The sequence below is a fragment of the Neolamprologus multifasciatus genome, chromosome 10, assembly GCF_963576455.1.
Source record: "Neolamprologus multifasciatus chromosome 10, fNeoMul1.2, whole genome shotgun sequence".
In the NCBI taxonomy this organism is placed as follows: Eukaryota; Metazoa; Chordata; class Actinopteri; order Cichliformes; family Cichlidae; genus Neolamprologus; species Neolamprologus multifasciatus.
The window spans coordinates 3468157-3540245 of NC_140448.1; the positions used below are offsets into that span (position 1 = coordinate 3468157).

At 41.9% G+C, this 72089-nt stretch overlaps 1 protein-coding gene across 1 annotated transcript; it reads left to right on the top strand.

Moving 5' to 3' along the window:
• The first annotated feature begins 33608 nt into the window (after window positions 1-33608).
• wscd1b (WSC domain sialate O sulfotransferase 1b) lies at window positions 33609-56034 on the top strand. The gene is made up of 9 exons (XM_085175933.1): window positions 33609-33977; window positions 34985-35633; window positions 42371-42485; window positions 43522-43706; window positions 51306-51427; window positions 52252-52429; window positions 53049-53213; window positions 53320-53520; window positions 55197-56034. Exons 2-9 carry the CDS (start codon window positions 35240-35242, stop codon window positions 55547-55549), a joined length of 1713 nt encoding a protein of 570 aa, XP_085032059.1. The 5' UTR covers window positions 33609-33977; window positions 34985-35239; the 3' UTR covers window positions 55550-56034.
• Window positions 56035-72089: the final 16055 nt, after the last annotated feature.

A 72089-nucleotide genomic window follows, 5' to 3' on the forward strand; every position in this document is an offset into this window, starting at 1 on the left:
TCTCCCTGCAGCACGGACTACACTGCCCATGATGCTACATTCTTTAGAGCTATACCTGTAGCATTCTGCCTGTTAGCTTAGCACAACAACAACAAAAAGGCCTCTCTCACCCAGGAAACACGCAGAGAGAGAGCGTCACCCTGTAACCATGGCAACCGTAACGCTGCCGCCTGGAACAACAGAACGTAGCTGTCAAACAAAACCCAAACAGTCCTGACCCGCCACAATATGAAACAGGGAAGTACCGCCGTGTAATCCATTTATTTCAACAAAGTAACTGTATTCTAAATACCACCTTTTTAAACGGCAACTGTAACGGAATACAGTTACTCATATTTTGTATTTTAAATACGTAACGGCGGCACATGTATTCCGTTACTCCAAAACACTGGCTCCAAAAATCACAGTAAAAATGTACTTGAAATATTTTTTCATTGTAAAAATGGAACTCTGTATTATGACGTTATGCCAGGTAGTATCATGACGCATCTTTGTACGTGCTATTTGTCAAAAAATCATTTGAGTACTTTGTAAAGAACTGTTATAAATTGCAAGTATTATGTTGGTTACAATTAATTAAATACCAGAGGGTGGCTGTTATCAGCTCATAAAGACTGCTCTTAGGCACTCTGGGGATAAAAGCTACCATCAGCACATTTTACTCACAGTTACTTCACTTGAAGGTAAAGCCACATTGAGGTACCCTGGGCCCTGCGATCCAAGTTTTTCAGAGACCCCCTCATTCTCTAACACTGCATGACCAATGCAAACCCAAGTCTAATTTACTGATACATAAGTCTACACATACATAAATATACACAGCTATCTTGCTTTGGGATGCTCATTCAGATATCCTGTAAGAATGCAGACAGACCTATTCAAACAGCTTCAATTTTCTGTCAATCCACAGATTTTTAGGCATCGCATTAGTCTGCAAAGATGTTTTAATTAATTGTAGCAAAGTGTAAAGTTGTAAGTATTGCCTTAATTTTGTGTTTGTGTGTGTGGGGGGGGGGGGATTTGAGGAGGAGGATTAACTTTACTTTGATCTATCTTTCTAGATTCAGTGTCATTCAGCTTCATTCTCTTCAATACTCTTTGTAAAACACTGTGAATTAAAGCATACAAGGCCAGACTCAACATACATAAACAGTGTTCTGTAATTTTGGAGAGCTCTGTGTGAGTGCCTCTGGCAAAGGCAACCATTCCTATTACGTGTTGTTTTTTTATTCCATAAAGGAGAGTTTCCTCTTACTTGGTGTGAGATTAGTATTTCTCGCCATCCTGTGTCCGTTCATCTGCACAATGGAAAAATACAGAAGCTTCCAGACCGCGCACTTTAGAATAATCCTAACTTTTCTGAGTCTCTGGGTAAATTATTCAGCTTGCATGATTCCATTTCTCAGTTATGATTTAATCATTCACAGCTGCACTACAGACCATGTTTCCATCGATTGCATTCCATAACACAGATTTCTTTCAGGGTATTGGCTGTTTTAAGACCTGCACCTTGAACCATCCTCCACTGCTATCATATTGTTAGGAGCTGAGATGCTCATACCAGTTATATTTTAACTCCTTTATTTGAATCATGTAGTTGTGTAATTTATATTTTCTCCCAAACATCCATAGCAGTTGAAATAGTAAATAATATCTTTGTGAAGTAATCCATTGTTATTGAATGCATTTGTGTAGATTAATTAAAGCTGTCTGCTGTAATCTGATGGAAGGGCATCAATTGTTGACACGAAGCTTCGTGACTGATATTTCGTGACGGAGCCATTTATATCTGGTCATTATTGTGAGTACAAGCATGTTTGACATGAGGAGACACGTGTGAGCAGCAGAGAAGAAAATGGGTCACCACTGGGAAGAAAATACTGTTGCAGCATACACGCACAAGGACGGGGGAAAGAGCCAATGGGCATCCTCTTGTATGTAAATGCTTCTGCACCTTTAATGACTGGTTTATATACTTTGGATACTGGCTTTCCCAGTAGGAATACAAGATAAGATACAGGATAATTACATTCAGACAGCTTAGTCAAACAGCTTTGCCATGGCCAGGAGTGGTTGCATAGACAATATATATGTGAATACTGCAGCTACCTATATGGTAACTGAGTATGTTTAGTGTTCATGATTCAACAAAAAAAAAAAGAGATTTCTGACATTTTTTGAAGATGTTCCACCATCATCATAGAGGCTTCTTTGGCTCTAAAACCAAAAGGTGGAGGTAGAGTGCAGGTATTTAAACCCTAGTGGAGGTTGAGGAGGAGGTGATCACTGACACACTATTAATCATGCTTGTAATCATGGCAGTTGTGAGTCCTGAGAAGGAATCTCAAGACTGTATTGTATGTGGCAGACAGTTGGTGTCATATGCCACCACCTCTGTTCACAGTGGCCTATTTTTTATTCTTCTTTCACACCATCTGTCTTCTCAGTCCAAAATGGGAACACTGGCATACTTCAGGTAAATGGTAAATGGCCTTTATTTGTATAGCGCTTTTACTAGTCCCGCCTAGGGACCCCAAAGCGCTTTACACGTCCAGTCATCCACCCATTCACTCTCACATTCACACACTGGTGGAGGCAGCTACAGTTGTAGCCACAGCTGCCCTGGGGCAGACTGACAGAAGCGAGGCTGCCATATTGCGCCATCGGCCCTTCTGGCCAACACCAGTAGGCGGTAGGTGAAGTGTCTTGCCCAAGGACACAACAACCGAGACTGTCCGAGCCGGGGCTCGAACCGGCAACCTTCCGATTACAAGGCGAACTCCCAACTCTTGAGCCACGATCGCCTACAGACTCAAATGTACAGATGTACATTTGAGTCTTGTCCTGTCAAGGTGGCTCTTCTATGTTGGGCCATGCATTTATGGGGAGGCTGTTTGGTTTCTCCACTGTAGAGGTCCAACACAGTGTATGTTTTACAGGTCTGCACTGCACAGCATAAACTATGATCCTAGCTTGGCTTTGATAGAGCATGAGCAAAAGTGGAATTAATGGAATGGTTCCAAGGCAAAAACTGCTGACCACAAAGAACACAAATGATTGTCTTAAATGATTTTCCAAAATGTCCTTTTGGGAAAACATTTTGTGGAGTGATGGACTTTCTGGAAGGTTTGCATCCTTTGACATCCTATGTGGTGTAAAACTAACGTAGCATTTCAAGTTCAACAGTCAAACATGGTGGATGGATTACTATGATTGATGGAACCATGGAGAATGTCTTACCATAAGTTCATTCCCTGATACTCAAGTGCATTTCTATTATGCAGCAGTGCAATGATGCAAGTCCACCTCTAAATGACTCAAAAACAAATAAAATGAAGATTTTGTAGGGGCCTAGAAAAAGTCTGGATTTAATCCAAGTATGATGCTTTGATATCAGCCTAAACAAAGTCCTTCATGCTCACTGGTAGCTACAGTTATAGCTGTTTTGTATATATCCCTCTTTATTGAATATATTTCTCCTGTTTGCTACTTATTCCTGTTGTCTACTATTTATATTTTACTCTGGCACAGTTGGTGTGGAGCACCCACAACTTCGTTGTACATGTACAATAACAATGGCTATTCTATTCTATTCTATTCTATTCTATTCTATTCAAAAAACCTCCTCTTTCTTTGTTACCATACCATACCAGCTTTATAAAGCACTTTAACATAAAATCAGGGTTCACACAGTGCTGTACATATACAAATGGCATAAGCTAAAATAAAATAAAATAAAATAAAATAAAATAAAATAAAATAAAATAAAATAAAATAAAATTTTATTTTATTTTATTTTATTTTATTTTATTTTAAATGTAATTAAATTAAATAACATAAAATTATTTTATTTTATTTTAAATTATTTTATTTAAAATTATTTAAAATTAAATTATTTTAAATTAAATTAAATTAAATTAAATTAAATTTTGAATTAATTCAAAAATGCAACAAAGAATAATAGCGATGTGAAAAACTTGTTATCGGAAATCTTAATTGTAGTTCTTGCTGCTAAAGGTGGGACAATCAGTTATTAGGTTAAGGGTGACAATTAGGTTTTGACACAGAGCCAGGTGGGTCTGGGAAGGTTTTTTCCCTTAATAAATGAAAACATTTGAAGTATCTGTATTTACTCTGCTGTCTTTGTCTAATATAAAAATTTGTTTCATGATGTGAAACATTTCTTCTGCAAAAACAAACTTCTGCCTACTCCTTTTCAAACAAATAATGGAACAATATTTTGTAATGATTGTGAAGACACATGCTTGAAATGTCTGAAATAAAAATAAACTGAACTGAAAATTTAAGTGTGACAAATATGCAGGAGAAAAACCCAAAAACTATAAATAAAGAAAAACATTTTTACTGCACTCTAAATACTACAGGGGTTAAAATGCTCCATTCAGGTATGATCGGCACACTTTCAGGCCCTGGAAGACTCAGATGCACTTTATGTTTCATGCAATATTTACATATTGAGAGAAAGATTTTGAGAGTAATGGTGTCTTAGAATATCACCTTTAATATTTATATTAACGGAGTGTCATGATGCTCTTGGTTCAACGCACGCATGTCCATAAGAGATGTATCAGAGGGATCATATTTTGCTGTTGCTTTGCTCTCTGGGGGTTTCCATTCGTGCCACGATTCCTTGCAGATGATAGAAAAATGCGAGGCATGTAGAGACATGCTGATTGTGTTTGCCATTTCTAAAGCTTTAACAGCACGGCTCTTCCAGTACCTTAATCCAGTTTATCCTTCTGACGCACAAACAGTGAGCTTGCTCATAGTCAATCTCTTGATTGTTCTGTGACCTTGAACAAGCAAATAATAAGAGTGCTTGGTTAGCATGAACCATTCTTTGGTGGAGCCATGTCAAAGAGATGGAGACCTGAGAGGGAAAAATAACTGCCTCATTAAAAGTAAAACCTGTAGATTAAATCAGAGAGGATGTAGAAATTAGCAGGAGCCAGAGTATCTGCGCTATCCAAAAGCAGCATGAATAGAGAAAACAAAAACAGCAGCAAATACTTTTTTTTTCATAAGTAGACATTTTTAACTACTTGGGAAGTCACATGGTTAATCAGTGGGCCCAACACGGGGGTAAATAATGAAGATCATCAAAAAGGGTGACATCATTCTCAGAAAAAAGTGATTCAGAAAACCCTTTAATGAAAGGAAAAACAAAATGGACGATATTACACAAAATAGGGTTACCAGGGCCCCACCCTGGAGCCAGGCACATGGGACCCGGCCAGGCTTGCCCTCCTGTGGGCTCACACCTGCAGGTGATGCCACAGAAGTCAGGAACAATGTGTGTCTGACGCAGGGCTGGACTGGGACAAAAAATTGGCCCGGGCATTTTGACTAGAGACCGGCCCCCCAGGTATTATAGGAAAAGCCATAAAGCCTTTGAATGAAAACAGACGCTGTTGTGAAAGTGATGTACAGTCTTGTTGGTATATGTATGGTTTCTATACATTTTACATCAGATAAAAACTTTGTTCGCAAGATTCAGATAATTATTTAATAAAAGCGAGACATTTTAAATGAGAATAAGAAAGTATTTCTTTGTGCCCCCTTTTCCCTGTTAATGCCCTACTGGCCCCCTGGCAAAACTTTGCTAGACCCGCCCCTGCACAGTTACCAGCTGTCAGCTCCCTAAAAAAGGATCCTGGTGTTATTTGTCTCTCAGAAACAGTTCAGAACTTCCCTTTAACTCATTCATGTCACCTAAAAGGTAAACCTGTTTCTCCATCACCTGTTCAGCTCTGATGATTCAGTAAGGACATCTCCTGGTTTCATCTTCACGTTTCCCTCTCACCAGATAACCAAACCGACATCATGACCAGCAGCTTTACAGCTGTGGCTCCAGCAAACATCAGCTGATACTAGAAATTAATATTAAATAAATTCTATCAACAGCTGATCAAGCTTAAACGTGCAGCTGTTGTTTAACGCGACATCGGCTGGGTTCCTCTTTCTGGCGCAAAGTGAGCGATAAACAAACAAGAGAGAAAAGCTGATCAGCTGATCATTGATCAGTTTCATGATCATTGTTATTGAAGTAGAAACAGGAGAGGGAGGGGAAAGAATAAGCGAAGAAGAGGCAGCTGTGCAGCAAAGACAGAATAACTCCAGCTTGGTGTCTTTTTCCATCCTAGCTGAAGTCCGGGACAAACTGTTCCTTTTCAGCTCAATACGAAACGTGTAATATTTTCTCTGAATATGAGACGATTCCGTTTTTTACGGGACGGTTGGCAACTCTACTAACAAACCTTATGAATAAAATAAAGTTCATTATCAGTAACATCATAGCACCCACCCAGCTGTATATAACCTCCGTCATGCTAGCTAGTACGCAGTACGAGTTATTGTAACTGACCGTAAAAAGTCAGCATAAGAAAATAAACTCCACCTAAACTTGGTTTATATCTGACCCAGATAGACTGCAGGTCATAACTTCTTACCTGAAGTTCAGTTCACCTGACACTCAGACCGGCGGCCGCCTCGTGTCTCTCCTCCTCCTGCCTCCCCTTTCTCTCATCCACCTGCTGGCCTCCACCACTCGCTAATATTACTGAACCTGTGGAAGCTCGGCGATAGCCACCACCAAACAACTGAGTTATTTTTACACAACGGCCAGCATCTGACCAATCCACCACCTTTCATTGTTTATACCGTTACGGAAAAAAAAAAAATCATTGGCCCATAAAAACGAAAAATCACCAATCGGCCCACCAAATGCCCGGTATGCCCGATGGCCAGTCCAGCTATGGTCTGACGGCAATCAGGGGTGGAGGCCCTAGTGGTCCGATCATTAGCTGTTGAGAAGGGCTACTGTGACATGGAACATCACCACTCTGGTAGAGAAAGAGTCTAAGCTGGTGCATGAAAGTTAGATACAGTCAGACACTTAACGCACAGTGTGAGCTCTGGAACCACAGAGGGGCTGGATTCTGTTCAGTCTGGCGTATATTTGCGGATATTTGTGAGTATCCATGTATCCTCTCAGCTTATTGCCTGTATGTGGGGTTTTTACTGATGGATGAGCGTGTTGCGAAGCAATAATGTTCCCAACGGTGAGACCTGGTGGGGCATAAATGGGAGGAATAGTCTGTCTGATCTGAGCCCAAGCAGTATTCTGTTATTGGACTTTTGTGCAAATCAAGTGAGCACCATGTTCAAACAAAAGCGTGTAGGTCATCAGGAGATCCTCGATCGCAGGCCGATGGTTGATTTTAGAATTGCATCATCAGATCAGTGGCCCTATGTTCTAAACATGTGGTGGTTAGCTGGATCAGAGGGTAGGAGAGGATGCTTACAGGTCTGGTGCTGCTGACTTCAGCTAAAGATATAGACACGTCTTTTGTAGAGAAAGCAGGATCCGGAGACACAGGGGACAACTCGTCCATCACTGGCGGCGAGGTCGCTGAGGTAGTTCCTTGTTGACGTGGCATCTGGGGTGGAGAATATTTGCCTTGAGTTCTGTAAAGTCCAGGATGTTGCAGGTCATCTTGGTTGACATGTCATATGGAGATCTGGGGAGGTGCCTCTAGATTGGCAGACTTGGTGGCATTGCTTACTAAAAGGAATTTTATCAATGTGGAAAGGAGATCCCACTGTGGGACCATTTGAAAACGCATTGCTGGTGGAATTGTGAGTGCTAACTTGATTGGGTGGTGAAGGCCAGACGGGGAATCCTATTGTGTTCTATGAAGTACGTAAGTATTACAATGTCAGAGTAAATGGCATAGCTGTGGATTCAGACAGATGGAGCACAGACAGCTGCTACTGATTATGACTGAGACCAGGCCCTGCAGGTCTGGCGCTCTCTACTCAGTAAGCCTGGGCAGGTTGCAAGTCAACTTTTCTTACAGCAAATCATAAAATAGTGATTTCATCATACATAGTGCTGTGATGCATTTTTAATCATGCAGAAAGGGTTAATAAAACAGAAAATATTATGAAGGAGTGGTGAAGCATGAAGAAAAGCTAGATAGTAATGCTTATATAGTTGTTAAATCGTGAGAAAATCAAATTCCTTTGTCATTGTCTTGTTATCATTCATAGGAAAGAAGAGTTCTTGGCACCATGAACAGTGGATAGATGGGGAACCATCTGCATGAAGAATCTGCCAATACTGGTTTATCTTCACAGAGACACATTCTGCCCACAAATAAAAATGCCAATGCAAGTTGTAGCAGAGAGGCTCAAAAGAGATGCTGGCATGGTTATGAGTGTGAGAATAAAAAGTAGTGCAAACTGTTTCATCCCTTTGCTTTATTTCTTTGTGTACTGGTGTAACACAATTTTTGTCCCTTGTGTTGTTGTTTTTTTTTAACATTAACTTGCTTCTTTCAACCCCTGAATTAAAAAAAATGAAATAATATTCTTTGTGGTTACATTTGAATGACCAAATGTAACCACGAGATTCTGTGATTTATTCTTTTCTTATTCAGCTTTAACTCTCAGAATATATTTGATAGGTGAAACATTGGTGAGGGAGATTTAAAGGCACAGCGTGCCACTGTTTAGTCGCTCTTGTGAATTCAAGCTTTAGTACCCCTTCATCTCTTGGCAGAAACCACTGTGAGGCCCTTATGAGGGAGTCGGGGCAGATGGCAACATTTCTTCCTGCCCAGCTAAAACCAAGCTTGTAGAGGATAGTGCTTGCAAAACATTAAGCCAGTGAATTCAGCTGTTTCTGCATTCACCACGTGTACCTAAAATATCACAGGAAAGAAGACAGGCAGATGTTTTTGTTTTTGAAATCATGATAAGACTGCAAACTGTGTGTTTTGCTTCCTTATACTGTATATAAAACATATGGGTGTTCACTGATATAAGGCAGAGCTACACTTATAGATACAAGTGAACTTAGCTTAGCATGAGGACTGAAAACAGAGGGAAACATGTAACACTTCACAAAAGAAACTGGATCATATCCATTTTTCTCCAGTCTGTAATTATGCAGAGTATGTTTCAGCTATATTTGACAGAAAAATGCACTATTCTGATTTTGTTGTATTTTAATGTGCATCAGTCTTAAGTGCATCTTCTTAAAAAAAAGCAATTATATGAAAAAGAGACTAAAGATAAGATTTTCCTTGTTTTCAGTGCTATATACACCTATGCAGTTCAATTTCTTTCAAAAGAAAAAAATAAGGTTAAGGATGGGAACAGGTAAGAATTGTGCAATTCCAATTCGTTTAACAACATCACAATTTGATTCCTTATCAATTCTCGTTGGGTTCCAGTTGGCTCCGCTTTGAGAGTTACCATCATTGTTAAGCAGCATATCAAAGACTTTACATTCATGCAAAGTAATTGCATGCCGGGGGTCAAATGTTTGTGCATTTTAAAGGAATTTCCCCTGTTTGTTGTAATCAGTGTCGGGGTCATTACTCAAAAATAAGTCACTATTATACATATTACACACTTTTCTTTAAAGTAATGCAGTATGTTACTTAATTACTCCAAGGAGAAAGTAATTAATTATATTAGTAATTACATTACTTTTGTAATACTCTGTAAAACAGATGAACCCTACGGTCAGTAATACTGAACTAAACACAGTTAATTCATGATTTAACAAAGGGTGCAAATACATTTTCACCAGGTGGGGCCAGGTAAGTTTAGATAGCACTTTGACCTTAATAATTAACCTCCTAGGACCTGGCGCCCACATATGTGGACATCACATTTTGGGTTATTTAGACTAAAATATTCAATTTTGCTCTACTGACATTATACTGCTACTGTTGGGACGATTGTGGCTCAAGAGTTGGGAGTTCACCTTGTAATCGGAAGGTTGCCGGTTCGAGCCCCGGCTTGGACAGTCTCGGTCGTTGTGTCCTTGGGCAAGACACTTCACCCGTTGCCTACTGGTGGTGGTCAGAGGGCCCGGTGGCGCCAGTGTCCGGCAGCCTCACCTCTGTCAGTGCGCCCCAGGGTGGCTGTGGCTACAATGTAGCTGCCATCACCAGTGTGTGAATGGGTGGATGACTGGATATGTAAAGCGCTTTGGGGTCATTAGGGACTAGTTAAAGCGCTATACAAATACAGGCCATTTACTGTTCTATCAAAATTTTAAACGAATATCCTCATATATGGCTCTTATTTTTCTAAAAAAAAAATTTAAAAAAATCTGGTAATTCTTTGTTTTTACATTCATCAGGCCCCAATATGCACAAATATCAAAGAGAAATGAAAAATGCATGTTGTGGAAGAGTTCGGGTCTTAGGAGGTTAAAAATAAATACATAAATAAATGGATAAATTAACAACATAAAAAAAGAAATAAGTTCAGTAATACCCATGTGTCAAAAGCTTCGGCATTAGACTCGAAACGCTCAGTTTAAGGCCCCTTCTTTTTGCTCTTGTATATAGCTGGATATTGCTAATATTGACATCTCAGGCTTGCAGCTTTGCTTGTGAGCACAGAAGCCTCACCAACCTGCTGTTCACATGTTCGGTTTGTGATTCAGCCAATCAGATAAAAGCTGGCTTAAAAGGAAAAGAGCTGAAACAGCTTCTTTTAAATAAAGGATGAATTGAGGGGCCACACCAAACCACCCACTATAAAGTAAATAAGAATTACTTTGACCTATGAAATATCTAGTCCAAGAATAAAAACATGTCAATAGAAAGGACCAGACTAGATTTTATTTTAAAGACTAGGAGGGATAATATACCCCTTATACCCCTTATACCCCTTGGGGTCCTTAGGACCAAGTAAAGCGCTATACAAATACAGACCATTTACCATTTATGTCATACCAGTGATTTATGGTCCACTGTCTAACTTTTTATGATGTAATAAATGTTTAAGACATATTATAATTTTTATGAAAATCATCAAATTATGATATGTCGTAACTTGGTAATAATCAATAATCACATACCCAAAAAATATGACCATGAAAATGTGTGTGTGTGTGTGTGCAAAATCATACACAACAATCAGGTTTACGTATAAATGACGCTTTCCAGCCTGATCATTACACTGTAACCAGTATAGTTCTGTATGAGCGCACGAGTAAGTGTTCTGTGTACCTGTCAGGGTTTAGCTCTGTAACTACCCTACGCCCCAGATGCATATCTAATGTTCACATTTATTTTTCTAAAAATACCGTACTAGCACAATAGTTAGAATTCAGAAGTCAGTCATCTACAACACATGCTTCAGTAACTCAAATTCTGGTGAAATTTATTATTTAATATATAACAATGATGTAAATTTAAATTTTTTTGGTTAAAAAATATTTTTAGCCCTTCAACTGTGGTACAGAGAGTTTGTGTATCAGTTATTATATACACATTCCTCACTTTGCTACTGGCTTTGTTTTGATTCAGCATTACAGTTCTCTTGCTGGCTATACTTAATATACTGGCAAGTCAGTGGCTGACAAAGTTACTTGTAACGCGTTACTGTAATCCGATTACTTTTTTCAAGTAACGAGTAAAGTAAGGGATTACTATTGCAAAAACGGTAATTAGATTACCGTTACTTTCCCATAGGAACGCTGCGTTACTGCGTTACTAAAACCGTGATTTTTTTGCGAGAATGTCTCATGACAGTGACGTAAGCGAGTGCGACGTTCGTGACAACAGCTGTGTGCAGATCAACAATGGATCATATATCGAGTGCAGAGAGAGTATGAGCGTGCAGCGTTTAAAGCGTGGAAGTACTGACCTTACTTTGAGTTTGATTCCATAAAAAGTGACAAAAACATTAGTGTCCGTTGTGCGTGGGAAGAAAACTTCTTTTTACAGCGAAAAAACCCCTAAACTTCCGAGCAAGCACCGAGTAGCTACGACGTAATGGGAAACTCACAGAGAAACTCGCGGATTCTTCCACTGACCGCTGCACACCTGCACCAGGGTAACCCTCCGCCTACCCCACTCCTGCTTTACAGGTGAAAATAGAGCAACAGGACCGCTAGTCTTTGACTTTATTTATTTTCTGCTGTGTTTTACTTGCATCTATTTGAAAGACTGAGTGTAAACACAAAAAATATTTTATTTTATGTGCTGGAATGTGCAGAAAATAGGTTTAAATGTTAAACTAATTTATTCAAGTCAGTGAATGTTGCAGATAATGAAATTTTTTAAAAGATTAAAACTAATAAAACAAGTTTTAAAAAGAGACTTTTCCATTTGATTACATTTTGTATGATGATTATGCAGAAAAAGTAGAATTGGGCTGAAAGATCTATCACTTTATCACCTATTCAGGTTGTAAATCGTGTTTTTAAAAAGTAACTAAGTAATTAATTACTTTTGAAAATAAGTAATCAGTAAAGTAACGGGATTACTTTTTTGGGGAAGTAATCACTAATTAGTTACTGATTACTTTTTTCAAGTAACTTGACCAACACTGGTGGCTGATCATTCGTCAGTAGGTCAGGCAGCTGAACATGAAACTGAGACAGTCAGGACTTGAATATACTGTTTCTTTTCGTATACTTCAAGGTATTTATTCCATTAAGCTTAGATGCTTCCTGCAGTGGAAAAGGCCTCACCAGCATCCGTGAGGAATAACAAAGCTGCTTTGTATAACAAAATTTGCAGTGTAATATGAAAATCCAACTTTTCATTAATGTTTACTAGTCCTCGCAAGCTTGCTTCAAGCCCCATGTTAATGAGCTCTGGAAACAAATCTATACTGTTCAATTTATATTCGTGCCGTCTGAAAGATCTGGCTGCAGTGGAAACTAGATGTATAATGTTAAAGCTTGAGCTCAACCCACACATTGATATTCATGTTGGCTGACTGTTGAGGTATAGAGAATTAGAAGAAAGAAACGTAGGGGAGAAAAAAAACAAGTCTCACATGAATCATTTTAAAGCAAAGACAGCTCTGATGCAGATACACGAGGAAGATGAGGGGGAAAGGTGGATGTGCAACGCTTCAGTGGGATAGAGTTTTCAGTTCAGACTTGGAGATAGGGAGCAACTATGTAGTCCTGTCAGGGGTGGAGAGGTCATTGCGCCACTGGGAACACAGGGAAAAGAGAGCCGAGGTGCTGAATTCAATATGAGGAACCGTGGAGACAGTGAGCGGGGGCTGAAATGGAAGAATTTAGTGTGGATTAAAATGAGACGGGCTGCAGCCTTCTGTATGAGTTATAGAGGCTGGAGAAAGGTCGGCCGGGAGCTCAGCCAGGAGGGAATTGTCGTCACGCAGACGAGCAGTGGTTGCACAGTGTGCGAGTTCACACCAAGATTATTGCTATTCTGAGCAGAAGAGAGTGTGGAGCTGTCAGTGAAACGGCGGTCTTGTACAGGGATTTTAAAAAATTGTCTTGGATTGATGTGTTTGGCAGATATCCAGCTGCAGATGTTCACCAAGCAGAGGTGCAAACCTTAAGATGCGAGTTGATCGGAGAAAAGAAGAATGTTCTTATCATGCTGTCAGCTATAAACATAACATATTTCATTTTGCCATGTTTTCTCTGTCATGTACTGTTACAGTCTTAGATCCATCCATCCATCCATCTTCTGCTTCCAGGGCCGGGTCCCAGGCGTAGCAGCCTAAGCAGAGAAGCCCAGACTTCCCTCTCCCCGGCCAGCTTCTCCAGATTGTCCGGGGGAACACCGAAGTGTTGCCAGTGCAGCTGAGAGATATAATCTCTCCAGCATGTGCTGGATCTGCCCCAGGACTCCTACCGGTGGGACACCATGAACACCTCACCCAGGAGGCATCCTTGTCAGAAGACTGAAATACTTCAACTGTCCAAATTCTGTACATCAAAATTATGAACAGAGAATTGACAAAGGGCAGCCCTGGCATGCTGGTTATGCAGACCAAGCTCTTGCAAATGTTGTATAGGTGTCGAATGGCTCGTAGCAACGGGCCAGGCACTCCATACTCCTGAAGCACCTCCCACAGGACACTCTGAGGAACATGGTCGAATGCCTTCTCTAAGTCCACAAATCACATGTAGTCTGGTTGGGAAACTTCCATGCACCCTCACATATCCTTGAGAGGGTGAAGAGCTGGTCTAGTGTTCTATGACTGGGACAAAAACCACTTTGTTCCATAACATATACCACCGACTTCTGCTGTAGCCATTGTTACTGTTGTCAGTACTCATAAGCACTCAAAAAAATTGAAAATGCCTTGTAAATAAGACAGCATTTAAATGGTTTGCTGGTTATTTTTAATGGCAATTTATGTAGTATCCAAACATTTTGGAAACAGGACTGTATTTCTGTTTGAGACATCTACACCAACAAGTGCATTAGCTGTGCTCAAAAGCACATGCTGTTGCAGGATTTCTCGAATCCTGACAATTAAAAGAAAGGGTGGCCTTAAGTCCAAGGGTGACATTGCCTCGTTTAGACTGAACTGAGTAAGATTTGTAAGGAAGGAGTCATAGGATTGAAAAGTACAGAGCTGAAGGTGTGCTTACTAATTCCGTTTGCAATTTTATGTCACAGTGGAGTCAAGGAGAAGATGAATGCGAGTGGATTCTACAGCCCTGGGATACTGTGTGAAAACATAGACCCTGGTGAGGGCAGATTAGGGAAGTCAATCGAAAAAGATTCTTTGGAGAGCAAACATGAAAAGGGACACTTGAGGTTAATATGGTTCAAAGCAAAAACAGCCTGAGCTGAGGTCACTTCTGCAAGACATACTTCTCTTACATAGACAGACTTATGCTCCAACTTGCAGATAACATTTTCTTCAGACCTGTGAACCTGATGAGGTGGAGGTCTACTGCTGAAAGCAACAGTAGGGGAGACTGGGTGGAATAGTAAGAGGGGGCTGTAACACACTGTATTTGTCTGCGACCTTTGCACTTTCAGTTTTTTATTGAACATTTCTGTTTTGAGCCTTGTACTTATGATATTTATGGGTTGGTTTCTTCATATTTATATCCTGAGGTTTTACTTTAATTGTAGTTATCTGGGTTATTTTCATTGTTGTTCGGCTGTATTGTGTTCCTTGTTTCAGTGTATTTTAGGTTTCCTGTGTTACTGGTGTCGAGTCTGTTTCTGTGTCCCATGTTTGGTTACTTCCTGTTTTATTTTGCTAGTCTCTAGTCTTGTGTGCTTTGTTTACATTTGCTTCCCCTCTGTCTCATGAGTTGGATTTGGTTCATCCTTGTCTTGTTTTACTCAGCTGTGTTCTTGCTCCCTAATTGCCCCGTGTGTGTATTTACTTTAAATTAGTAACTTAGTTACATTACTAGTTACTTCTATCAAAAGTAACTCAGTTACTTCAAATTACACATTACTTTCAAGGTAACTAGTTATTAGGGAAAGTAACTTTGTTTTTACTCAGAATTCTCTTGTTAATGTGTTGCTTCCATAACTTTGCCAGTCTTCTAGCTTGCTTACTTGCCAAAGTGCACTGTGCCACCTACCAATAGAAAGGAAAAAATAATCTACATATTTCCACGAGAGAAATCCCACGCCTGGACCGTCGTTGACCACCAGCATGATTCTAGCCTACGTCACAGCGCCATGCGCGCTTTTTACATCCAACACAAAAACTGCAGTCGTGGTGCTTTGATTGTACTCAGAACTCTGAAATTCTGCCTTCTGAATAGGAAGATGTAAGTAACACCAGACTGCAGATGAGCTGCATACAGGGCTGGACTGGGACAAAAAATCGGCTCGGGCGTTTTGACTAGAGACCGGCCGCCATTATAGGAAAAACCATAAAGCCTTTGAATGAAACAAACGCTGTTGTGACAGTGATGTTCACTGTTTTGATGGTATATATGCATCAATCTATCAATCGTTTGTTGTAAGATTCAAATAATTATTTTTTAAAAGTGAGACATTTTAAACGAGAATAAGAAAGAAAAGTATTTCCTTGCACAGCCTTGCACAGCTGGTAACTGTGCCCCTGCACAGTTACCAGCTGTCAGCTACCTAAAAAGGATCCTGGTGTTATTTGTCTCTCAGAAACAGTTCATAACTTCCCTTCAACTCATTCATGTCACCTAAAAGGTAAACCTGTTTCTCCATCACCTGTTCAGCTCTGACGATTCAGTAAGGACATCTCCTGGTTTCATCTTCATGTTTCCCTCTCCCCAGATAACCAAACCGACATCATGACCAGCAGCTTTTTTGCAGCTGTGGCTCCAGCAAACATCAGCTGATACTAGAAAGTAATATTAAATAAATTCTATCAACAGCTGATCAAGCTTAAACGTGCTGCTGTTGTTTAACGCGACATCGGCTGGGTTCCTCTTTCTGGCGCAAAGTGAGCGATAAACAAACAAGAGCGACTTGAAAAGACGATCAGCTGATCATTGATCAGTTTCATGATTGAAGTAGAAACAGGAGAGGGAGGGGGAGAGAATGAGAGAAGAAGAGGCAGCTGTGCAGCGTAAAGACAGAATGACTCCAGCTTTGTGTCTTTTTCCATTGTAGCTGAATTACAGGACAAACTGCTCCTTTTCACCTCAATACGAAACGTGTAATATTTTCCCTGAATACGAGACGATTCCGTTTTTTAGGGGATGGTTGGCAACTCTACTAACTAACCTTATGAATAAAATAAAGTTCAACATCAGTAACTTCATAGCACCCACCCAGCTGTATAGAAACTCCGTCATGCTAGCTAGTGTGTAGTTCATAACTTCTTACCTGAAGTTCAGTTCACCTGACACTCAGACCAGCGGCTGCCTCGGGTCTCTGCTCCTCCTGCCTCCCCTTTCTCTCATCCACCTGCTGGCCTCCACCACTTGCTAATGTTACTGAATCTGTGGAAGCTCTGCAATAGCTACCACACGAAGTAACGAATAAAGACCCTATTGTAGCCCAGTGGCAAACAGATGCAATTAGAGACTGTTTATTGTAATTATTATTAAAGGTGTTTTATTCTGTTCAGTTAAAAACACTCATGGTTGGAGAGAGACTCTAAAGAAAAAAATCCAAATTATTTTGTATGGAATTTCCTTATTTGTGTTATTTATTTATTTTTGTTTCTCAAAGGTTATTTTTTGACCTGGATACAAATGCAGTCCAACCAATGGGATTGCTTGTCCCGCCTTGTGTTTTCATGTTTGGTTGCGCTGCTAAGGCTGCTTAGACCACACGCGCCATAGCTGTACCTGTGGGGAAAATGTGGTAGCTGTTGAAACAGTGAAGCTGTTGGTATCTGCTTGATTAGCTGCCAGATTTGGATAGCCGAAGCTAGTTTTATGAGTACGAAGTGCTTTGCACTGGTCAGGTTTTTTGAGTTGGAGAAAGGAGCCGAGACTCCTGGAGAACTTTGGATTACAGACTTTGTGGAAATCCACAGAAGAGGAATAATTTTCCATTGCAATGGATGGCGAGCCACAGCCCATTTGGAATTGAATCTTGAAGTCTGGTTGCCTGAACTGTGGTAGGACAAAACAGTGCAAACCATACATCGATCGTGGACTGAACTCACACCAATAACTCACCAGATCACCAAATAGGCCTGATCTGGATCCTATTGACACTTTAAAAGACCCGGGTCTAACATTCTTTTCTTTTTTTATTTTGGGTATCTGTGCGCGCACACACAATTTTGGTTATTATTGTAAATGCAATACAGTGCACAAATTTCAAATGCAGTTGAACCATTGCTTCATCATTTGCAGTTGTGTTTTCATTGTGGTTACCCATCCTTTGGGCTCCTGTCGTTCCTGAAGTCTTCTGATTTGCCCATTGTTTATATATTTTGCTACATACTGGTTACACTATCTAAATCCCAGTAACGATTAACGCGTTCTTGATTTGGCATAATAACTAGTTACCGTGCTTGTTACCACAATAATAACGCATTACTGTAACCCTTTGCTTAATAATGCGTTAGTCTCTTCACTGGTCATGCTACTTGTTCTTCATGTGCTCCCTGAGAAGTCGTTGTTTTCACTCGGTGCCTGGGTGTTTCTGTTGTGCCATATAAAGGTTTGTTTTTCCTTTTCTTGCTCTTAGCGTATGCGTTTGGTTCCATCTGCCACACTGCGCAGAAACAAACTCGTGTGATTACATGTAATCAGAAAATGCTCATTAAGCCCAGGATTCTTTCTCTGCTTATGGGAAAAGTGGAGTTACTTCACTTCTTAACTTTTTCAGCAGTTTGAGCTATAATAGCTCATCTTTTGCGTTGGACCACAGAGGCCAGCCTTCGCTCCCCACATGAGCATCAGTAAATCTTGGCTGCCCATGACTCTGTCACTGGTTCAACATTGTTCCTTCCTTGGACCGCTTTTGATAGATACTGACCACTGCAGTCCAGGAACACCCCACAAGACCTGCAGTTTTGGAGATGCTCTGTCCCAGTCTAGACAACCCAATTTATCAAACTCACTCAAATCACTCAAAAATTGGGGTGTAGCTCAGGTGGCAGAGCGGATCAGCCACTAACCAGAAGGTCGGTGGTTCAATCCCAGGCTGCTCCAGTCTGCATGCCAAATATCCTTGGGCAAGATACTAACCCCATGTTGCTCTCCGATGCATCCATCGGAGTGTGAATGTGTATGAACGTTAGCTACTTAGCACTTAAGTTTAGAAGTGCTTGTGTGAATGGGTGTGATTGGGTGAATGAATTAGCTGTATAAAGCGCTTTGAGTGCTCGGACAGAGTAGAAAAGCGCTATATAAGAACCAGTCCATTTACCATTTACCAAATCCTTGCTCTTGCCCACTTTTCCTGCTTCTACCATCAACTTTGAGGACAAACTGCTCACTTGCTGCCTAATCTATCCCACCCACTAGCAAACGCCATGATGAAGAGACAGTCGGTGTTCTTCACCTGTCAGTTGTCATAATGTTATGCTTTGATCACACAGCTTGCAGTACCTGACATTTCAACAAATCTGTAAGTACATGGGACAACTTTTTCTTTTAAAGTTGCATTATTAGAGACAACTACAGTAATGTGATTAGTAGATTAGTATGATTAATACTAATTTAAATTTCCGTGTTACGATTGCTCTCATTGGTGGAAGCAACTGCAAAACTGTCTTTTTGCATGTGTTTTGCATGAAGATTGAGGATACCTTCCCTCAGCTAAAAGACACAGGAGGGTTTGAACTGTTGAGAATCTCGGGTACAACACGAAGCTGTAACCTGTGCACAATCCCAAGCCCAGACACTGGATATACAGTGCGATATCTCCGCAGTCCATTGAGTGGAATTGGACAAGCTTTGATCAATATAAGGCCACTGCAGAAAAGTATTGATTTGGAAGACGTGAGTAATGACTTGGGTCAGAATATGTTATTTGCATGTATTAATAAACTAGTTCAAATGGCTAGCTAAGCTCAACTATGTGTCAAATCACTTTAGCTGTCAGCTGGTTAGAAACATGACTGCATATGAGTAATAATGGCTGTGAATGTGTATGTAAGCAATTGTTAGAAAAGGTTTAGAAGGAGATGTCTCTCGTCAACTAGCAGCTGGTTCATTTGTGCTGCCAGGTGCTCGTGGAGTGCAGTCAGCCTCTTCAACCAGTAGGCGTGAACCATATCAGGGCCTGGTGCTGTCCAACTCTTCATACTGGAGACCCTTTCTTGGATATCTGCTACTGTGATGGTTACTGGACCCTGTTCGGGGAGGTCGCTGTGGTCTGCCCTCAGATCCACTAGCCACTGAGCATTGCCATTATGGGTTGCGTCCTTCTCCCATATGCTCTTCCAGTATTGTTCTGTCTCCAGCCTTGGTGGTGCTGTTCTCATATTGTTCCCCTGCCACTGAGAGTACACCTTGGCTGGTTCCATGGAGAACAGCTGGTTTATTCTCTTGCCTTCTATCTCTCTGGTGTACCTCCTCAAGCGGCTGGCCAAGGCTGTGAGTCTTTGCTTGGCAGTTTCCAAGGCCTCAGGTATGGACAGCTTCCTGTACTTCTTAGGCACCTTCCTCATCACGCCTTTCTGCAACTCCGATAGTTGGCTAACCTCCCTCCGTGCTACCTTTATCTTAGCCTCCTTCTCCATGGAGGGTACTGCCCCTTGTGGCTGTTCAACTTGTAGCCAAGCATCTCACTGATCACTGCTGCCGTATTGTAGATCAGCTTGTTAGTGTCGGTAACCGTGGCTGTGGGTATCGTAGTGCTGCATTAACATCCTCTAGCAGACCTTCTGAGGGTACTTCACGTAATCTTGGTAACCGGCTACGGGGGGTCCAGGTTTCAAGCTTGGCCATGATCCTATCTTTCAGGTCAGTTCCTCTCGCACTCAACGATCCTTCTCCTATCGCACTTGGGGCTTGGTTTCCAATCTCGGGTGGGGGTGATGATATCTCCCCCCTGACCTGGCGTCCTGGCTCCCCCTTGCCGTAGCATTTATGTTGTACCTCGTCAATCTCTAGCTGTGAGAGCAGTCCCTTCTTTTGAATGTTGGAACACTGAACTACTAGTTGTTTCGCCGTCATTGTGGATGTTGGGTATCGAAGAATCCATAGGTCCCTCATCCTATTCATGTAGCCCCTTCCGCCGGGGTTACTTGCGTAGTAGCATTCCAACAACGCCCTGTTTTCGTCTCTTGCCCACCGATGCCTTCTTGTTCCAGTAGCCCACTTCTCGTCAGGGTGCCCTGGTTCCTCAACTTTATACATGCATCCTGTTACTTAAATGGAATAGGGGAAAAGTGATGCAAGTACTGACCGAATTAGTTTATGATTTCCATCGATATGTCAAAGGTGATTTGGTGCTGGTCCACTGTACTGACGACGCCTTGCAGTCTGAATAGATAACCGTCGCATCATGACCCCTTGTGGATTGACTCGTCTCATTGAATCCATCAGTCAAAATCCTGATTAACAAACAGATCATGTCTTAGTACTACCAACTACAAAAAGACTTTATTGTAAACACTGTAATGCTTATGGGACAGATCTTCATTGCTTCAGGTAAGTATCCAGGTGCTGTACAGATTTATGAGGAGAGAGAATCGTGTGCAAACTGGTTCAAACAGGAACATAACTGCATAACAGTGATGAGAACATGCTAGTCATTTTTGATGGAAACATTAAAATATCACATCATGGCCACACTGACACATGCTTTCCGGGCCAGAAACTGGTGTTTGGATATTCAAACAGTATCAGCTTACTTTGAATGTGTATGCCTCTGGATCGTAGATGTCCCATCATCATTCTGCAGCCGGCATTTGGGTGATGACGCTGAATGTCCAGCACTTTTGCATCCAAGTCCTCATCTCCAAAATCTCCAATTTTTTTTAGTATGACAGCAAATCTCAACAAAAAGTTTTCCTGAAAGAACCAAGGACGTAAATGTATTCTTGTTTTAGCTTTACTGAAGACACCAGAGAAAGTATGATATTTAAAACGCTGCTGTAATAGACAAAACTATTTCAATAAACTCGCTATTTAACATCAACTTTGTTATGTGTTATCAGAGAACAATCAGCTGCAAACAGCAATGAAACATTCAACTATGTACTATTTAAAGCACTAACGACCCTGCTGTCTACCAAGATGTGATAAGTAAGTAGACTGTGGAAAGCTTGTGGGTCTACTCTCTGTGTAAAAGGTTCCTACAGGCTCCACTGCCCCCAGTCTCCGAGTTAACACACTAACAGCTAACACTGCGTCGGCTAAACGTGTCTCAACGCCGAGATGGCGCCGATAGCTTTAGCCGTAGCTGCCCCACTTATTTAGGCAGTCACAATAAAAAAGCAAGCAATAATATTTCAATGTCAAACATCATAATTAAGGTCAACATCTAAATAATGCTGTGTAAAGACTCACACAGGTGTTAAATTACAGCGTAAACTTACCTCAGACCTTCCTCCGTCATTCTCCTCCTAATTGTGCTCGGAGACACAGAAAACATATCGGCAATTACCCCGATGGTTATCCCGGACAGCACTAACAGACCTCTCTGCATTGAATCATATCTGTTATTAACCTCTGTCTCTCTTCCACAGCATGTCTTTTATCCTGTCTTCCTTCTCTCACCCCAACCGGTCGCAGCAGATGGCCCCGCCCCTCCCTGAGCCTGGTTCTGCCGGAGGTTTCTTCCTGTTAAAAGGGAGTTTTTCCTTCCCACTGTCGCCAAAGTGCTGCTCATAGGGGGTCATATGATTGTTGGGTTTTTCTCTGTATCTATGAAGCACCTTGAGGCAACTTTTGTTGTGATTTGGCGCTATATAAATAAAATTGAATTGAATTGAACTAAAGTCCTGAGTGCTGCAGCCGGGATTTCAAGACGTGGACGACCAACATTTGAAGCCAGTTTTTCTTCAGCGTATTCCAAACGAACACGGCGCTGAATTGATCTTAAACTTTCGACAATGTTGTCATCGATGCTAAGATCTTGAAGAGCAATTATCATCCCAAGCATTTCAGAAATATCATCTAAACGACTCAAAACAGTATCTACAGTATCTATCTGATCTGCTAAAATGAGCAGAATTGATTGAAGTTCACACCAGTCCGCCATCCTCCGTGACTTTTGACCTAGCACGTTTTTCCAAGCTGTGGCAGCCGTCCGCGGAGCAGGTATCCAGGAAAACTAGTCGATGGTAAACGATAAGCCAATAGGCGCAAAAGTCCAGCCCACTCACACTGATTGACTGACAAAGTCATTCTGCTGAAAAGTCGCATTATGAAATAAATAGGCCATTGGGAAAAATGGGATTTTGAAATAAAGACTTCACAATATCATTCTCACATTACATATCTGTGTCTTATTTATTCACATAGTTATTTATTTCATGATGTCCTATTTATTTATTTAATTTTGAACACTTTGGAGTTCCATATTAATAAGCTTATCTAGAGATGCATTGATTAGGGATGCACCGATACCACTTTTTTGGAAACGAGTACGAGTACGAGTACTTGCATTTCAGTACTCGCTGATACCGAGTACTTAATAAAAACATGATTTAAATTTACAGGTAACAGCATAAGTCCTATAATTTAACAAAAAACAACAACAAGGGACTAGTTTGGAATTAAGAACATTTATTTAAAATGAAAAGCATGTTGTATGCAACATATTACAGAATAAATAATTATAAAAAACAAAATTTAATTTTAAATTTGTTCGTCTGTTTCTCTGTTTAGAAGTCTCACTAGCACAGTCACAGCTGGGATGACATCAGAGGCTAGTGCGTCGTAGCTGCTCACTTTTTTAGTTAGTTCCTCAAAGGGGGCGAGGATGGCAACAGTCGTCTCCATAAGAGCCCATTGGTGAGCGGTGAGATAGTCAGGGAGTTCGTGCTCGGACACGCCCAGCACTCGCTTTTGCTCAATGAGGGACTGGAGCATGTAATACGTGCTGTTCCAGCGCGTCTGTACGTCCTGCTGCAGTCTCTTTATTGGCTGGTTGAGCTGTCCCTGAATGTTCTCGAGGCGGGAGTAGGCTAAGGCGGAATGTTTAAAATGCCCAACTATTTTCCGTCCCACTGTTTTAGCATCAGCTATGCTCCTCTGTGCTAATAAGCATGGGTAAATAAGCGTGGGTAAACTCTTTGTGCTCGTTGTCATGTTGGGATTTTGGTGCTTGATTAAATTACTTGTGTTAAATGCGCTACCTTTAGAGCCTCCTCTGGACAATTTCGCTGAGCACAATTTGCAGTCCGCCTTTGTTTTCGCGTCTTCGTTCACTTTGAAATAGTTCCACACGGCTGACTTGTCTCACCTCGCCTTCTCTCAGCTCTGAGCTGCAGCCGGGGCCTGGGGGCGGGCACTCGGGGCCTGGGGGCGGGCACTCGGGGCCTGTGATTAACCCCTTACATGCCGCTCAAACATAGACAGGTCTCAGACCGTGGTATCGGTCCCCGGTATCGGGGGACTTTTAACAAGTACGAGTACTTTAGAAAATGTGGTATCGAGGCCGATACCCGATACCAGTATCGGTATCGGTGCATCCCTAGCATTGATTGATCAGCTATCAACAGGAACTAATGTGTCCAGATTATGGTCAACTGATCAGCCACTGATTTTTCTGAGCAACTTCAGAAAACTAACCAATCATGATGATGTAGACCATGGCAACAGCCCTCAGCATGATGAACGGAAGAGGTTTCTTTGGATCGGTTTATACTCCTCCACACTTTTCTCACCATAACTCACATCAGTCCAACATCTATTATTTTTTGCAAACTGGAATCAGATCATCCAGAGTCTAACTACAGCTCTGGAATCAAAGGTGACACAAAGATAAGAAGCAACCCTAGGATTTTTTTTTCCATTTCTCTAATTAGTCTTTCCTCATCTCCTCTGGCCTCCTCTTTCCTGCCTGATGACCTGGAAATCAATTTCTGTGCAATATCTTAAATGATTTCCTAAAATGGACCGGAGAGAGGCGTGGAGGACAGAGAACACACAGTTGTTTTATTCCTGTATTTATTAGTTGTTTTGGTTATTTACTGTAAAACCAACTGCATAATTAGACATTTCATTCAATGTAAATGTGAATATATAGTCACAAACACTGTTATGCTCACCTCATATCTAGGATCATAAAATACAGCATTGGGCTGTAACAGAAGAGGTGATAGTTTTAACAAATGTCATATGTCATTGACATGGTTTCAAAATGACAGCTTGGAAACAAGGATGTCTCATTTTGTAAAATTGTAAAATACCTGCTGCCTTGTCTACTATCTCCTCACGTCTCTTCCTCGCTTTAACCACTCGCATATGTGGGAGGATGGACTAATACATGAGGAGAGGCACTGAGGATGCATAAGCTGAGAAATCAGAAGGTACGCTACAGCTCTCTTGTGCTGTTGCTAATGAAGCGACTCAACACACCTAAATAATCACCACACAAATTTCCCAAACATTATGGTGCCGTGAGAGAAGGGGAGACTATAAGATGCTGTGATTTTCTCCTTGCTATACAAAAACATCAACAAATTGCTTTTCGTAAAATGTTACTAGTGCACTTTAACAAGACGTATTGTCTGTTCACCAAATGAAAGCTGTGAAGCACAAAGGCGACTAAAGGACATAAAAAATCAAATTGTTTCTCCCAAACAATCTAGAGGGCACTGTTGATAAGTGTTAGACCTCCAGATTATGTTTGAACTGATTTCACATCATCTCACACTGAGTTGAACCTTAATGGAAAAGAAGCAGATGGGCAGTGATTGTCTGAAGGGCTGGGGGAGGTCAAGAGTGGCTGTGTTTCCCCCAACTAAGGTTTGAGATTTCAAAACCTTGAGGGATGAGGAAAGATTGAGATCAGCACTGAAACCTTCTGAATCACCGGGGTCAGAGGAGGATACAAGGATGGAGGAGAAAAGAACCCCCAGATATAAACGCATACATAATCCTTTGCTGTGTAAGAGCGGGGCAGAGTGCATAAAGGAGGAGATGGAGGCAAGTTTCCACAGAAATGCTGTTTAGTTTTTTTTAGGGTTTTTTTGCTGAAAATTTCCGCTGAGCCAAGCTTTTTTGCCTCTTTGTGACAGCAGCTGGGAGGCTTTTACAATTAATTTTGCAAGGTTTTCAGACAGCCAAGCTTCAGGAAGGAAATCATGACAGTGAAGGTCAAAAGAAGAACAGAGGACGGCTAATGAAGGAGGAGTGCAGTCTGTGGAGGAGTTCTACAGCCTGCAGATTCTGCTAAGGAGACGTGCTGTGAAGTGAAGCCAGATTAAAATTCTAAGTTGACACAGGAATTGGTGGCAAACTGCTGAATACAATGTCAGATGATATTTTTAATATTAATAGAAAGATGATCAAATCAAAGATGAAAAATTAAAGACTGTGGTAACGATGAGACAGAAAGTAGTACTATAATACTTATTCATGTATTATTTACAATATATTCAGTGTTGGGAAGGTTACTTTTAAAATGTATCCCATTACAGATTACAGAATACATGCCCCAAAATGTATTCTGTAACGTATTCCGTTACGTTACTCAATGAGAGTAACGTATTCTGAATACTTTGGATTACTTAATATATTATCATGCTGTTTACAACTACGTGAATGTACTATTGCTGTGATTTATTACTGTTACTGAAGGTCCGCGGCTCCGAACCGTAGTAAAGGGACCTCTGGCTAATACGGTGGGTTCTGTGTCGGCTCGTAGCTGAAAAATAGCTTTACTTTGTTGTCTGGGTCAACTTTGCTAGCAGAGACAGAGAGAGGCGTTGAAAGGCTGCTCCAACAGAACTTATTGTTTTTGGAGGAAAACACGAACACGGTGTACAGTCGAGTCTTAATAGCTTACTTACAACTGGGCTCGTCAGGCTCTCTTCTTGGCTGCAGTGGTTATTATTATATTTACATGCTTCCAGCTCCCGTTTTTGCTCGATGACAGCTCGTACTTTTCCTTTTTCTCCCTCCCTCGCTCACAGACACATAACGTGTATGGCAGTCCATTCTCCCTGCAGCACGGACTACACTGCCCATGATGCTACATTCTTTAGAGCTATACCTGTAGCATTCTGCCTATTAGCTTAGCACAACAACAACAACAGGCGCTCTCTCACCCAGAAAACACACAGAGAGAGAGCGTCACCCTGTAACCATGGCAACCGTAACGCTGCCGCCTGGAACAACAGAACGTAGCTGTCAAACAAAACCCAAACAGTCCTGACCCGCCACAATATGAAACAGGGAAGTACCGCCGTGTAATCCATTTATTTCAACAAAGTAACTGTATTCTAAATACCACCTTTTTAAACGGTAACTGTAACGGAATACAGTTACTCATATTTTGTATTTTAAATACGTAGCGGTGGTACATGTACTCCGTTACTCCCCAACACTGCATATATTCATTATTGTTTTTATCCTTTCACCAAGCAGTAGCTGAGGCTGAGGTAGAGAGATGCCTAAAGTCCTGTTTGCATGTCTATGTGCCTTTCTATGAGCAAGATCAGACAACGAGGCTGAATTTCATAAAACAAAAACGGAATAACTTAAAAACTGGGCATGAGAAACATATGGAAAAGGAACACTCATCAGAGCAAAGGCCACAACTGTTAATGACAGTGTACCTGAATGTAACACATATTAATTAATATGTTATTAATTTTTATGCTGGTCATTAATTCTTGTAAATAAACAACCCCTCAGGCACAGGAGTAACGTTCGAAAAGTGGGTTTTCTTGTACCTCAAACAGACAAAAATGATGTAAAATAATAATAATAAGCTGCCCAAAGAAGAGAGAACTCAGTGGTGCAAAACCTTATCAACACGAAGGGAAAAACACCACAAGGACAAGAAAGTCGGCACAAAGAAACTCATTCCCCCATGCTGTCGCAGCAGATGGTTCAGGCCATTTCTCTGCATTTCAACCAGCTCCACCTCCTCTTATATTAATCCAGGATGGACTGATGTAGCAGACGGGTAACTCAAAAGACAGACAAAAAGTAACTGTTGCCATTTATATCCATTTGATGACATAATGGTGTAAACCAAATATGTGCCACCATTATTTAGAATACAGAGACCAACGTGAAACCATAAACCTATATGTCTGATTTATGTGCATGTAGAGGGTGGATGAATATTATTGTTATTACAGGTTTGTGATTGTAGATACACAACAATGTGATGAAAACACAAAAATGTCACTGTTCAAAGTAAAGCTGACTAATCTAAGTCACGGAGACTGCATGTTTATGGACCTACTGTAAAACTAAAACCATATTTTCAAAGTGGAAAACACAAGTAGAAAATCCACCATTCTGACATATGACATCGGTTTACTGATCCTAAAACTCTTCTTGCTGAATCATCTGAAATACTCAAACCCTCCATTAAAGGCAGACACTAATCCATACTAAAACCTAAATATTTACTACGCATCTGTGCACATTTTATCCTGCTTTTTAAGCTACAGCAAATCCATTTGCATACACAAATGCTTCCCTGCAAGACTCTGTTTCAAGTACCTGTAGGAAAAAACAAAGATTCCATGATTGTAAAGCAACAGCTTCAAATTAAGACTTAACACTGCTGTCTGTTTGAAAAAGGGGAATGGCAGTGTTCTAGAACAGAGAGCCCGAATTATAGGATAGAGCAGAGACTGAGGCATTGTGCTGCAGAGAGACAGCAGCAAGTGTTTCTGTCTTGTCTGAGGTGATCAATGCCTGTGAGGCAGCACAGAAAGGCAGAGATGAGGGAGATGAGCTCCGCTGTCTGGACTGCTGACTGACAGCTCCACCATCCTGTCTCTGTGATGGTCTGAGCGAAAGCGAGCTGACCTTAAGGGTTGAATAAGGTTAAATCGACTGCAATGTTGGCGACAGATGGCTCTGTGTCGGAAAAAGCAAGCAGGGGCTGGGAGAAGAGACGGATGAGGATACTGAAAGGGAAAAAAATAATGAAAACAAGCAGGCAGACTGCCGTGGATTTACTCTGTCCTTCCTCAACAGACTCTTGTGGATTTTTTTTTATAGGGGGGTGGGGGGGGTTGCAGCTGTCCATGCAAAGAGGACAAGTTGCACAAGTCTGCAGCTCAACAGCAGCTATGACCACAGGGAGAAAGCCTGAGATCAAGCAATATTAATGCTGATTGGAATAATAACAGGAGTGCGTGGCTCGGTGGGGGAGGCACTGTCGCTCTTTATAAAGTGGATGTGCAACAAACCTCCAGCAAAGCACCTGACAACTCAGGGGAACAGCAAGCTAACGGCTTACTACAGCTTTTTCCCACTAGAGCACATACCAAGCAAACAGCACGCAGTAGTTTGAAGTCAAATCAATGAAATTTTACTTATATAACACATTTAATTTGCAGTCAGCTCGATGTGCTTTACAACCAAGTGCACACAAACTGGAGCATGAGAATTTATTTAAAAGACTACAAGAACAAACACCACAAATAACAACATCCTCTACAAGACACTGATAAACCGCATGGAGATAGACTTTATCTTGGATCAGACAAATAGTCAGACTCCAGCATTTGTCTAAATCCATCTGTTACACAAAGTAGGATTAAATTAAAAATAAAAATTTTAAAAACCCAGCTGAACAAGATGGACCTGCTCTGTCAAATGTTTCAGCTCCATTCAGTCCATCATAATTCTTTTGTTTTCTGGATGGGAGCAGCTATTACATTTTACTGGGAAAATTGTTTAAGAGGTGTCACATTACATATCTCCAAGAGACATTAAATCCCAGTGCACTGCAAAATATTCTTCATCGTGTTAAAGGCCTCATTATGCCTTGATGACAACAGCGTCTTAACAACTGGATGTTTCCAAAATATATAATACTGCTCTTTCTACAAACAACCTGTGACCCTGTGGGTGATCAACACGTTCTCACTCCCAAAGCGTAACATTTCACGCTAGGTGACAAATCGTCAACATATTACGTTTTCGGCTACCCACCACGTTCCTAAATGACGACCTCAGAAAAATGAGGAAATATGAGAACCGTATGGACTCAATCTACACATGTTCGCTCTTTTTCTTCAAATCGCTTAGAAACACGCTATTTAACGTCATTAAAGTCCTGGTTAAGCTCAGGAAAAAGGTTATGGTTAGGGCTAGGGATAAGGTTAGGTTTAGGGCTGGAATACAGGGCTGGAACGTCTATTACCGCGGGAGCGTCATTGCACTGGATTTCGGCCATAACCCGCCGCGAACCATAAGAACGCTGAAGGTCTCCTTTCACGTTCCTCAGGAACGCGGCGGGACGTGACAAAACGTCGGCATGTTACGCCTCGGGAGTGATTTGTCTTCTACAAGCAGTTATAACTCATATGTCACCAGCACTCTCATGACTGAAGTATCTGCCATTGTGTGATGGTTTGGGTGGAGCAGAGCATAGACCATATCAAAATTCCCAAATCTTTTATGACGTGGGCAGCATGGATGTGTAGTGGTTAGCACCTTTGCCTCGCTGCAACAAGGTCCTGGGTTAGAATCAAAGGTTTCAATGCACCATCAGGCCTGACCCTTTCTGTGCGGGTTTACATGATCTCTCTGGGTAATTAAGTGATTTGATGCTTTCTAAGTGACTGTAGGTGAGAATGGATTTCTCTCTCTCTGCGTTAGCCCTATAATAGACTCTTACCTGGCTAGGGTGTAGCTTGCCTCCCAAATTAGAAAAGTGGAAGACAATTGACGTCTGATTTGTAAAGCGCCATTTCAAACATTTACAGATGACCATTTGTTGCTCTCATGTTGGTCCCCATAAGCAGTATTATTTGGGTGAGACAGTGCAATGCTAAGTTATTTGCTAAAGCTAGCCAGGCAGGTTTCCAAGCTACATTCATGAATTCAATTTCAATTCAATTCAATTTTATTTATATAGCGCCAAATCACAACAAATGTCGCCTCAAGGCGCTTCATAGATACAGAGAAAAACCCAACAATCATATGACCCCCTATGAGCAGCACTTTGGCGACAGTGGGAAGGAAAAACTCCCTTTTAACAGGAAGAAACCTCCGGCAGAACCAGGCTCAGGGAGGGGCGGGGCCATCTGCTGCGATTGGTTGGGGTGAGAGAAGGAAGACAGGATAAAAGACATGCTGTGGAAGAGAGACAGAGGTTAATAACAGATATGATTCAATGCAGAGAGGTCTGTTAACACATAGTGAGTGAGAAAGGTGACTGGAAAGGAAAAACTCAATGCATCATGGGAATCCCCCGGCAGCCTACGTCTATTGCAGCATAACTAAGGGAGGATTCAGGGTCACCTGGTCCAGCCCTAACTATATGCTTTAGCAAAAAGGAAAGTTTGAAGCCTAATCTTAAAAGTAGAGATAGTGTCTGTCTCCTGAATCCAAACTGGAAGCTGGTTCCACAGAAGAGGGGCCTGAAAACTGAAGGCTCTCCCTCCCATTCTACTTTTAAATACTCTAGGAACAACAAGTAGGCCTGCAGAGCGAGAGTGAAGTGCTCTAATAGGGTGATGTGGTACTACAAGGTCATTAAGATAAGATGGGGCCTGATTATTTAAGACCTTGTATACATGACCGTCTATATGAGGGGTAGGGAAACTGTCCTGCTGGTTTTAGATATGTCCTTGATCCAACACAGCTGATTTAAATGACTTGAAGTTGTCCAGATTCCTGGTGATGAACTAACCATTTGATTCAGGTGTGTTGACCCAGGGTGAGATCTAAAACCTGCAGGACACCCTCCCTTGAGGCCTGGAGTTCCCCTGGTCTAAATGATAACAGACTGCATTGTAACTGCAATAAATATGATCTAGAAAAAACCAACGGCACAACAGGCAAATCATAGAGGTGCTGTAAAGCCAGCAAAGCTAGCAACTACAGACACCAGCATCCACCTGTTACTTAAAGGATTTCTTAACAAACACACCTCCTTCCAGTTGAAGAAGAAGCTGATGTAGAACATGAATGATCTCGACAGAAAAACCATTTGTAAGAACATAAACATATTATGATGGCAGACCGTTCTCACTCCCGAGGCGTAACATGCCGACGTTTTGTCACGTCCCGCGGCGTTCCTGAGGAACGCGAAAGGAGACCTTCGGCGTTCTTATGGTACGCGGGGGGTTATGGCCGAAATCCAGTGCAATGGCGCTCCCGCGGTAATAGACGTTCCAGCCCTGTATTGACCCTGTGCACGAGAAAATGCTAACTTCCTGGTTTGAGACCGGATGTGGGGTTGTACATTTCCGGTAGCTTTACTTTGCGGTCAATCGCTACTGCGAAGATATACTCCAAAATCATGTCCAAAACTTGAAAACGGAAAGATCACGTTAAGTTACAAAGAGGAGAAGGTGGGAACACTCACCACTGTTGTGTCATAAAAATCTAATGATCAATTTTGACGTTTAAAGAGTTTAGATCGATCAGTTGTTTACATCACTAAACACAAGCAGAACTGCAGCAGAAGACACATCGTCCACATTCAGAAGCACATCTCTGTATAGTGACTGGTCTTATGATTTAAACAGGCAAATGTTCAGCATTCAAACTACAGGTGAAGAATAGTCAAACCAGATGTTTCCCATTATGTCGATATCAGCTAGTCAAGTACACACCTACACAGCATGTTAACAAACCGTGAAAAAAAGCCACACAAAAAATGAATGATTGCTGGTAACGGTTTCTATACATTAGTATTTACGAAGGATATGTTGTGACTTACCTTCAAAATTACAGCGGTCCCTCACTATAACGCGGTTCACCTTTCACCTCGCTGTTTCGCAGATTTTTTAGTGCAAGTTTGCATGCTTTTTTACGTCCTGCGTCCTGATCGCTGCAGACGATCTCCTCCGTCTCTCCTGTACAGTACAGAATCGCTGCATCTATCGCTAGCAGTGTGACTCTGAAGTGCAGTGCTGTATGTCCACGATGTCCACGAAACATTTTGCACCGTCAAAAAATAAAATTGGCTACTTGATTTCACCTATCACTGGTTATTTTTAGAACATAACACCTGCGATAAATGAGGGACAGCTGAGAAATATAACATTTGAATCCATTTTCTCTTTTCCCCTGAGGCGTGGGGGAAAAATATCGACAAGTCGATGAACATCATTTACAGATATATTGGGTAAATGCCCGAGACATCTATAGAAATGTAAATCGCCACTTTATTTATTTATTTGCTTAACTTGTTTTGGACCGTATACAGGGCGCGAATAGGACACCGGAAACAAAGCTCCCCACAGGCGTTTCCGCACCGGAAGTAGCATATGCTAACGTGCACATAGTCAATTCCAGCCCTAAACCTAACCTTATCCCTAGCCCTAACCATAACCTTTGTCCTGATCTTAACCATGACTTTAATGATGTTAAATAGCGTGTTTCTAAGCGATTTGAAGAAAAAGAACGAACATGTGTAGATTGAGTCCATACGGTTCTCATATTTCCTCATTTTTCCGAGGTCGTCGTTTAGGAACGTGGTGGGTAGCCGAAAACGTAATATGTTGACGATTTGTCACCTAGCGTAAAATGTGACGCTTTGGGAGTGAGAACGTGTTGATGATGGAGGACAAGTACGAAAAAAAGTATTTATTAATTCATTTATTAGTTCGTTTAGGAATTTATGTATTTATAATTCCACTATTTATTGTCAGTTAAATGATCAGATGATGAATTGGCCCACTTTATGAACGTGTAGATAACAAAAGAAAAGGTCGTTTGTAATAAAATTGCAGATTCATATTTTATTGCATAATTCATTAATAAATCACGAAATAGCTTTCCACTATGTGATCACTTTGACCCACCTTTACTACCGTACTCGGTAACTTCACTGGTAAGTGTGGTTGTTTTCTTTACCTTCAGTCGTGAACACAGCTTCCGTGGCATTTAAGTACTGCTTTGCTCTGCATTGTTGGTGGCAGGAACACGGAGGCCAGGCTCTGACTGTGCTGCTGTAGTGCTGGGACGTCATCCACGCTTGACTGACGCGTGAGTCACGGCAGTTCATTAAGTGCTTCAACGAGCCTAACCTGTAGGGCCACACGCGCGGGAACCACTGCGTGATTTGTGCTCTGGATCTCTGAGCAATGCTGATATTGTCAGTCCTAGTTTATTTATTTAGACGTGGATCTGATCATTCTGTGGCGTTTTCAGAAACGTCCTTCAAATGGTTCACGCGTGGGGTTTTATTGCCCCCCGTCCTCTGCATTGTACCTCAATACATAGTGCACTGTGGGCATAGCCTTTGCACGCCTTTTAAGGCCCTCCTTATGTGCAGTAAAGCCTGTGGACTGCTGGACACGACTCCCGTTTGCACGGTGGAGGAGCTGTGACGCGTCCACATCACCAATGCAAATGAGACCGACTACCCCTCCTTCTCGTCCCCATCACCTCCTCTTTCTGTATCTCTCTCTCTCTCTCTCTCTCTCTGACACACAAGCACATACACACGTACTGCCTGCGCTTTTTATCGCCGTGCCAGCCTTTCGGGGCGACGGAAAGCAGCGCTGGCTGAGAGAAAGAGAGAGGGAGAGAGGGAGAGCGAGCTTATATAACAGCTCTGGGAAACGCCGAGGACACACTCGGTGCACAATAAAGCGAGGAAAACAGCGATCTTAACGGCTATAAACTGATAAGTGATCGCGCGGTGGAAGGATGCCGCGCCGCTCCGGTGCTGAAGGTAAGCCGCATGGTCCAACATTCAATACTGTAAATGGTGGAGGCACAGTGAGGGGCTTTTAAGATGGAAGACCTCGGCTTCTTAAATAGGTGATGCGTGTTTACTCTCGCTTGTGATTCATTTGCCTTTCAACCTCCCATCCCGTTCCACTAAATCAATTCAGCCACGCGTCTTTGTTTTTCACCTCGAATACACAACCGCGAGTTATTTTACGCGTAAAAACGTGGAGTTGAACATAACTTGGGCACTTGGACATGATCGGAGACTGTTCACTGAGCAAACTGTTGCTTCTATCATAGGGAGCATCACCGCACCCCTACTTTTTTGAGGGGGGGTGGTGGAGTGTGTCTTAGAAGGCCTTAGATGAAAAGTAGAGCTGAAGGGCATGACGGTGTGTGACGGCCACCGAGACAACGAGGCATTAATGGATCTCATCGGATGTTCACTTCACTGCTCCACTCTTCAGTCAAAGTGTCAGGCTTCAGAGAACACTGCGAACACCACAGTGTTTTTCAGCGACCCTCAACATCTCATCTTTGCATGTTTCCCCCCCACTCATCACTTATTCATCTCTCCACGGATGAGGCAAGAGTTTGTCTGCGCACACTGCTATGATAATCCCCATTTCATAAGCACCCATAATGCGCTCTCCAGACAGTTTTAATCACATGATATTTTTTTTCAGTGAGATAGTTGAGATTTGGAAGCTGGGAGATAAGAACGCACTTTAAAACCACAAAGGTTCGGTGTCGTTTTAAAATCAGGAGTCGCAACTTTGGGCAGCAATGTGATCTAAAAACAAATGCGAACAATGGAAGCAATGGAGCAGCACCATGGGATTTGTTGCAAGACGCTACAAGACAGAAACACAAGCCGCTATGTCAACATAAGCCGTGAATCTAATTCACCAGTCGGGCTCATCTTTTCCTTTTCATTGTGCTGACATATGGAGAAATACGCTTGCATTAAATCTAGCTGCTGCTATTTTTTCTGTTTTCTCCCCCCAGCTTACACCCAAGGATCCCCTTGGAGTCACTGACCACAGCGTTGGATATTAAATCTTTCTGGTGTGATACATCCATTGTTACGCTGCGGATCTCCGACTCTGTGGCTCCAAAAGGACCAAGACAATGTGTGCACCTCTGCTAGATCCTACAGGTCTTGTCATTATTATGAAGTTCTAAGTAGGTTACAGATCTGCTCTCTCTCCTTACTCGTCAAATGGCCTTCCACTGAGCTGCGAGACCGTAAACGGTATAGGAATGGTGGCACCCTTCTACAAGCTGCACTGCCTCCTGAAGCGGGCTCAAATGCTGCTGCTCTGCTTGGGCATCGCCTATCTGATGGCAGGCAGCATCCTGCTTCTACAGCGCTCCAGCATCAGAGTGGCTCAGCCAAACCTGGCCAGCTTGCCCCCCCTGTGGTCCCTCTCTGCACCTCCTACTGCCCTCAGGACTGCAGGCTTGGGCATGAGGGCACGCTCCAGATGGGTTGCCATTCAGGCTGCGTCTGGAGGGGGAGCCAAGGCAGGAGGGCGACACTGGACTGCTTCCCGAAGCCTGGGGGTCCAACACTTGCATCATCGCTGGTTTCACAGTCTGCTGCCAGAGAGTCCAGAGCAAAGAGTCTCCGTCCAGAGAAGCAGCAGGCACAAAGGTAAATAACTGTGCACAGCTATGAATTTGCACATTGAGCTGACGCTGCCTTGCCTCTATCACTTGTGGCTCGACAAGCTTCACTGCCGTTTTTAGTATAGCTAACTAGCCAGCAGACAAAACAAGCACTGGTTACTGCGTCGCCCTATTTAGATGTATTAGTGTGCCAGTGAAGTGTTGATGCCTTTAACGTGCATCATGACAAATGCACGATTCTTTACGTGGAAAAAAGATCTTCTCTGTCAGAATGTAGAGCTGGGATTTTAAGCACTCTAACACGTTTTAGATCTGCTTTTCTAAAACACCGGGACCTCTGCTATGTCACTGACTTGCACCTTCTCGCAAACCGTATGAAGGCCACACAGGTGACCGTGGTCAAGCTTGGACAACTCTTCTGCCATTAAATTAAAAACATATATTACAAAGTCTATGACAACACTCTGGGGGAAAAAAGTGGCTAAAACACCCTATGATCATATTGATTCCCCGTGAACAACATATCAGGAGCACATATGCACGTTTATTTTCTATTTTTGGGCTTTCTGTTTTGTTCAGATAGCCAGGGGCTGGGAAACCGCACTCTCTGCACAGGACTCACATAGTGCACTCACAACAAGCTTCATTCGACATTTATGAACAGATAATCATGACCTTAGAACATTTAGAAGAGCTTCATTATACATTTATATAACATTTTACATTTGGTTGCTTCAGATCTTGTAGATGAAAGATAGAGCTCACTGATCCTCTCGAAACCAGAAGAGTAAAAAAAAAAAAAGGCAGGCGAGCACTAAAGTAGCTTCCAGAAAATAAATTAGTAATTATGAAGCTAAAAAAACGATATAATTTCTTACTTGCACTCTCTGCTAAGGAGCCCTCACCATTACTTGAGTACTTTGAGATATCCGTGGAGATTTACTCTATTGTTTAACTGTGCCTGTCAGCACCTTTTTGCCATTTTGCTGAAATGATAAATACGTTGGAATTACCTTCGGTGGAACATTTGTTCTTTCAGCCCATTCTTGAAAAGCATCCCGTAAAAGCTCTTAATCCTTTTTTTAAACAGACACTACATGACCGTTCAGTCACTAAGTAGGGTAATACAGAAGAAAAATGTTTGAGGCAAGAAAGAGATCAGTTTCAGTAACAGCCATCTGGCAAAGGGTCTTTTTTAAAAAGTATTACCCAGGACACAGAATTCAATTACCCAAGTCCATTGTGCCACAGGCCCTGTGAAAGTAGACGGTTGAAGGGCTGAGAAAAAAGTGTATTTTTGAAGTATATGCATTATTTCAGGATATCAGTCCAGATAATAATGAAGCAATCACTCGAATTCCACAACATGTACTTGACATTGAAATGAAAATCATTTACATGTAAATGCAATATTTAATAACTACATTTAAATTAAATTGTCTTTATATTGCATTAAATCGTAACAAGAGTCACTTTAAGGTGCTTTATCATGTGAGGAAGAGGCCCTCGAGTAACCCAGAGAAAACCCCACAATCAGACAACCTCCTATGAACCAGCACTTGGTGACAGTGGGAAGGGAAAAAAATCCCTCTCAACAGGAAGAAACTTCCAGCACAAGCAGGCTCGTGGATGGGCAGCCGTCTGCTGCAGTCACTTCCCACCATGACTAACACATTTTTAGCCTAGCTTAACATAAAAACCAGACGCTGGTGGGTCTTGTCAGCAGCTTCCAGCAAGAAATATCTCACTGAACCTCTAGTGGAGTGATTCCAAGAAGTCACTGCTTCTGATCAAAAAGCATTTCTGTAAATAGCAGCCCACAAAGTCACCGTTTAGCTTTTGTGTTAAGCAAACAAACTCCACCATGATGGCAGATTCTCACACACACAGAAAGGTGAAAAATGTTAACTGGAGACCTTACTGATATTTGGCCTTCTTACCTCAAATGAGAACCAAAGTAGCAATCTCCATGCTAGCTGCTTTTACACTAAGCTAGCAGCCTACGGTCTGTACCTTCATATTTAGCGTAGCGAGATAAAACAAGCATCACTATTTTCATCTAAAGTTCTGCAAAAGGAAAAATATTTCTGCATAAACCTTTAAATGTGTCGTCAAAATAATAGAAAAGCAGAAAGATGTGATGTGATTGCTGCTATTGTGAATGTTTGTGTACTGGACTACTTGCTGAATAAAGAAAACCTACGACAGTTAATTGACTTGGTAGCAAATGAGTTAATCGAAAGATTAAATTATAATGAAAGTAGGTACAGTCTTAGAGACAGTGTCACATCGATATCAGTTGCAGCACCATGTCTAAAATTATTTAAAAATCACTTTCCTATTTAGTAGAATAGGCAGTGTAATGGAGAGGGGAAATGCTGCTACTTACTGTGAGTCAAGCAGTAATAAGAAGCTAAATCAGGACTATCATAAGGTGGTTCAGCCAAGGTAGGCTGCCATTAAACAGCTCTTACCCATCCAAAACAGTCTCGTTATCCAAATTTCACAGCTTAAATCTCTGGACTGAAGCCCAAAAGCTTCAGGCCAGCACACATTATCTGAATTTTAAAAATGTGATCATGACTTACCGTCCTCTGTTTGTATTAATCACATAATGAAAACAAATACTTACAATAAAATCCATTAAAAGAGATTTTTTTATTTTAATAACAAATGTGAGGACAAGACAAGGTGAGGTGGTTAAACATATCTCTCTATGGTAGCTCATTTATCGGCTGTAATCTGCTGACATATCAGCCCCGCTCCGCTCTGGACTTCCAAAAAGGTGCAAAATCCCAAAAGGCATTTTCATGATTTTAGTCTTTATCCCATCTTTATTCAGTGGCTGCTCTCACACAGAGGGTGCAGCAGTAATAACATCGCACAGTCAGATGGAGAAGTTTGCACATGTATTTTTAGATTCATATATCCATGGATTCAGGAGCTCTACCTGTTCAAACATCTTATAATAAACGTCAGAGATGTATAATACTTTGTATCTGCTGCTGGAAACCCCACACATTGCAGGAATGAGTGACAAATGTATTTATATGTAAAGTACAAATAAGGAGAGATGTGTAGATGGAGATATCACAAAGTATTTGATTCTCTGGCAAAGTTTCACTCAGTGCTGTAAGTGATTTGTACACACAGGTGGCAGCGGTGCAGTGGTCTGTACTCCCGAAGCCCAAAGGCACACGGAAGAGTCCAAGTTGCCCCTTGGTTTCGCTGGGAGTCTGATGTGAACGTAATAGGTTCACTCTGCATTAACTCTGTGATGTGACTGGCAACTCTGAACTTCAGACAAAGAAGAAAAGCTATTTCCATCTGCAGTCATTTATATTTTTACATTTATATTTCCTGGAGCCTTCCATGCGGGTATGTGGACTGTTTGAGTTAGGCAGAGGAGCAGTTCAGAACAGAGCTGGCGTCAGTGACAACAGATATGACGCCGAATAAGTCAGAAACAGAAACAGGAGATTAAGTCAGAAAAAGAGGAGCCGGGCAGGAGGTCGGTTACAAGGTGGGTTTGCAGATAAGGAGCTTAAATAGCATGCCCTCTATGAAATAACCATTTGGATATGTGGAAGTGTATCGGATGTGTGCTGCTACTGAAATCAGTTAATCTGCAGCTGAGCTTGACTTTGTGGCTTCCCTGAATTAATGCTGCACTTGATTTTGTCCTTGTTAAATGCTTTCTCACTACTGCGAACGCTCGGTTTGGTTCAGGCGAGCAGTGGCGGCTGTATGGAGCGTGCATCATTCTGACACGCAGCTCCTCCGCATAATGTCCAGACAAGTTCGGGGCTGCAGCGTGTGTGTGTGTGAAAAAGTCTTAACAGTCTTAGGAGTGTTGTGTTTCTCAGCATCCGACACCCCGTTGAGATGATCCTCCTCTCATCCTGTCTCAGGTCAGCCTGTAATGCGTCGAAACCCTCTTTGTTGTCCTTTATTATGACGCCGCTCACACTTGTGAGGGTTTTAGTATGTAGATCCAGCAGCGAGGCTATGAACCCCCTTCAGCGGACTTTAATGGACACACACAGTTGCTACCCGTGGCAGCAGCACATGTCCTCATTCTTGGCCATCCTGTCATTAGCCTCCTCCATCCAATCCTGCGGGGAAGAATCAGCTCCAGCTCAGCCATCTGTCTTGGTGTTTAAGAAAGCAGCACAGTGGCAAGCCAAAAGTGCAGTCGTTTCTATCGTGTCTGGGAATTCAGGCTGATTCCCTCCATTTACCCTGAGCTGCTATTGCCCGGGGCCTCTTCCTCACTTTGATTAAAACAATGACCTGCACCGCCGGGTGGCTGAGAGGCATAGAGGGGCCTCACCTGATGCCATTTGAGTTTCTTCTTTTGGTGGTCCCAGCCTTTCAGTACTCTGAGGCAGCAGCTACTCCTGCATTTGTTTCTTAGGCGCCGGCGGCTGGTGACTCAGCCTGACTCCAGCACAACAGGCTGGACGAGCTTCAGAAGACATTGCAGACTGATTGAATCACAAATTCGATACGGTGATGCTTGGCCTGCCAGAGATTTCACAGCCCATTGCGTGTTTCCGTCTTGTCTGCTCACCTTGCTGCACATTCCATCAGTCCCCGTCACATGCACCTCTAACACTTATTAAATCCTCTCTTTGACCAGTCGGCTTCGGCCTATTCCGCCACTGGTAGTAAAGTGAAAACAGAAAGCCTTCGTGTCCTTAAAACCTATAAACATCGATACACGTAAATTCATGTTAGGGATTGCAAAATAAACCTAAAAGCCAAGTATGTGCACACGCTCCATCCACCAAAAACTCAGTGCCTTAAGGACTAACAACATCTCGCATGTGGCCTCAAAACATAATAGTGTCAGACTCGAGGAGGAAGATGGAAGTTAAATCTGCACACAAAGAAATGCATCAGCTCCCTCGCTGAAAATGAAATTTATAAAGAAAACTTTAATGTGTCAGCTGAGCAGAGTTTGATGTTGCAATGTGGCAAAGACAGGGATTACATCAAAGACTGAATCTGGGTTACATCTTATATGGCGCTTTAATCTTGTCAGCACATCATAATAGTCTGCCGTAGCCTATTATGCGCTACATCCTTCTTTCTGCACGGGTGATTTTTATTCTAGTGGAAGTAAATAGGTTCACAGTAATGCAGAAATACCAATCATCTACATTGCTGGATAAATCAAGCCTTGCCATGTTATAATTTAGTTGGATGTTATGGCTCACGATACATGCTGCTGTGCATAATAACTGTGAGTAAGTGATGACGCAAAGGCTGTTTTGGCTCTGCAAGTCTTGGAGGATGTGTCCGGAGCCAAACCAAAGATGCCATTTCAAGTTGCAGAGGAGTGTGTCAACGTGTGTGTGTGTGTGTGTGTGCAACATGGACTAAACACAAACATGGACATGCACAATTTGTCTCATTTCTGTTTGATTTTAAAAAACAAATGTGTTCTAAGTTTGCGAGGCACTACGTAGGACATTATTTAGTTTGTCAGTGGTGCTAATGGTGATTATTTTTATACCTTATGAGCAGTGTTGGGGAGTATCGGAATACATGTACCGCCGTTACGTATTTAAAATACAAAATATGAGTAACTGTATTCCGTTACAGTTACCGTTTAAAAAGGTGGTATTTAGAATACAGTTACTTTGTTGAAATAAATGGATTACACGGCGGTACTTCCCTGTTTCATATTGTGGCGGGTCAGGACTGTTTGGGTTTTGTTTGACAGCTACGTTCTGTTGTTCCAGGTGGCAGCGTTACGGTTGCCATGGTTACAGGGTGACGCTCTCTCTCTGCGTGTTTCCTGGGTGAGAGAGCGCCTTTTTGTTGTTGTTGTGCTAAGCTAATAGGCAGAATGCTACAGGTATAGCTCTAAAGAATGTAGCATCATGGGCAGTGTAGTCCGTGCTGCAGAGAGAATGGACTGCCATACACATTATGTGTCTGTGAGCGAGGGAGGGAGAAAAAGGAAAAGTACGAGCTGTCATGGAGCAAAAACGGGAGCTGGAAGCATGTAAATATAATAATAACCACTGCAGCCAAGAAGAGAGCCTGACGAGCCCAGTTGTAAGTAAGCTATTAAGACTCGACTGTACACCGTGTTCGTGTTTTCCTCCAAAAACAATAAGTTCTGTTGGAGCAGCCTTTCAACGCCTCTCTCTGTCTCTGCTAGCAAAGTTGACCCAGACAACAAAGTAAAGCTAGTTTTCAGCTACGAGCCGACACAGAACCCACCGTATTAGCCAGAGGTCCCTTTACTACGGTTCGGAGCCGCAGACCTTCAGTAACAGTAATAAATCACAGCAATAGTACATTCATGTAGTTGTAAACAGCATGATAATATATTAAGTAATCCAAAGTATTCAGAATACGTTACTCTCATTGAGTAACGTAACAGAATACGTTACAGAATACATTTTGGGGCATGTATTCTGTAATCTGTAATGGAATACATTTTAAAAGTAACCTTCCCAACACTGCTTATGAGTCTGTCACTCAGTTTAATTTGGCCAATAAAGGATGATACGCGAAAACTAAGGGAAAATTCAAGGTCAAATAAAAGAAAAAAGAAATGCGTTGCTGGAAATCCGTCCGATTCTTGAATGACAAGTACCCGATTCCTGTTTTATTATTAGATTTGACCATAAATGTGTACTTTTCATTCAGCTGCCTTGGTTTTGTGATTGCGCACGCTGAGTGCCACCACAGGACTTTTCTGCCTGAATGAATTTTAATTTCACATTTCTTGTCTTCATATAGGAACCTACATCGGATGCTTCCTTCACAACGCCAGCGATCGAGCCCTGGGAGGGACCATGCTTTACGACCTGCGCAAAATGACCAGTTCTTTGTGTCAAGACACCTGCTCGGAAAGGTAATGCGCTCACAGCGGGCTCCGGTGAAGGGACCACAGAAAGCTCGCTGTGTGAGTAAATGCTTTGGATCTCAGTCTCCTCCATGAATGCCTCCTGTGTTTTGAGCTATAGCGGAGAGCCAGGTGGCTGGATGACAGTAAACGATGAGGGGGTGAGGAGTGAGAGAGGGGAGAATGAAGAGCAGGCCAGGACAGAAGGCTCGATCTGTTGCAGAAAAAGGAAGAAGGGAGGTGTTTGTGTGTGTGTTAGAAAACGCTTAATGAGCTGAGTCCAGCAGTCGGTGAATAAATCAGTGGTTAGATATGTGCTTTTCCTGTGGACGTGCTGTGGTGTGAAAGTCTCTGACTGGGTCAGCGTGAGGCGAGTAATCAGCGCTGCCACATCCTCAACAAACCTGTTATTAAACATGTAGAGACAGGTGGAATTTTTCAAACACAAACCTGCTTGAATTATTCCTTTTTATATGTTAGCAGCCAGGAAGCAGTGCGTCCCCAGTGAGACGGGAACAGCCGAGGACAGATGGATGCTGCCAGGCAGATAGCTGGCGCTTCCATCTCAAATGCAAACCCACCCTCTGCATGTCCACATGGAAGGCAGTCTCGTTACCTGAGCGAGCCAATTACCGCAATGAGCAAAAGTAAAAAGTCAAGGCAATTTATGAGCAAGCTTCAAAGGACATACATGAAAAGGTCAGTTTTGATGAGGTCTGTCTTTCCCAAGGAGCCTGGATAAAGGAAGAGGAAAGGGGGATGAGTCACAAGAGCCTTGATATGTAAAGTACAGATCAGAGGTGACTGCACTGCAGCCAGAAGAAGGCATTACACAGTCAGGAGAGTGCAGAAGGAAAAGCACTGATGGCTATCGCGGGGAAACTGGACGTGTAAGCCCGGAAACTTTGGGTTAAATGATAAGTTTGAAATGTTATCGAAAGTCCTGTGGGAAAGCATAGCCAGAGGGTAATAGCTTCAGGTTATGGATTGCCATTGGCTAGGGCAATAACTATCAGTGTGTGTGTGTGTGTGTGTGTGTGTGCAGTGGTTACCAGTTTGCAGGTCTGGAGTTCGGAGCCGAGTGCCACTGCGGGAATCGGATTAGCAGCCCTCGGGCTCCGGAAGAGGATTGTAGTCTGGTGTGTCGGGGTGAGAGGGGGTCTCCCTGTGGCGGCGTGGGCCGTCTCTCCATATACAAGGTGGAGGAGCAGCTGCCAGGTCACAGAAAATGTGAGTCGATTTCCCTCAGGGAAGACACGGCACCGTTTACTATTTATACCCTGCACGGGCTCCGCAGATGAGTGAAGTTAAATTCTCAAAACACAACAACACAGAAAAGTTAAAGCTATGCACTCCCCACACCACCATCTATAACGCTGCCACATGCCGCCGTGCAACCAAAGCCTTATACAGCACATTTGATTCCTCTGTCCAGGAACTGACTTAGAGAAAGCGCCAACAATCAGATGACTGCTATAGATAGCAGTTGTGTTATTGTAAAGGTTGACCTTACCACATACAGGATGTTGTGATTTGGTGCTGTATGAATACAACAGAGTTTAAATTGAACTGAATTTAGTACCACAGGATCCAAAGTTTCTACTGTCTCAACTCAACATTTTCTTCTTTGGTGAATCCAACGTTTCAGAGGTATACTGCCATCAGTTTTTGTTGTTTTCTTTTCTCTAGTGCAGGGTGTCCAACTCCCACACAGCTGAATCAAATGGTTGGATTACCTCTTCAGTATGCCATCAAGTTTGGCAAAGGCCTGGTAACTAGTCGTTCATTTGATTCAGGTGTGTAGGAACAAGGATGTGTCTAAAAGCTGCAGGACAGTAGCTCTCGAGGACTGGAGTTGGACACCCCTGCTCTAGAGATGTTGTCAAGTTGGTCAGCGTGTCACTTCCACGGTGCATTATTCATATTTTGTTGGTCAGTGAGGATGCGTTGTCGATGCGATGAGGGAGGATTGTTTTGGAGACACAACCAGAGAAGCATCTTTCACATTCATCATCTTTTGTCTGGAACTACCCAACATTTCTCATATTTTGAAGGTTTTATCGTCATTTACTTCCTCTAAATGTGTCACAACTTAACCATAACTTTGCTTTGTCTAACCCAGTGTTGGCCAATTACGTGAATAAAGTACTTAGTTACTAATTGCTGATTACATCTCCAAGAAAATAGTCCCATTACTTTACTGATTCTTTATTTTCAAAAGTAATTAGTTACTTTATTACTTAGATACTTTTTAAAAACATGATACACAACCTGAATCAGTAATAAAGCATTAGGCCTTCCAACCCAAATCTATCTTTTTCTGCATAATCCATCATATAAAATTGAATCAAATGGAAAAGTCACTTTTAATAAATTGTTTTATTAGTTTTAAACTTTTATGCATCAAGCAAAAATTAAATTATATCCAACAGTCTCTGATTGTTGGATATAATTTAATTTAATAACATTTAAACCTATTCTGCATTTTCCAAGATATACAATAAAATAATGTTTTGTGTAAAACACAGCAGAACATAAATAAAATCAAAGATTCAGCAGCACTAAGTCCTGTCGCTCTTGAATCTATTTTCAGTTGTTTAGCAGGAGTGGGGCCTGTGGAGGTTTGCCCGGAGCCGCAGCGGTCATGTCATGGAGGGGGATGGGAATTTCACATTCCTGTGGTGGCGTGCCGGGTGCTTGATCAGATTTGAAGTTTAATTTTTCGCTGTTTCTTCCACGGACGTCGCACGCTCGTACGCCATTGTCATGAGTAGGGATGGGTATCGTTTAGGTTTTATCCGATACCAGTACCAAACCGGTACTTTGAAACGGTGCCGGTGCTTAAACGGTGCTCGAACCGGTGCTTAAAGAATGGAGAACACAAAATTGGTCCAAAAACCTCTCATGTTCAGCTGTTTGTTTGTAAAAAGATAACAATGTTAGCCTTTTCTGCAGCTATGGGGCATATATGGTATCACTCTTGGCTGGAAGCAGCTTAATCAATGGAAAAAACACAAACTTTGTCCAAAAACCTCTCATGTTTAACTGTTTTCCACTTTTTCTTTGGTCATTTTAGCCTTTTTGGCCAGGGTGAAGGGAGTATCTGCCATCAAACAAGAAGACAGCCGCATGTAACTACGATGGTGTTTGCTAGTTCACCTTACATGCATTAATGTAATAACGTGGTTAGCCTACTCAACGTAAATTACACACGAACAACATTAAGCTACTCACGCAGAGAAGAACGGCTGCTGCTGCATCATCATCCTCATCATTTCTGCTACACTGGCAGGGCTAGAGGCCAGGACTCTCCTCTTTGGGTTTTTGGGGGATGTTGCTAACTCCGGGTCCGATAACAGGCAACCCACCCAAAGTAGGTGTGCTCGGTGTGAGGTCTCGCAGCAAGCTATCAAATACGGCGCATTTCTCGGCTTTTAAAAAAATGCTATGCGTCGCCAGGTGTTTCATCAGATTTGAGGTGTTACCTCCTTTGACAGTATCACAGTATCAGCTTAAAGCACTTGTTGCAGCTGCTGAGTTTGCATCTTTTGCTGTGAAGTACAGCCAGACTTTGACCGCTTCGCCTTGGGCATTTTTAATCTGTAGCTCTGCTCTAAAAGAACGTACGTACCTGGACCCGCCTACTATCCCCGGAAACGTAAAATGATTGGCTAGAATCTAAAGTGTATCACAGCTCAGGAAAAAAAAGCCCCCGAAATGTACGCTGCTTTTCAGTCTGGTTACTACCGTTTATGTCAGAACCGGTGCCATGATGGCACCAGATACCGGTACCCATCCCTAGTCATGAGACACTTTCACAAACAAAATCATGGTTTAGTAACGCAGTAATGCAGCGTGCTTACTAGAAAGTAACAGTAATCTATTACTTTATTCCAATAGTAATCACTTACTTTACTCATTACTTGAAAAAAGTGGTCGCATTACAAGTAATGCGTTACTGCCCATCTCTGGTCTAACCTAACCACTCCGGAAAAAATGAAAACGTCTGATATGAACCAAAGAATCAGATAACTTTTGGGATTCACAGCTGGGAGCAAAGAAGAAAGTTAAGTGAATTACAATGAAAAGCACAGCAGGATAGGATAAGGATTTGTCTTAGTGCATAGTGTTACAGAAGGAAAGGGGAAGGTGTGTGAAACGGTGGGGGCTTTATTCAAGAAGGATTATCATAAAAAGGTATTTATCAGCCCGCACATCAACACACACACATACACACACACACAAACAGCTTGAGCTAATTTGCATAAATGAACCGATGCCACTTGTGACTAAAATGATGCATTGTATTAGGTTTACACCTAATGCAAACTAAATTAAGTAATAAATGGAGCAACAGCGAGCACATATTTAAACCATGAATAAATAATGAGCAAACATTTAATATGCTACTAACAAATAAAAATGCACTGAACTCCTTCCGTAAGAAAATGTATGCATGTAATAGTGTTTACTCTCCACTTGTCTGAGTCATCTCAGACTGTGTGACAGACCGGCTGAGATGTGTCAGCATTTCTTTGGCTGATGTTTAAATTGACAAATCCTTCCATCGCCGTTCCTGCGGTCATCATATTTGTCTGATGCACACCTAGAAAGCGGGCTGCGTTGCTGCGACAGCCATCTGCGAGCTGTCATCTGTTGATGCTCAGACATGCATGAGTGACAAATCCTGTTGGTTCTGGTATTGTTGTAGTATTTGTAATGCAAAATAATAACAAAAAGATAACACAGCAACATCCTGTTCTTTGTTATTTTTCATGCCATTGCTTCCTCTGGGAAGATGGTCTTGACAAAATTGTGTTACTGTGTAACTGGCAACTGTGCTTTGTTGTTATTCCACTCCTTTGCGTCTTTGCAGTATTATGCCAAGTGTAGCTTTAAATTTGACTGGTGATAATTTTTTGGGGTCAAGTCCAGTTCTTGGGTTTGTCACCCCCAAACATGTCTCTTTTCATTATGGCGAAATAGCGAAAGTTTTGATCTGACCATAATAGCTTATCTCTGTGATCATCTGCAAATTTCAGTTTGAAGAAGCAAGGATTTCTTTCCTGGTCGACACCGTCTTAGACCATGGCAATGTGAATCTTGCTTCACTGTAGACAGTGACGCTGGTGTTCCAGCGGTTTTCAGTTCATGACAGGTTTGAGCGTTGGTGGTTACTGAATACACCCATTCGATTTCCTCTCATATGCCCACATAGCAAAATTGGAAAGGCCTGGATCTGGCCCACACAATGTGCTTACACATGGTCCACATACCACAAAGAATGACGGCCCTTTGTTGGCCCAGATCTGGTTTGCCAGAGGTGGCCCACACATTGGCCAGCACAAGGCCAGTTGCAGACACACTGGTGGTCCTATGCTAGCCCAGAACAGATGTCAGCCTAATGTGTACTTGAATCAGCCCATATGATAACAACATGTGCCAGAACATAATAGTGCAAAAGTAACATGACAGTGAATCTTATATAGCGCTTTTCTACTCAAAGGTCTCTATACAACATGCCACATTCACCCAATCACGCACTCTCTCTAAACTGAGTGCTTCCTAACTGCATTCATACTAGGGCTGCCACGATTGGTCGACTAGTCACGATTACGTCGACTATCAAAATCGTCGACGACTAATTTAATAGTCAACGCGTCGTTTGAAGCTTTGTAAGATCCCAAAAGACGCAGGAATAAGTAGTAGGATTTAAGAGTGTAATAACGGACTGAAACAGAAGATGGCAGCACTGCATGTACAAGGATGCCAGCTGCCGTTAAACCCCGAAGAAGAAGTAGCTGTGTCCCAGAATTCATAGCGCAGCCCAGCTCAGTTTCCAACAATGGCGGCAGCTAGTTAGTTTTAATATTACTCTTATTATTCTTTCTGGATCACAAAATAAACGTTTAACATATTTTCAGGCGGGAATGTAGCTGTGTAAACCTCAAATATCTGCTCAGTTTATCAAGACACCACATATTTTCAAAAGCGCTCCGACGTTTTCGGAGACGTCTGTTAGCCACTAGCTCGATAGCTAGCCGGGGGCTAGGCTCACTAGAGCCGTGAGCAGTGTTGCCAACTTAGCGACTTTGTCGCTATATTTAGCGAGTTTTAGCGACTTTTTTTCAAAAAAAGTCGCTAAAAAAAGACGTGAAAGTGCATATCGCTTTTACTCTCAACAAGCAGCCGGTGCTGTAACGCAGTCAGTTCTTTTACTCTTTTACTCTTATGCTGTTTTGTGGATCACAAGGTTTAAAACTACTTATAAACACACAAAGTAACTCCACCAAAGTGCCTATTTCGGGTCACTTTTGCCGGTCCAAGCCTGGGTAAAGGAGCAGGGTTGGAATTGTGACATTAAAAAAACAATAATTGCTAAAATAAATTTAATTTGTAGTTCTAAATAAATTCTAAATGCATTTAGGACGTTTTTACTCACTTTATGTCTCTTCCACGATGTTATTTCTCTCTCCAACAACATAGATTACAATTACATTAGCATGACCAATTATGCAAATTAGGCGATGACGTCATTTAGCGACTTCTAGCGATTTTTAGGACAGCCAATAGCGATTTTCCTTACTGAGGAGTTGGCAACACTGGCCGTGAGAACACCAGACTCCCGGCAAATCGTTTTCCAACCCACCGCTGTCTTTCGCTACTCAGGTTAAACATGATATATAAGTCACTTAGATAACTTAAAAATGTTATTGTTTGGCTTTTTTCAGTATTTTATTTGTTCCTGAGTAAATCGGTTTGGCTGAGATTAAAGTTATAGTTTTTACACAGCTGAATAAACGTCAAGCAGACAGCTGATTATCAGAAGTGTGAGATGCTCCAGAATATACTCCGGTGTCCTGTTATATTTTAGATAGCAAGGAGTTTATTAAACTTCACCGAAACAATCTGCAAATTTCATTTAAATTCAATAAACTATCATCTTGTCTTTAGTTTTAGTTAGCACATACCTTACACACTTAAAGCTGTAAGCTAATGATAGTTATATAAGAGCAGATGCTGCTGGTGCAATAAGCTGTACGTTTTACGTCCAACGGATGATGATCTGATTAGTCGACTAATCGCAAAAATAATCGGTGACTAGTCGACTATCAAAATAATCGTTTGTGGCAGACCTAATTCATACACATTCACACTCTTGACATGCAGACTGGAAGAGCCAGGGATCAAACCACTAATCTTCCGATCAGTAGGTGACCTGCTCTACCTCCTGACCTACAGCTACCTGGTGATGAACATGAGTAAACCCTCACTAGGTTTTGGATAAAGTGTACACTCACAAGCCTGTCAAACCTGCATTTGAAACCATACCATAGCAGTATAGTATTGCAACATGGCATTTGGGTCTTTTAACTAAAACAGGAAACATAAATAGTGCCATCATTGCCAGACCTGGCCCACATCTGGTTGACATACACCCTGCCCAGTCAGAAGTGCCAGCTTGATGCCAGATCTGGGGAAGACCTGCTTTCTATGAGCCTGGGCCACATCAACCAAACCATGGGCCTGGCCCATATCTGGATGACACACCACTTACCATGCCAAAAGTCAGCTAGCAGTGCCGGCTTGAGACCAGATCCGGGCCAGACCTGTCTGCTATGTGGGTGAGGCTGAGAGTTCAGGTCTTCTTCCATATCCTGGCAAAGTGGTGACACATCTATATAACTTGTACATAAAATTGTTTGAACTGATGATCTTGGAATGTGCAGTTATTTAGAAATGGTTGTAAGAGACCGTGCTACTCATGCTGATCTACAGTTCCCCTTCTTGCTGTTATCGCTGTGAGTCTTAGTCAGTCCAGTCACGTCTGTCAAATTAAATCATTTTTGTGCTGGCAAAGAGAAACTACCAGTATAGTCTACCATGATTGCTAGCAAAGACTTAATTACATTGGTCTTGTTAAAAGTTAAAAATCAGCATAGAACTTTTAGCACCACTTATTAAAATATTTAAGAGTATATATCTACACACTTCAGCCTGTATGTGTACTTTTGAGTCTGTGTGCACTAGGGAAAATCCAAAATAAATGTAAACTTATTTTTAAAGTCATTAAAGACGTATCCTGTATTCCACCCTGAAAAACAAACAGTTCAAAGATATCATTAAAAGCTTCAAATTACCATGACATTCATGCCCATGATGAGTGTCCATAAACCTCTGACTGTATATTATTTGACATACTTAAAGTTGTATTATCTTAGCAGGATGTTGCACAAAGTTAATCTGCCACTTTTAAAATGACAAGCTTTTAACCTGTGTTGCTGTTCTGGATGCTCCTTAATGCTTCATTTTCCTTTTAAAACCTTTTTGACAGCTCATTACTCTTCTTTGTTTTATGACTAAACTCTTGTGGAACTAAACTAATTGTGTATTAGCCCCACAATGACCACGACAAATCCAGCTATGATGATTATCCATAACTTTTTCTTATAACAACTGTTTTCACTTGTGTAAAGATTTGCACCGTCTTCCTGTTGCAGTCAAGGGCGAATCTATTATATAAGCAGCTGATGATCATAAACAATATTAATATTCATGACTGGAAGCTTCGGCGTCTCTGGAGATTTGCAGCTGACTTGTGAATGTATTACACTGTGTACCAGAATTCAGCCAAGTATGGAAAGATAATTATCGCAGAAACCCTTTGGATTTCAATTTCTTTGAAAATCTGACATTTTCTACTTGTTTGTATAGAAATAAATGCTCCCCAATGTTGACCAAAGCAAGGCAAACCCTTCACATGTGTTTTGCAGTCACTAGCAGAGCGCTATTCCTTATCATCCCCGTGTGCGTTTTTCCTCCTTGCAGTCAGAAATGTGCACTACCGGGGTTGCTTCAAGTTGCTGAAAGGCATCATCGGCACCTTCCCCGTCTACTCCTTCCAGCCGAACCTAACCACGCAGTCCTGCATCGAGACGTGCACGGATAAGGTTTGAATTTCTCCTTTGCAAATTACAGAAATGATGATCAATTTATTGCACACTCTGCTTGTGGTTCTCCACTCAGGGAGCTGTCTTCTCTCCCTGGAGAACACATGTAGGAGCGCAGAGCTCTCTGGATTTTTGCTGAATATTTTAGGTTTAATGTGTCTGTAATGAGATGTAGATACTCTGCATCCTGCACTGAGATCTTACTCTGTGCAGCTGCGTCGCCTCCAAAAAAACAGAAATATGGATGGTAGAAATATTGGCAGTGACTGCAATATGATTAATTCTCACCGTGCGGTGTGTTTATGCATGCATATCATTTCCAAAAAAGTTTCGCTTCAGTGTCCTCGTGTTGTGACATTGAGCATTCTAACCTCCTGCTACCTGGCAGAGGGAGGAAAAATAAGAGAGTTGGGATGTTCTGCAGATTTTTTCAGCTGAGTAAATGGACTGGTTCTTATATAGCGCTTTTTTACTCTGTCTGAGCACTCAAAGCGCTTTATACAACGAATTCATTCACCCAATCACTTCTTCTAAGCTCTTAAGTGCTCTATCTAACATTCACACACATTCACACTCCGATGGATGCATCGGAGAGCAACATTGGGTTAGTATCTTGCCCAAGGATATTTGGCATGCAGACTGGAGCAGCCTGGGATCAAACCACCGACCTTCTGGTTAGTGGCTGACCTGCTCTGCCACCTGTCAGGTGGCATTTGAGCTGAGATGACAGATCACCTGTAGCTAGATTAGAAGTCTTTGGAGAGAAAAATTGGTGTGACGAGTCATATGACAACCTGAAGAACATTTGTGCTTTTGGTTTGTAGGAGCTCCCACTGGCTGTGTTCAAGAAACCCCACTGTTTCTGTACATGGACGTCACCTCTTTTCAGTCTCAACCAGCAGTCGGACAACCAGCAGTGTGTGGGGAACCACACCGTCGCCTCTGCACTCACGGCGTCCACAGAGCCTGACCACTACCAAGTTTACCATACCCCTGTGCTTGGTGAGATATTTGTTACACAATGCAAAAATGTGTCAGTCATCTGCACGTGTTTTTATTTGTAAACGTTTTATTTTGAGCCCATCCCACTGTGCCGTGTCAGTCATTTTTTGCTGATGATGCAGTGTAGCTAAAGTTCCAGTCTTGCTTTAATTCTAAAAGGGTCCTAAAAGGAACAAAGTCCCAACTGAGAGACTTTCTGTGACCACTGTGTTGTTTTCTTGGGGTCAGATGCTTAGTAAAAATGAAAACAGTCTTCATCCCAAATTTCAGCTCTGATCTGTGACTTGCAATCCTACTGCAATTTGTGCCACGTAAAGATAAAACTCCTGTGGTGGGGCGTGGTCTGCGGTGCCGTGCAGGGAGGGCGGACGCACCTGCACGGCATCCTTAATCACGCCCGCCTAGTTAAAAACACGGGGACTCAGGGTTTGTGTGTGTTGTGATGTAAATAAAGATGGCTCTGGATGATACTCAGTGGTGCCGCCGTGCCTTGTTCTCGCCACAACTCCATTTCAGGCTCTCTGCTACAATACTTACTATATATTCTCATACATATTCTGATATATTCTGATATTCTGCTGATATACGACAGCTGAAACAAAAAAAACTGTGCTTCCAGACTCCAGGTGCAAAGAGAGGATGTTCCTGCCTCAAAGATCCAGTTCCCTCGTGGCTCTCTCTAGTTTTCCCGGGGCAGGCAACACCTGGGTACGACACCTGATCGAGCTTGTGACCGGCTACTACACTGGCAGCTTCTATTTCGATGGCACGCTGTACAACAGAGGTGGGGAGAGCACAGTCCGTGTCCTGAAATGAGAGTTTAAGTGGGTGCTTGATGAAATATTGCCCTACAGCTGACTGTTATCTATTCATTTATTCATTGGTACCAGGTTTCAAAGGCGAGAAGGACTACTGGAAGAGCGGCCGCAGCATTTGCGTAAAGACCCATGAAAGTGGGCAGAAAGAAATTGAGATGTTTGACTCTGCCATCCTGCTGATTCGCAACCCTTACCGCTCCTTAATGGCTGAATTCAACCGCAAGTGCGCCGGACACTTAGGACACGCCACAGATGCCCAGTGGAAGAGTAAAGGTGATGTAGTCCAATAGAATGAAGTGGCTCAGCTGAAGGTTGCTATAGTTACTGCTGCATAATGTCCTGCTGTTGATGATACAACAAGAGAGACAAGAGATGAACGGCGTGAAGCACCTTTATATTTACAGGCCAGCACTCAAGTTTCACTCCTGAGCACGAGACATCCACCCTTTAAGAAAAGTCAAACTTCGTCTAAACTTTGTTCCACTAAACAATTATCTGTTGAGTAAAGTCTAAAAAATGCATTCAGGCATAGCAGACATCAGATCACACCCTTCATTGTGTCTCGTTTGTGGCTTTTTGGGCGAGTCTCTGCATGGTCATATTGTTCCCACGTACTCGGGCGGTATAGCGAGATTTATGGTCGAGCATAGGCGATGTGTTCACTGTCCACTCCAGCCAGGAGACCGCTTTCCAAGCAGATGCTTGCATTACCTGTGACAATCAGAAGCAACGGGAATCTTGGAGGGCTGGATAGGAGCGGTTGAAACCGTAAACGTGTACGCAGACGGACCTCTGCGGGATCGTAAATCTCGTTATTGGCGCCGCTGCGGTTAGGGCCGTCATTTCACAGGAAGAAGTTTCTTAGTTGGTTGTAGCTTTATGCTTTTCACTTTTTTCTCTAACAGATCTCAACATCGTCTCTTTAATATCTCTCCTCACAGGTTTTAATTGAACTTTTTTACAAGTCGCTTGAACTGAAACGAGTTTACGGGGACTACGTTCACCTATTTAATCGTTTTTATTTGCGCTGAGTTTTTAAATGCCTCCGCTCCACACCGTGGGGTTAAAGAAGACAACATTCATGTTGCTCACAGCACTGAAAATCTTTGATTTTCAAAAGACAGTGAAAAAGCAGTTTCTTGGTCCCACTGAAAGCTATTGACAGAGTGTTCTGAGGATAATGCAGAATACAGATGAGTGTGGACTGAAAGCTACTGCTGTGGCATCACGCTGCTAAGCCATCTCCACGCTGCATTACTTCTTGACAGTTTTTTTCTTTGTTTCTTACAAAATGTAACTACAATGTCTCATGCATAGTTTAAGAACGTAATGAATGTTATAGAAAAGTTAAAATATCTCATTTCAGTCACAGTTGAGTCCCAAACTTAAAAACACCTCGATGCTCTTACACAAAAAACGCAAACAGAATAAAACACCAGTTCCACAACCAGTTAGTTAGAGATCCAACAACGAGCCAGCCTGTCTATACCACGGGCATATACGCACACATGCTGTATTGTCTCCTCTCTGCCTGCTTCCTGGCTGACATTCCAGTTTCTCTCTTTTTTTCACACGATGATGAATGATGTTTATCATCTGATTGCAGTGCATGAAATCATTTGATTTATAGTCTTCACCTTGGGAGTAACTATGTTGAAGTTGTACTGCCGTTTGATATCCACACAGTGGAGCTCTCCACAGTTTTTACGCATATTTTTTCACGTAGTTTGTGTCATAACCAGTTGAGTCGCGTCTTCCACATTTACACAGATAAACATTCACACAGATGATCATTTTTTACTTAGTTCTGCAATCAGTTCCTTCAACACTGACACAGACACAAAAATGAAAATTCTGAGGAGCAGTATATTGATAAAATCCAACATCTATGTGTGATTCCTGATCAAATTAGCTATAAATAATCCAACTGTACCCTCTTTCACTTGCAGAATGGCCAGAGTTTGTCTCCAGCTATGCCCCCTGGTGGGCATCTCATGCTGTGAGCTGGCTGAAGTTTGGCCGTCGCCTCCTGGTGGTGCATTATGAGGAGCTGCAGCGAGATCTCCTCCCCCAGCTCCGGCTCATCACGGCCTTTCTAAACGTCACTATGACAGAGGAGAGGTTTCTGTGTGCGGAGAGCAACCAAGACGGGCATTTCAAACGCTCAGGGGCTCAGCGGCCCTCTTTTGACCCATTCACGCCCGACATGAGACAGATGATTGACTCCCACATTCATGCTGTTGACCAGGCGCTGCAGAGCAGGAACTTTAGCGGACTTCCGCAAGATTACCTCCCCAGATGATGATGTGAAAAGGTCACGAGGTAGTTCTTTAAATGACTGTGTGTGAGAGGAAAGGTTTCCACCGAGTGCTACGTGGGGAGCAGACACACGCTGGCTATTGTAAGCCCACCTGACTCTTTAATAAGCCAGTCACACTGTGAATGCCCGTAGAATCAGAGAAACTCTTTAGAGGTCACTGGAGAAAAATTTCAGTTCATTGTGAAATTCTACAGAGAACAGGTATGAAAGCGTCAAGGCCAGGACTGCCTCTATGCAAGCAGCAAATATGACGATTACTCAGAAAGGATTTGTTAGGCAGCAGATCTGGATGTATCTGTATGTCCTTCAGAGCTGCTGCATGCTGTTATATGGACATGGACTCAGAAATATGGTGATGACAATGAAAACTTCTCCAAACTGTATGAAATGTTTCTATTAGCATTTTATTTCATTAAATGCGTTTACTTTGAGCTGGGTGCAGTTGCGCACACTGGCATCACTTGAAACGTGTCTCACTTTATTCTTAATTCAATTTCAATTCAATTCAATTTTATTTATATAGCGCCAAATCACAACAAATGTCGCCTCAAGGCGCTTCATAGATACAGAGAAAAGCCCAACAATCATATGACCCCCTATGAGCAAGCACTTTGGTGACAGTGGAAAGGAAAAACTCCCTTTTAACAGGAAGAAACCTCCGGCAGAACCAGGCTCAGGGAGGGGCGGCCATCTGCTGCGACCGGTTGGGGTGAGAGAAGGAAGACAGGATAAAGACATGCTGTGGAAGAGAGACAGAGATTAATAACAGATATGATTCAATACAGAGAGGTCTATTAACACATAGTGAGTGAGAAAGGTGACTGGAAAGGAAAAACTCAATGCATCATGGGAATCCCCCGGCAGCCTACATCTATTGCAGCATAACTAAGGGAGGATTCAGGGTCACCTGGTCCAGCCCTAACTATATGCTTTAGCAAAAAGGAAGGTTTTAAGCCTAATCTTGAAAGTAGAGATAGTGTCTGTCTCCTGAATCCAAACTGGAAGCTGGTTCCACAGAAGAGGGGCCTGAAAACTGAAGGCTCTCCCTCCCATTCTACTTTTAAATACTCTAGGAACAACAAGTAGGCCTGCAGAGCGAGAGCGAAGTGCTCTAATAGGGTGATATGGTACTACAAGGTCATTAAGATAAGATGGGGCCTGATTATTTAAGACCTTGTATGTGAGGAGCAGGATTTTGAATTCAATTCTGGATTTAACAGGAAGCCAATGAAGGGAAGCCAAAACAGGAGAAATATGCTCTCTCTTTCTAGTCCCTGTCAGGACTCTTGCTGCAGCATTTTGGATTAACTGAAGGCTTTTCAGTGAGTTTTTTGGACATCCTGATAATAATGAATTGCAGTAGTCCAGCCTGGAAGTAATAAATGCATGAACTAGTTTTTCAGCGTCACTCTGAGACAGGATATTTCTAATTTTAGAGATGTTGCGCAAATGGAAGAACGCAGTCTTACATATTTGTTTAATATGTGCGTTGAAGGACATATCCTGGTCAAAAATGACTCCAAGGTTCCTCACAGTGTTACTGGAGGCCAAGGTAATGCCATCCAGAGTAAGAATCTGGTTAGATACCATATTTCTAAGCTTTTCAGCGCCGAGTACAATGACCTCAGTTTTATCTGAGTTAAGAAGCAGAAAGTTAGTGGCCATCCAAGTCTTTATGTCTTTAAGACATTCCTGCAGTTTAACTAATTGGTGTGTGTTATCTGGCTTCATGGACAGATAGAGCTGGGTGTCATCTGCATAGCAGTGAAAATGTATGCTATGTCTTCTAATGATGCTACCTAGGGGAAGCATGTATAATGTAAACAGAATTGGTCCTAGCACCGAACCCTGTGGAACTCCATAATTAACCTCAGTGTGTGAAGAGGACTCTCCATTTACATGCACAAATTGGAGTCTATTAGATAGATATGATACAAACCACTGCAGTGCAATACCTGTAATACCTACAGCATGTTCTAATCGCTCTAATAGGATATTATGGTCAACAGTATCGAATGCTGCACTAAGGTCTAGCAGGACAAGCACAGAGATGAGTCCACTGTCAGAGGCCATAAGAAGATCATTTGTAACCTTCAATAAAGCTGTTTCTGTGCTGTGATGAACTCTGAAACCTGACTGAAACTCTTCAAATAAACCATTCCTCTGCAGATGATCTGTTAGCTGTTTGACAACTACTCTTTCAAGGATTTTTGATATGAAAGGAAGGTTGGAGATTGGCCTATAATTAGCTAAGACTGCTGGGTCTAGAGATGGCTTTTTGAGTAAAGGTTTAACTGCAGCCACCTTGAAGGCCTGTGGTACATAGCCAATTATTAGAGATAGGTTGATCATATATAAGATTGAAGAATTAACCAATGGCAGGACTTCTTTGAGCAGTTTTGTAGGAATGGGGTCTAAAAGACACGTTGATGGTTTGGAGGAAGTAATTATTGAAGTTAACTCAGAAAGATCGATTGGAAAAAAAGAGTCTAACTTAACATCAATGGAACTAAGAGTAGCTGTAGATAATATTACATCTGTGGGATGATTATTGGTAATTTTTTCTCTAATGATAAAAATTTTATTTGTGAAGAAGTTCATGAAGTCATCACTAGTTAACGTTAAAGGGATGGTTGGCTCAAAAGAGCTCTGACTTTTTGTCAGCCTGGCTACAGTGCTGAAGAGAAACCTGGGGTTGTTCTTATTTTCTTCAATCAGTGACGAGTAGTAAGCTGTTCTGGCTTTGCGGAGGGCTTTCTTATAAAGCAACAAACTATTTCTCCAGGCTAAATGATGATCCTCTAAATTTGTGACACGCCATTTCCTCTCCAGATTACGAGTCATCTGCTTTAGGGTACGTGTTTGAGAATTATACCACGGGGTCAGGTACTTCTGATTAGAGACCTTAGTTTCCACTGGAGCTACAGTATCCAGAGTCGTACGTAGTGAGGAGGTGAAATTATTAACAAGATAATCGACCTCTGTTGGGGTAGCGTTCAGATAGCTGCTCTGCTCTGTGTTGGTACAGGGCATTGACGATGATAACAGTGGCTGGATTATATTCTTAAACTTAGTTACAGCGCTTTCAGAAAGACATCTACTTTGATAAAGTCCACTCTCCACTGCTGCGTAATCAATTATTGTAAATGTAAATGTTATCAAGAAATGATCAGACAGGAGAGGGTTTTCAGGAAACACTGTTAAATGTTCAGTTTCTATGCCATATGTTAAAACAAGATCTAGAGTGTGATTAAAGTGGTGGGTGGGTTCTTTTACATTTTGAGAGAAACCAATTGAGTCTAACAACAGATTAAATGCCATGTTGAGGCTGTCATTTTTAGCATCTACATGGATGTTAAAATCACCCACAATAATTATTTTATCTGAGCTCAGAACTAAATTAGATATAAAGTCTGAGAAATCAGACAGAAACTCTGTGTAAGGCCCAGGTGGACGATAGATGATAACAAGTAAGACTGGTTTCTGAGTTTCACAGCTGGGGTGGACAATGTTAAGCATCAGGCTTTCAAATGAATTAAAAGTCTGTCTTGGTCTTTCATTAATTAATAGACTGGTGTGAAAAATTGCTGCCACACCGCCCCCTCGACCTGTGCTTCGAGATTTCTGGTAGTTAGAATGACTCGGGGGTGTTGATTCATTAAAACTAACATAATCATCCTGCTGCAACCAGGTTTCTGTAAGGCAGAGTAAATCAATTTGTTGATCAATTATTAAGTCATGTACTAACAGAGACTTGGAGGAGAGAGACCTAATATTTAATAATCCACATTTCACTGTTTTACTCTTTGGTTCAGATGTGGATACTGTATTGTTCTTTCTTTGTGATTGTTTAAGTTGTTTGTTGCTGGTTTTTAGTTTGTTTTTTGTCTTTTTGGAAGCAGACACAGTCTCTATGGAGATGGGTTTTTGGGGGGGTAGCAGGAGGAGAGAAGCTGCAGAGAGGCGTGTAAGACTGCAACTCTGCTTCCTGGTCCCAACTCTGGATAGTCATGTTTTGAGGGGTTTAATAAATTTGTCCATATTTCTAGAAATGAGAGCTGCTCCATCCAAAGTGGGATGGATGCCATCTCTCCTAACAAGACCAGGTTTCCTCCAGAAGGTTTGCCAATTATCTATGAAGCCCACATCGTTTCTGGGACACCACTCAGACAGCCAGCAATTTAAGGAGAACATGCGGCTAAACATGTCACTCCTGGTCTGATTGGGGAGGGGACCAGAGAAAAAAACCAGGTGAGGACAGGTCTTCATTTCAAAGGTGACATTGGGAGGGTTTGTGTATCCATTGTTCAGCTTGTCACAAAGAAAGCAAACTGTGGATCTCTTAGCAATTGCATATTGCAGAAGTGCAGATGTTTTTCAATCGTTCCTGGAATAACCTGGGAGAACAGTGCCACCTGGTGGCTGAATCTGCATCTGTCAGTACTACGAACACTGGTGCAAATTCCTTTCTCTGCATTCACCGTTACATTTTTATTTTTTATTTGAGTCACGTTCTTGTATCTGATATTAATATGAAATATATCAAGGAGACATAAATTGAATGGATTTCACCACAGACTGCTCAGAAACTGTAGCACAATCAGCACCTCGCTGACATTGCTAAAAAAAAAAACACCTCTGAAAATGAAAGATTCATGCAGGGCTGCTGTCACTGTGTTCATTCACTGCAACAGAGATGCAAACAACTGATTCCAGCGACGAGCTAAATGTTTGCCTCCTCTATCAGCCACAAGTGTAAGCTTTACTCCAAAATCCAGTCCCTGCTTCTGTGAGCTCGTTTTGGACTACTAACCACTTAGAACTTTGTTTTTGTAACAAGTATCCAATTTCACTGCTGACAATATCTACAATCTGGACCTCTTCTTTGTCTGCTAACACTAGATAACCCCACCAACACCTGTCTGATACAGTACGTCAGAACATACAGGTGAGTACAAAGAGAAGATTTGAGACAGTAGAAAAGAAAAAAGAGACACAATGCAAGAGGGTGGACATGCTGCTGCTAACGAGGTGGTTTTACAGAGGAGATTCTCCAGACAACACAAAGCACAGCCTCACACCAACATCACATTACAATAGAAATTCCGTCCACGTGCTACATCTCTCTCAAACCCTCCAACAGTGTGATGGGGGTTTTTTTGTTTTATTTTTTGGGGTTTTTTTTGCCTGTCCCATTTGGTTCTTTAGCCGTCAGAATTGTTGTCTGAAGACCAACAAGGATACCCAATGGATTTATTTTGCCAAATGGATCATCATGGCATTGCCGTATTGGTCCATTTGATCGACCTTTGTTTTTATTATTTATGTTATTTTATTTTCAGTTGTTACAATTCAATTCAATTTTATTTATATAGCGCCAAATCACAACAAAAGTCGCCTCAAGGCGCTTCATAGATACAGAGAAAAACCCAACAATCATATGACCCCCTATGAGCAAGCACTTTGGCGACAGTGGGAAGGAAAAACTCCCTTTTAACAGGAAGAAACCTCCAGCAGAACCAGGCTCAGGGAGGGGCGGCCATCTGCTGTGATTGGTTGGGGTGAGAGAAGGAAGACAGGATAAAAGACATGCTGTGGAAGAGAGACAGAGATTAATAACAGATATGATTCAATGCAGAGAGGTCTGTTAACACATAGTGAGTGAGAAAGGTGACTGGAAAGGAAAAACTCAATGCATCATGGGAATCCCCGGCAGCCTACGTCTATTGCAGCATAACTAAGGGAGGATTCAGGGTCACCTGGTCCAGCCCTAACTATATGCTTTAGCAAAAAGGAAAGTTTTAAGCCTAATCTTGAAAGTAGAGATAGTGTCTGTCTCCTGAATCCAAACTGGAAGCTGGTTCCACAGAAGAGGGGCCTGAAAACTGAAGGCTCTGCCTCCCATTCTACTTTTAAATACTCTAGGAACAACAAGTAGGCCTGCAGAGCGAGAGCGAAGTGCTCTAATAGGGTGATATGGTACTACAAGGTCATTAAGATAAGATGGGGCCTGATTATTTAAGACCTTGTATGTGAGGAGCAGGATTTTGAATTCAATTCTGGATTTAACAGGAAGCCAATGAAGGGAAGCCAAAAGAGGAGAAATATGCTCTCTCTTTCTAGTCCCTGTCAGGACTCTTGCTGCAGCATTTTGGATTAACTGAAGGCTTTTCAGTGAGTTTTTTGGACATCCTGATAATAATGAATTGCAGTAGTCCAGCCTGGAAGTAATAAATGCATGAACTAGTTTTTCAGCATCACTCTGAGACAGGATATTTCTAATTTTAGAGATGTTGCGCAAATGGAAGAACGCAGTCTTACATATTTGTTTAATATGTGCGTTGAAGGACATTTCCTGGTCAAAAATGACTCAAAGGTTCCTCACAGTGTTACTGGAGGCCAAGGTAATGCCATCCAGAGTAAGAATCTGGTTAGATACCATATTTCTAAGCTTTTCAGCGCCGAGTACAATGACCTCAGTTTGATCTGAATTAAGAAGCAGAAAGTTAGTGGCCATCCAAGTCTTTATGTCTTTAAGACATTCCTTACAGACGGGACAGACATGAGTGAGGGATAGGAAAGGGAGAAAGAAAGAGGAAGGAAAAGAAAAACAGAAGGGGAGAGGGACAGTGAGAAAGGGGGAAAAATCTCCTGGATCACCTGTTGAGAGAAAAAGAATAGAAAACAAGCAAAAAAAACAACAACAAAGCAACATACTAAACACAACACCATCGCATTAATCTAGCTAAGTGTAAACAGCAGTAAATACTAAATATTGAATGTTGTTGTGCAGCACGCAGGACAGACAGCGCACAATGTGCTTTGAAGTAGCAGCCAAGAAAGGTGTGATTTAAGTCTACGAACAGTGAACACCTGTGTGCACACCTGTGTGGATCAGCGCGCTTGTATTCAAAGGGTTTCCCCATGTAATGGTCTGCTAGAGGATGTAGAGAGCCATAGCCCCGCCCCCAGGGCATGAAGCAGGCATGGAGGAGATCCAGGCCCCAGACATCCAGAGGCCCCAGAGTGCAAGAGCCCAAGGAGGACCACCGGAGGGGCATCCGTGCCACCCTCATGGGAAGGGCTGAGGGGTCACCCAGTAGCCACCGAGCAGAAGCTAGAGGGGGCTGCACCGTGTGATGGGTTTCAAATCTGCATTGTGACTAAACCAGCCAATGACTCTGCCTTCTTTCTGAACCGTCTACTTGTAGTCCATCTTAGATAGTTTTTACCAGCCTGTTTTCCAAAGGATGTAGGGTTCATAGATGAATAACCAACTGCTGAGTCTCCAAGGCAGCAAAGCAAACCCAAACAAGAACATGTCTGTGCTTCAAAATTACTCTCCAAAATAGTTCCCCTTCATTTGTGCCAAACAAGACTGCTGTTATTGTGATCAAACAAATTTCTCTTTCATGTCCAGACTGCATTACTTCAAAAGGCCAGGTCTTTACCTCCATGTTCACAAAGTGTTGTTCAGCTCCACTGTTCCTGTTGGACAGCAAAGACGTTTTCTGGGACACCACTCGTGCATTTATGATCGCGGACACATGCATTCTGATACTAACAGTTACCTGATGAGGGATCCTGGAGTCTTCTTTTCACATTGAACAGTAGACTAGTTAGGCTGAATGTGTTGGGACATCCAGTCTCACACAAATTGACAGTCATTTACAATCCACTTGTAGGTGATTGTCTTTACGGTGGAATTATTCATTTTAAATAATTTGCAGCTCTTTTTCGTATCCTTTGCCAGATGAACAGACAAGTTGAAGAGCTCTTCAGAGACACTTCAAAATCACAGAGGTCATCACTGCCAGAGGTTTGAATATGTCGCGTTTCTAACTCAAAGAAAGCTGTACACACTGGAAACTAATCTAAAAGTCCCTATTTAAATAATATGGATGATTTAAAAAATCATGTAAAGTTGTTGAATACTGTGTGCCATGTGTTAGTCTTCCATCTTCACTGATTTGTTTCCAGTGTTGGGAAGGTTACTTTTAAAATGTATCCCATTACAGATTACAGAATACATGCCCCAAAATGTATTCTGTAACGTATTCCGTTACGTTACTCAATGAGAGTAACGTATTCTGAATACTTTGGATTACTTAATATATTATCATGCTGTTTACAACTACATGAATGTACTATTGCTGTGATTTATTACTGTTACTGAAGGTCCGCGGCTCCGAACCGTAGTAAAGGGACCTCTGGTGGGTTCGTGTCGGGCTCGTAGCCGAAAACTAGCTTTACTTTGTTGTCTGGGTCAACTTTGCTAGCAGAGACAGAGAGAGGCGTTGAAAGGCTGCTCCAACAGAACTTATTGTTTCAGAGGAAAACACGAACACGGTGTACAGTCGAGTCTTAATAGCTTACTTACAACTGGGCTCGTCAGGCTCTCTTCTTGGCTGCAGTGGTTATTATTATATTTACATGCTTCCAGCTCCCGTTTCTGCTCGATGACAGCTCGTACTTTTCCTTTTTCTCCCTCCCTCGCTCACAGACACATAACGTGTATGGCAGTCCATTCTCCCTGCAGCACGGACTACACTGCCTATGATGCTACATTCTTTAGAGCTATACCTGTAGCATTCTGCCTGTTAGCTTAGCACAACAACAACAAAAAGGCCTCTCTCACCCAGGAAACACGCAGAGAGAGAGCGTCACCCTGTAACCATGGCAACCGTAACGCTGCCGCCTGGAACAACAGAACGTAGCTGTCAAACAAAACCCAAACAGTCCTGACCCGCCACAATATGAAACAGGGAAGTACCGCCGTGTAATCCATTTATTTCAACAAAGTAACTGTATTCTAAATACCACCTTTTTAAACGGTAACTGTAACGGAATACAGTTACTCATATTTTGTATTTTAAATACGTAACGGCGGTACATGTATTCCGTTACTCCCCAACACTGTTTGTTTCAAAGAGGATCAAATGTTTATTTATTAAAATACAAAAAAAGTGAACAATCCATTCAAAATTTCATTTAGTGTTGTTAGTTTTTTACATCATCTAGTGTTAATACGTATTTATTAGTAACAGTCAGTGACATCTTAATCAATAATATTCAGTTACTGGCAAATAGCTGGCTTATAAAATAACTTTTCAGTAATTATCCAAATGATGTTCAGTATATGATACTTGGGACAGCTCGGTGACACAGTGCCATGCTGCCGTAAAGCAAGAACGTCCTGGGTTCATCATACAACATTCAGCATCATTAAAAAAGTCCTGGGAGTCTGTGGAGTTTGCATGTTCTCCCCCTTGTGTGTGTGGGTTCTGTCCAGGTAGTCCGCCTACTCCAACTTCCTTTAGCTGAAAACATTGGAAGAGCTGTTTGTCGGCCATCCAAAGGTCCAGCACCCTCAGCAGCTACAGCCTCCACTTCACAATCGCCGCAGCACATGTCCAGCTAAATCGCTGCACATGCTGGTAGGCAAGAAGTGAAGCAGCTCATGGTGGTGAGAAGTGAGCGTCAAGGCACTTTAGCGCCGGAGGTTTTCGTAAAGCTTTTATTTTGGTATTTCCGTTGACCCGTACAATAGATTTGCACGTTAGCTAAATATTTAGTTTCCTGTAACATTTAACATTTAGATTTAAATATTATATTTAGATTTAAGATTTAACATTTAATATGGTGTTTTAAATAAAAAAAAGTTACAAACATTTTAGTAAATGTTAAGAAAAATGACTCGAAAAAACATGTTTTTATAAGGTTTTGAGCTAAATGTGGAAAAATGTTGCCGTTGATTTCAGCGTGTTTCTGTTTACAAGCGGTGCCCCATAGCTGTCTCAACCCTGTAGAGGCTGGGAATGGTGTGTGAATTTGATAAGGGGAAGAGAATGGATGGATGGCTAACACTTAGTAGCATTTGCCTGCATGCATGACATTCGAAAAGTTTCAACGATTCATTGGTCAAAAACTGACAAAGAGCCTTAGAACCAAGAAACATACTATTCTTACAAGTGTGCTGTGTATTGTGAGCATATAAAAGTATAAAGATTCTTCAAGGTCAGTTCACTGACCTGAATGTGATAATAATGCTATATAGAGCTATTAAAAGCTGTTTCTTACTGTCATTGTATTGGCAACATATAGAAAATGATTTATGAGGATTTTAAATATCACATTACTTTGGACTTTTGACTTCTTTTTCAATTCAATTTTATTTATATAGCACCAAATCATAACAACAGTCGCCTCAAGGCGCTTTATATTGCACAGTGAATCATACAATAATACATACAGAGAAAAACCCAACAATCATATGACCCCGTATGAGCAAACACTTTGGCGACAGTGGGAAGGAAAAACTCCCTTTTAACAGGAAGAAACCTCCAGCAGAACCAGGCTCAGGGAGGGGCGGGGCCATCTGCTGTGATTGGTTGGGGTGAGAGAAGGAAAACAGGATAAAGACATGCTGTGGAAGAGAGACAGAGATTAATAACAGATATGATTCAATGCAGAGAGGTCTGTTAACACATAGTGAGTGAGAAAGGTGACTGGAAAGGAAAAACTCAATGCATCATGGGAATCCCCCGGCAGCCTACATCTATTGCAGCATAACTAAGGGAGGATTCAGGGTCACCTGGTCCAGCCCTAACTATATGCTTTACCAAAAAAAAGGTTTTAAGCCTAATCTTAAAAGTAGAGATAGTGTCTGTCTCCCAAATCCAAAGAAGGAAGCTTTCAAAGTCAAACTCAGGTCATATTTTGTCATATTTGTCATATTTGCATCCAAATATCATGCCACATTTGACCTCTGACCTCACTTTAACATTTTACATCACATTTCTTTCAAGATGACCCCAAAACATGTCCTATCTTTAAAGAAAGGGTTGTCAAGAAAAAGAGAATGAACTGCCAAGTTAGTCATGCTACGCTTTTTATTGCCCCACAAACTTCTTACATTACATCTAAAAAGAACAGATGAAACAAAAATGAAACAAAATTAATATATAAAAAAATTAAATAATTGTCCCTTAAAAGTAAACACTACCCAGCGAGTGAGCTGCTGTGGCGGAGGTCTGAGCTCTCTGAGTGCTTCTTGTTTCTGAAGTACACGGACATATTTTAATCCTGAAATCCCACTTTGTTGTTTCCTACCTCGGTGTTAGCATCACTGCTTCTCCACCATTTTTTGCCGAAATAATATTTGTGAAGTTATTTGATAAATATTTGAGATCCAGTTGCACGCAGAAATAAATAATTAAATAAAGACTGTTTCTGGTGGGGAACCAAATCAGCTGCTAAAGCTGAAGTAGTTCACCGGTGGTGAGTTGACAAGCCTCATCATGTTGATTGTCTGTAACAGTTGCGTTACTCCCAGAGGACTGAATGAGTTTGAAAGTTAGCTCAATTAGCGAAGCAATGCCATAAGGCCTCACAGTCAGCTGTCTGTCATAAACACTGCACGGACTGACAGCTAGACTGGGTTATATTAAGACATGCAGCAACATCTGCTTAAACAGTATGGGATGTCAGAAGTAGTTCCTTTATTGCCTTTTTCTCCTACTGATTTGCAGACATAAAAATCATTAAAAGTGCAAAAAAAAGAGAAGATTTATTTCACTGAAAGCAGAACATTTCACAGGAGAAGAAACTGAAGATGCAGCCAGACTGCAGATGCTGTTGCACTCAGTCCTGTCACACAGACACGACCAGGCTTGTTACTTGACCAGCACAGACAGTGGGACGAGACAGTCCTGACAGCTCATGAGGGATCTCAAAGGACATGCAATGTCACCGTCAGTAAGGCTTCAGTGTAGTCGCAAAGTACGGTGAGGAAAGAAGAGTTTCTGTGACAATAAAAAGAGTTAATGCATAAAACCCCAAATACTGAAGCCATAAAAGCCTTGTAGTCAACACGGGAAGCAGTGCCCTTTCTACTTCAACATGTGGCACAGCATTCAGCAATAGTAATTATTATATCCTTAAATGTATTATACTTTCAAATGACACTTTACACACATATTTTCAACTCTATATTTTGTAGAAGAAGCTGATCCTGATATCAGTTATAGCTCATATGTAGGTGTGCTGTGCACCAAGATGTTAGAAACTGATCCTTTAAGTCCTTTAAGTTGCAAGGCGGGGCCTCCATGGACCAAGCTTGTTTGTCCAGCACATCACACAGACGCTCAATTGGACTGAGATCTTTGGAATTTGGAGGCCAAGTCAACACCTCAAACTCACCTTTACCAAACCATTCCTGAGGCATTTTTGCTTTGTAGGGGCGAAAATTATCCTGCTGAAAGAGGCCACAGTTATCAGGGAGGTGACAGATGGTCTGATTAAAGTGGTCTTCCACTTGGATCAGTTTTCAGCTAAATTTGGAAACTACATCACATCATGCTTATTTAACAGGATGACGACGTGTGTTTAGGATCTATGGCTACGTTCACACTGCAGGCCAAAGCGCATCAAATCCGACTTTTTTTGACCCTATGCGACCGATATCCGATCATGCTATGACAGTGTGAACGGCACAAATCTGATATTTTTAAATCCGATCTGGGTCACTTTCGTATGTGGTACTGAATCCGATACATATCTGATGTTTTAGAAAGCGACTGCTGTTTGATGGTCACGTCGCATTAAATCCGTCTTTTACGTCACTGACATGACAGACGCCAATTATTCAATTCAATTCAATTCAATTTTATTTATATAGCGCCAAATCACAACAAATGTCGCCTCAAGGCGCTTCATAGATACAGAGAAAAGCCCAACAATCATATGACCCCCTATGAGCAAGCACTTTGGCGACAGTGGGAAGGAAAAACTCCCTTTTAACAGGAAGAAACCTCCGGCAGAACCAGGCTCAGGGAGGGGCGGGGCCATCTGCCGCGACCGGTTGGGGTGAGAGAAGGAAGACAGGATAAAGACATGCTGTGGAAGAGAGACAGAGGTTAATAACAGATATGATTCAATACAGAGAGGTCTGTTAACACATAGTGAGTGAGAAAGGTGACTGGAAAGGAAAAACTCAATGCATCATGGGAATCCCCCGGCAGCCTACATCTATTGCAGCATAACTAAGGGAGGATTCAGGGTCACCTGGTCCAGCCCTAACTATATGCTTTAGCAAAAAGGAAAGTTTTAAGCCTAATCTTAAAAGTAGAGATAGTGTCTGTCTCCTGAATCCAAACTGGAAGCTGGTTCCACAAAAGAGGGGCCTGAAAACTGAAGGCTCTCCCTCCCATTCTACTTTTAAATACTCTAGGAACAACAAGTAGGCCTGCAGAGCGAGAGCGAAGTGCTCTAATAGGGTGATATGGTACTACAAGGTCATTAAGATATGATGGGTCCTGATTATTTAAGACCTTGTATGTGAGGAGCAGGATTTTGAATTCAATTCTGGATTTAACAGGAAGCCAATGAAGGGAAGCCAAAACAGGAGAAATCTGCTCTCTCTTTCTAGTCCCTGTCAGGACTCTTGCTGCAGCATTTTGGATTAACTGAAGGCTTTTCAGTGAGTTTTTTGGACATCCTGATAATAATGAATTGCAGTAGTCCAGCCTGGAAGTAATAAATGCATGAACTAGTTTTTCAGCGTCACTCTGAGACAGGATATTTCTAATTTTAGAGATGTTGCGCAAATGGAAGAACGCAGTCTTACATATTTGTTTAATATGTGCGTTGAAGGACATTTCCTGGTCAAAAATGACTCCAAGGTTCCTCACAGTGTTACTGGAGGCCAAGGTAATGCCATCCAGAGTAAGAATCTGGTTAGATACCATATTTCTAAGCTTTTCAGCGCCGAGTACAATGACCTCAGTTTTATCTGAGTTAAGAAGCATTATCTGTCATGGGCTGGGTCTGTGACCCAGCATTTTGAGTTCATGATATATTGTGTCATGTTTCTGGTTGATGCTGTCATGCCTGTCTTGTCATGTTTATTATTATGTTTATTTTGAAAGTCCAGTTTTCATGTCATTGTGTTTGAGTTTACATTTCCTGTGCATCGTCATGTTCATCCTTGTCAGCTGTTTCCTCATGTGTCTCGACTTCCCCTGATCACCTCATGTGTGTATTTAAGTTCTCTGTTTTCTATGTTTCGTTGTCAGGTCGTCTGTTTGCATCCTCATAGTGTTTCGTCATTCGTCAGTGTTCATAGTTTGTCATAGCATTTTCACTGAGTTTCTTAGTCCTTTAGTTTTTCGAGTGTTCACAGTTTTCCTAGCTTCATGCTTTTTCATGTGCCAACATCCAAATAAAGGATCGTCTTCTGTTCAGCCAGCAACTCCGCCTTTCAGTGTCTGCTTCTGGGTCCTGTAAACTAAACTTATTGGCGCACCCCGCCGTGACATTATCAGCGCCGGAGAAGACATCGCGAACACTTCCTGGCCATCCAATGTAGATGTCAGTGAAACTGTTGGGAAGACAACGTTGGAGAAACGTGAACATTTTATTTGTACTGTATAATCTGCAGATTCTGACAGAAATCTGCAACTATCCTTTGAAGCAGCGCTCCTCTAAAACAGCAATAAGGATCATTATTAGGTTATTTACATTATTATGTAAATAACAAAATAACTTAAAGCAAAACTGGGAAACGTGAAGTCCGAAGTCTTTATATTAAGGGCCATCAGTCAAACAATACTGTTGCTCTGGGTCTAAACAGAGCGTGTTGTGTGTGACGTCTTCTTTTGCGCATGCGGCCGCTTTGAGCGTTCACACTAGAGCGCGTTTGCTGTCACATTTTATTTGTAGTGTGAACAAGCAGACGAAAAATCGGATTTGATCAAAAAATCAGAATTGAGCATCAAGACCTGCAGTGTGAATGTAGCCTAAGAGAGTGTGATGGCAGATGTTGCTGAGGTGTGTCTGCGGTGTTGAAAATACAACGTCAAACACTTTGAACCATTTATTTCTACCTGGCTGCTTTAAACAGACATACTAAAGGAGATAATAAAGAAGCTTAATGAATTTGTTTTTCTCTCTGCCACCCAGACACTTCATTCAGTTAGCTAGTTGACTGCGTCTCTGTGTGTTCAGTAATTAATAATTGTTATGAGTAATTAACAATGGATCACTCTGTCGTGTACATCTCTCACCTTGGAGGCACAAACACGTATTGTATGAAGCTGCAGGTTTTCAAGAAGCTGGAAGCACAAATACATCTTCAGATCCATGAATGTTTTCTCAAAGAAGGATTAGGCTCACTGGTGCGTGTCATTAATAATGAAATGTGAAAAAAGCTGAGTGTGTGTGTGTCATGTTTTTGTCACAGAAGACTGGATTTGAGGCTTTTTATTTCGCATGAGATCCATTCGGGTAGATTGTTGGAGGGTGTGACTGAAATCAAAGGCCTGCTCCTCATGCTGGAAGCGCGACAGCTGGCAAATCTGGATACACATATCAATCACTCCAGGAGGCAGACTGTCATAACCAGCACAGCACAGCACGTTTAGGTCCATAAAGCTCATTAAAAAATCTCCCTAATTTTTCCAAATACTGTTTATTTTGCTGCTTCATTAAATCAACAGTATTACTGGATTACAGTTGTGATTTCCACTTTGTCATTTGTTTTCTAAACCCTAAAGAAAAACTTGGATCAGCCAACTGATCTGGCAGAACAGGCCAAAAGGCTCCCTGACACCCATCAGCTCAGCTTCAGTTGTTCCACAGGACAGTTTGAAATGTGTCTGCTTGTACTGATGTTCAAAACATAAAATTGCCTGTAAGTCACCCTGCCCCCTAACGCCTAATTGGATTGACCCACACTTGTTAATTCACTCTGTTCAGCTCACTCTACAGTGACAAAAAAAACTGACTTAATAAGAAACAGAGAATCAGTATTTAAAAGTAGAATGGGAGGCAGAGCCTTCAGTTTTCAGGCCCCTCTTCTGTGGAACCAGCTTCCAGTTTGGATTCAGGAGACAGACACTATCTCTACTTTTAAGATTAGGCTTAAAACTTTCCTTTTTGCTAAAGCATATAGTTAGGGCTGGACCAGGTGACCCTGAATCCTCCCTTAGTTATGCTGCAATAGGTGTAGGCTGCCGGGGATTCCCATGATGCATTGAGTTTTTCCTTTCCGGTCACCTTTCTCACTCACTATGTATTGATGGACTTCTCTGCATTGAGTCATATCTGTTATTAACCTCTGTCTCTCTTCCACAGCATGTCTTTATCCTGTCTTCCTTCTCTCACCCCAACAGGTCGCAGCAGATGGCCCCGCCCCTCCCTGAGCCTGGTTCTGCCGGAGGTTTCTTCCTGTTGAAAGGAGGTTTTTCCTTCCCACTGTCGCCGGGGTGCTTGCTCATAGGGGGTCATGTGATTGTTGGGTTTTTCTCTGTATCTATGAAGCGCCTTGAGGCGACTTTTGTTGTGATTTGGCGCTATATAAATAAAATTGAATTGAATTGAATTAAAAGCACGAGTGTGAACAGCTGCTCTGAGAAGTTTGTTTGGACTGTTATCAGTTGGAGATGAGAATTCCAGTTGCAGTTAATAAAGGAAAACTAAATTAGATAAATCTGAGGAACTGGTTTAATAATCAAAACAAATA

Bases quoted from the DNA above. Each gene is read 5' to 3' on its own strand.
- wscd1b (XM_085175933.1), top strand. From the start codon at position 35,240: ATGGTGGCACCCTTCTACAAGCTGCACTGCCTCCTGAAGCGGGCTCAA. The intron at 43,707-51,305 runs GTGAGTCGATTT...TCCTCCTTGCAG, and splicing joins GCTGCCAGGTCACAGAAAAT to TCAGAAATGTGCACTACCGG. The intron at 53,521-55,196 runs GTGATGTAGTCC...TTTCACTTGCAG, and splicing joins TGCCCAGTGGAAGAGTAAAG to AATGGCCAGAGTTTGTCTCC.